The sequence below is a fragment of the Carica papaya genome, chromosome 8, assembly GCF_054855325.1.
Source record: "Carica papaya isolate Zhongbai chromosome 8, ASM5485532v1, whole genome shotgun sequence".
Lineage (NCBI taxonomy): Eukaryota > Viridiplantae > Streptophyta > Magnoliopsida > Brassicales > Caricaceae > Carica > Carica papaya.
This window is the reverse complement of record NC_142316.1, coordinates 3,154,774-3,220,182: the sequence shown is the minus strand read 5'-3', so window position 1 is coordinate 3,220,182 and position 65,409 is coordinate 3,154,774. Positions and strand designations below refer to the sequence as shown.

The window sequence follows — 65,409 nt, the reverse complement described above, 5'->3', positions numbered from 1 at the left end:
TTAAAGATAAGTAATAATCGAAATGCTACGAAACAAAAGGAAAATGATTATACCTCTGAATCCGAGATCCTCAGATACTGGAGCCATCACGCACCACTACGTGCGTCACCATAATAGTCACGCACTACCACACGTGCCACTGTGATTAATACACGCGGAGGCGCGTACCAACTGTAGATCAAACCATGTCCTGCCTCTTTTTTCTCTTTTTTTTTTTCCTTATCTTTTTTTCATTTCTTTCTTTTTTTTCTTTTTCATCTCTTCTTCCCCTCCCCCACCCTTTTTTTTTTTTTCTTCTTTTTTTTTTTCTTTTTTTTTCTTCTTCCTTTTTTTTTCCTTCTTATTCCCCGTGGTAGTTTCCTCTCTCCTCCATCGTGTCCACCATTGCCACTGTATTAGATTCCTCTGCTCTGCGAAACTGCCGCATGCAAAGTCCCTTCTTTCCAGCTGCACACGTTGCACACTTCCCTCCTCCACAGGATCGCTGCACATTGCGCCGGTTGTTCAAATCTGCCTCATATCTCGGCTTCACTAACCCTCAACCGTGCGACGCACACCATGGCCATCACGCCTCATTTCTTTTCCCTTCTCTTTTTCTTCTCCTTATTCTTCCCCTTATTCTCCTTATTCTGCTTTTTCTTCTTCTTCTTCCCCTTATTCTCCTTATTATGCTTCTTCTTCTTCTTCTTCTGCCTATTGATCTCCCATTCTCTCTTTTCTTTTTTTCCGTCGCACACCTATCTCTTTTTCCCACGACGTCTCCCCTTTCGCCTCATCTTCCACATTCGTGACTACTGTACACTCCACCTCACGCGGGCAAGGCTCCTCCCCTCCCTCCTCTCTCTTGGCCCCAACGTCGTCTGAGCTTCCCTGACGGTTAGGGTTCTTTGTTCCTCTCCAAGAGCTGAAAATGAAGCTCTTATATTAGGTTTTAGGAATTGTTGGATCTACAAGACATATTTGGGCCGTATGTTTTCAAATCTCACCACGTGTACGCAAACGTGGCTAAACGACTTAGTCCACCCTGACACCTCACTTTCTGAAGTGTCCCCTATTTTTAAAATTATATTTTGGCCCTATTTTAGTATTTGTTATCATTTAGGTCATTATTATTCATAAAATGTCAACAAAATTTAATTTTTTCTTTATTTAAACCTCTAAAATTTTAATTCATATAATTTTATGCTTAATTAAATTTTTAAAGATAAATTTTTTTAAGTCTGTAAAATTGCGGTTGTTACATATATAATTCAATTTTATATTTGAGGCGAATATCATTACTTTTCAAATAACTTAGGACGATATAAAATGTGATTTTGAAAAAAAAAACAACTGTATTTTTATTTTGTTTCACTAAACTATATTTTGTATTTATTCATTTATTAAATTTTTCTTATTTAACATATAAAATTTAATGCACACCTAGTTGATAAATAATAAAATCAACTTTATTCATACTTTTATTGTAACAAATCGAGTTCAAAATAATTAGTTTTGTGATAATAAATTTAAATTTTCTTAAATGATAATGATAGTTGATTTTTTTATTTAAAAATGGTGCAAAATAATTATTAAGAAAAATATGTACATTTTGGATACATTTGAAACAAATTTCATGAATTAAGGTCAATATGTAAATAAGGAAGAGTATGCTTAAAAGAAAATTTGAGAAATCAGGACCTCTTTGTAAATCAAAGAAAGGGCCACGTAGGACGGTTACGTCAGCAACACGACAAATCATGATGCGCCGCATTACAACTGTGTCAGCAAACGTGTCCACGCAGGAGGCCACGTTGGCAATCCATGTGCCTGAAGAATCAAACGGTTTTCCGCTCGCGTGAACGGACCGATCACAATCCCACCCGAATTCGAATGGACAGTTTTGATTGCCCACATGATGGATCCAACAGTCGTGCGATCAATGGCTCGAATTTACAGGATTTACCGATCAGATGGTCTAAGACGCACACGGGTAGAAAATGCGGGACACCCTAAATAGGTTGGATCGGAGGCCCTTCGTTACGCCACGTGGACTTGCATGAACGGTCTAGATTAAAATATGAGATGTATTTAACTCTCCTTTCGGTCAACCTCCCAAACTCTAACAGTTAGGTCGACCGGAGAAGTAGACGAGCAAGGGGTGCCAGAGGGAGCTCAGACGCCATAGAGCGACGGTGTTGCCGTGCTAGAAGTCGAGACTGACGCCAGTAATCACAATTTTCTTTCTATTTCTTCATTCTCGATCCTTTTTAATTAATTTTGCCTTAGATCCACCCAAGAACACTGTAAGCCGAGGAGAAGAAACGCGCGCCTGCAATCGAAAGTCGAACTCGATTTCAGTAACTCATTTGCCTTCCTTTGCTCCTTTCCCTTCCTAGACACTAATAACGTGTTGTTTTTCTTCGTTTAGCAAAGAAAGGAGAGAAAAGAAGAGAAGTAGGCGAAGGCCGAGAGTGAAGGTCGTCGCGACCAGTGGTTACAGGGAACAACGCCACGACCGTCCGATTGGGGTAAGGATGCTCAAACCCTTCTCTCTGTAACAATTAACCGAAGGTCAACAAAAAAATAAAATAAATAATAATAATAATAGTAAATAAATTAATTAATACATTAATATAATAAAAATAATAATAATAAAAATAAAAATACTAATAATAATAATGGTATTAATAAAACAATAACATAGTAGAGATAGTAATAAAATAAAGTAATATGCATATCCATAGGTGTATGTATAAACACACTTAGCTGAGCCAAAACCTAACCTGCGTCATGCGTTGATAAATTTAACCTTTAAGGTTGTCGATAGATCTAACAAAAAGTTGATTGTTATTCTAATTTATTCCGCCATCTAATCTACACGTATTCTTATGTATATATTTGCCTTATTTTTATTTGTTTTGTTTCATATAATTTTATTTTGCTATAATACTCTATATATTTTATTCATTGAATCAATCTTACCTTATTTTGTTGCGTCGTACTTTAAGATATTCCTATTATATTTGTTTTAACTTATTCGATTATTATCTCTTTTTCGATGCACACTCAATTACGGGTTACATATTCTAGCATTAATATTTGTGTTTATGCATACGTTGTAATGATTAAAAATAAAAGATGGTATGAGTTTGTTTTGGAATATATATGATGCGGAGCAGGTTTGTTGATGAAAATAGAACTAGGCAATAAGGTAAACAAATCTGTCATCAGATATTGGGGGGCGGGGTATATAGGGTGATTCCTATCGTGGATATGATCCTTAGCCATATGAGACTGAGAAATCTCATATCGGACAAGGTTGGGAGATTGTGAATAACACCCGTACTGGACAGAGTATGGGAACGACCGATATAAGCGGCACTCATATCGAATGAGGTATTGAGTGATCAGTTCAAGTGGTGCTCATTACCGGAAAGAGTGTAGAGACGACCAATGGCTGTAAAAAAAATATAGGTATTCACGAGTAGGAGGAACCCCTATAGGACCCATAGATAATGGTGGACGAAAATAGTACTAAGGGATGGGTAAGGAAATGATAAATAATTAATAACATTTTATTATATTTTCGAATGTATCTAAATGTTGTTGTATATGAAAGTTGTCTAACGAAAAAGTATGTGATAAATTATTTTCTATAAAAAGAAAGGGTGTGACCATATCAATGCGATTTTTAATACAAAGTAAGTGTTCCATCTGTCATTTTATGTTTTTTACAATAATTTGGTTACTGTTTCGATGGTAAGGTTTTTGGCAATCTTATTGAGTTAGTATTGCTCACCCATTCTTATTATAATTTCATATCAGTACGATCAAGACCAACAGTAAGAGAATAGATTAGAACATCATCCCTATCCGCCCTACCACATTCGAATTGAGATTAATCATTATTGTAGTACTTATCTTTTATTTTAAGTTCTAAACCTTCTAGTAACCCCTATTTAGGTATTTTAAGTAAACGTATAAAAAATGTAACCTTTAAATTTTAATTTTTTTCGTTAAATAAAAAAATTCAGTATTATTTAATATGCTATTACTGGACTAAATGCTCGAAATGACTGATAGGAGTTTGAACTTTTACGTTTATTCATACAAATTACCAATTTGTATTATTGTATGTGAATAAATTAATTATAAAATATATAATTTGAATTTGAGACTAAATTTATTTTAAATAAAAATATTATTTTTATTTACAATTTTATTCGATTTGTATTAATTTTTTATAATTATTTTATAAAATTTTAATTTAAACAAACTCAATGTAATAGCAAAAGATAATTCTAAAAACATCATTCATCTTTACATTTTTTATAAATTTAAATTAATTTAAATTTAAAAAATTAAATTAATTATAAAATTCAAAACATAATTTTATTGCTATCCCGATATAACATAAATAAAATTTTTAAAAAAATTATTTCAAGAAAATCTACTCGCAAATACTTATTATAAATTTTAAAATATATAAATACATATAACAAATCGTACCAACATAATTTTTTTCCTTCCAAAATAACAAAAGTTGATAAATGTTCAAAATTATAAAATGATAAATAAATAATTTAAATATTCAGATTAGTTTTAAAAAAATTAAATATTCTTTTAACTAAAATTGAGAGAATCATACAATTCATTTGATTTGTATAATTCACTTTTACAAAGTATAAGTTATAATTTTTTTATAATAAATCATCATTTACTTATATAATTCAAATATTTTTTATACTAATCAAATAAACCAGTAGTCCAGCAAATTTCCCAATTTTAACAACCATTAGCTTGCTTTATCAGGTTCAAATATAGATAAGCTTTTCATATATATATATATATATATATATATATATGTGAGAATTACAAAATGAGCCGAAGCACAAACTCAACTCTGTCTTTCTTCTCAATTTTCTTTTTAACATTTTATAAGAATAGAATGCAATGAAATGGATAAACAAATCTACCCCTCTCACCAAAAAGTCTTATGCTTTCAGCAACTACCCATGCTATGCTCTATTTACACGAATTTTTTGTCCTTCTAGCACCTGCAGAGAAACAAAAGGTTTCAGACAATTAAAACGCAATGCAGATGGAATCATAGGAAGGAAACGATGAACAGAATAAGAAGAATCACGACATATATTGATGGGAATTCTCATATCGTCCAGAAGTGCAAGATGGTATCTGAAGACGCAGATGAGAAATATTCGATAACAAATTTAACAGACATCATTCAAACTGGTGATGCATAAATGATCATGAGCTTCTGACTAGATAGGACAGTTTCCGACAAGCCTCTAATTAGATGATTTATATGTCATTTCCTCTGTAAGGTGTTATGCATTCAAGTCGCATTATATATTTCCATGTCTTATTTGTAGGACTCAACCTCAAAATTTTGTCCAAAACAAGATTCTTCCTCCACTTCTTTTTGTTTTTTTGGTAAACGTTATGGCATAAGGAGTCAACCTCGAGAGTGTATGGTTTTATGCAGATGCAGCTATGTGCTTTTATTAATAACTATTAAAAGGCCAAGTGGCGTATGTGTATTTCAGAAACTCAATGAACCCCACAAAAGCAGAGCAATGGCAGGGTAGAACTTACAGAGTCGTTAAAAGATGTGATGGCAGCCTCAACATCCTCTTCTGAAGAGAATGTAACAAATCCAAATCCACTAGATTTTGAGGTCCCAGGAAGCCGTGAGACCTTCGCGCTAACAACATTCCCCTTCTCAGAAAAGAACTTCTTGAGGGTATCAGTGGTCACTGCCTTAGAAAGATTTCCAACATAAACTTTGTGGGGGCTATCAATGAATTGGGATTCCTCTGCTTGAAGGAGAGAGAAATCAAATGATGGTAAAGGTTTCTCTGTGATGTTTACCCTGATTTCCCGTCCTCCAATTTCCTGTAGCATAAAGAAAACAGAAGCAACCAATCCTTCGTAAAATGAATAATCCAAATAACATCAGTTGGCACCACATGATTTTACTCGGGACAGAAACTATTACTAATGCTTACAGTTCCATTCAATTTCTCAATTGCTGCATTTGCATCCTCAACAGTTTTCATTGTAACAAATGCAAAGCGTCGACTCCTTCCTGAATACTTATCATACATCACCTGTAAGTGAAAAGTGAAAATAACCTGTCAAGCAATCACACGTGGAATTCTGAAAATATAACCCTGCTCCTGACCCCCATTTTTCCTTTTCTCCTCTTTTCCTAGAATATGACCAATGTTCTTGTAGCCACATCCCTTAAATCTAGTTTGGCAAGACAAACCCATTATATTGATGATCTTATACCCACTACTGATGCATGGAATGCAAGTTCTTAACTGCATTCATCAATAATTTGATGCGAATACAATCCTAGGTGGTAAAATTTACAACTTTGGAATCCATTGCCAAAAAATCCAGATGCAACGACCAGCAACCACGTGCTGATTATAGCATTGGGACAGTATTTGATACTTTTGGTCTTGAATATAACAAAAAAGGTCAAGATTGATGTGGGTCTAATTTAAAAACGGACTTCTATAAATCCCTAGGTTAGCACCCTCTCTAGGAGTAACATCTTGATATGAACCAGAAATACACTCCTCATAGCACATAGGAACTGCATTTGCTGAACCAGACACAAAATGTTTTTTAGGAGAAAACAAGTATTCTAAATTTACACAGCTCAAGGACATGCAACCAGATACAAGAAGAAACTGCACATAAGATACAAGCCAAAAGAGAAACCTGATTAATTTTTTTAAATGTTTTAAAGAAGTAATTAATTCAGTAGTTGACAGGACGTTCCAAACCTGAGGAGGCAAAACTTCTTGGATTTCATTTCAAAAAGGGATACCCCACAAATATTTTACTTCTGATCAACCATGCTCTATAAAATTACCAAGATCTTCCTCATTAGAGCTCTGCTGGCTACATATTAAGGGTCTAAAAGCTGTTATGGGAAAGGCAAAGAAACATCCTCAAAAGCACATTAATTTCTTTCTCTCAAAATGACTCAAAAAATGTTGAAATGTATGAGGGAGATGATTCTCTTCCTCTCATTGTCAGCCTCAATGACAAGAAGCCCAAGGACTGCCCACGATAGAGTCCCACCACCCAATTGAGCTCCGAAAGGCCAAGGCAGTATCCCATACACACCTAGTAAGAGGACACCATTAGAGATGCCTAGAAGATTCTTCAGAGCTAACCTGCTTACAGAGAAACATCCATTCAACAAAAATTTTGCTGTGTATTTTCAGGTTGTCAATTGTTAAATCCTTTCCCAAGAAAAAGAAAAGGCCACCCTTTATGGTCTTTCCTTCTCCAAATCAGGCTCAAGGGGAAGAAGGGATTTGCAACTTCCAATTCGCTTAAAAACTAGGTATTAACTATTTGGAAATTGTATAGTCAGGCAGAAGGAATAAGGCAAAATTTGGTCAAGAAATAGAATTCTAGGTTCTTTCTTCACAATGGCTCTCATCCTCCGTTACTCATAGCAAATCCTAAAGTTTTGATACTTGTTGGAAAATTATGCGATAATTACTTCAGTTTTGAGAAGCAACATAACTTTCTGTCCTGGTAAGCAGCTTACTGAATTATGCTTTGGATCATCAAACAGCCAATAATAATAAACGTAGTAAACAAGCAACAGAAACATGTGCTGAGTTCTAATGCTTACATTTCGATGCTCGGAGAATTTTAGCTATATGATCAGTTTCATGCCATATTTTTGGTATTACCCTCAGGAAAAAATTACATTCTCAGTAAAATCCTCACATCTCACCTTAAAAGTTACAAATTTTATGCAAACAAAACATACCCACGTCCAGCCGTTACCTTAAAAATAAAAACATAAAAAAAAGAAAGAAAATGAAAAGAAAAGAAAAGGAAACTTCAAAAAGGAAAAAAAAAAGGAAGCTTTCATCAATGTCCTCACTATCCACAGAGCCAAAACCTGAACCGAACTCCCGAAATTTTCACATGTAAATCAAAGAAAGCATTATTTTGCTTAATTTGTTATCACAGTTCATTTCGACAAACCAAGTTGATAATCTCGAGCAGAAAAAGTAAATCCCAAAGGGGAAAAATTGCTAAAACCTTAAAGCTACACCATTCTTATGTACCAAAACAATCAAGTAGTACTAAAGAGGGTGTTAGGCTTAGCTCAAATATAGAAGATAACTTATACACTATTAAAAAGAGCTTATAAGTAATACACCCTTCAACAAATTAAGCTCAAAATTTAGCAAAAGAAAACAGAACAGAATAAAAAAATAGAAAAAAAAATGACAATACCTCAGCTTTTTCAACAGCACCATGGTCTTGCACAATCCTGGTAAGCTCTTCATTGTCCACATTCCTGGGAATGTTACCTATGTACAGCCTCCGAGCAGCCTCAGAAGTGGGGTCTGCAGATGTTGCCCCCTCGGCTGTAACTGCGAATAATCTTAGCCTGGTGAAGGAATCTCCGCACCTCAACTTGAAATGTGGAACTGTGAACTTATACGAATTGCAAAGTGGAATTGTCGTTGATTTTGGTGTTGTGAGAGAGATTTTTGATTGGATTGAGAGGTGGGACTTCTCAGCAGTCGTTGAGTGAAGAACAAGATGCGGTTGTGGTGGTGATATTAGTGTGTATAGAGCAGCCATTTTTGTTGCAGAGTAAGAGAGGGAAATGGCTTACCTGGGAAAGGAGACGGGAGGAGGTTTACAGCATTATCCAGTTCTTGGCTTTTGGCTATTTTGGCTGTGATTCACCCGCACGTAACTCTGATAAAACCAGTGACGTTTAGGGTGGGGAGAGAGATATTTTGAACTCCTAAATGTGTATATAATTTTTTAATGTAAAATGCATTACAAAATTATTAAGAATGTTTGTATAAATTTTTATGTGAAATTAAAATAATATATTTTAAAATTTATTAAATCTTAATGAAATTTAAAATTGTTGCTCTAAATCTTAATTTAAATTTTAAATTGTTCTAATTTCCCCTTATGATAAAACAGTAATAATTCAATTAACACAAAATGTAAATAAGAAAATTTTGACCAAATTAGAAAATAAATTTATTATTGTACTAACCAAAAATAGAATTTAGTAAATATAAAATAAAATAAAATAAATTATTTAAAACTATCAGAAAAATAATTAGCTTTTGAAAAAAGAATTTTGGGCCTAATAAGAGCCCAGCTGACTTCACCCGAACCCGGCCCATATCTAAGACCCATCAGGTTAGGGTTTGAACTGCCGATACTTCACTTCGTAATTCGTATATATACCTACCTTCTAGGGTTTCTTTAGTGGCTGCTCCATTTTCAGAGAGAGCGAGAGGCTAAGAAAACCCTAGCAATGGCGCCCAAGCAGAGAACAGCAAAGGTGAGCAGAAACCCTGATCTGGTAAAGGGTATCGGTAAGTTCTCGAGGTCGAAGATGTATCACAAGAGAGGTCTCTGGGCTATCAAGGCCAAAAACGGCGGCGTCTTTCCTCACCACGACCCCAAGCCTAAGGCCCCTGCTCCAGTAGAGAAGCCACCCAAGTTCTACCCGGCTGAAGACCTTAAGAAGCCGCTAGTCAACAAGCGCAAGCCTAAACCCACCAAGCTTAGGTACTGTTTCTCTTCCCTTCCTCTGTATCTATCTGTAAGCTTATTCATTTTCTTTTTGTTATCCATGAAATTTTCAGGCTGTATTTAATTGGTTTTCCGTTTTTCTTTTGATTTACATGTTTTGTTTAGTTGATTTTTTTTTTTACTTTTTATTGAGAAAATTGTATGTCTTTACTGGTATTATGTTCATGTACGTGGCAGTGCTTAGATTTATTGCTGTATGTTTGACTGTTTTGGGTATTTTTGCTTGTTTTTGTGTATTTCCTTTAATCGATTGGTTAGGAAATGGAGAACATTCGAAGAAGAATTATTCTTTGGATAATAAATATATTTTCTCTGAAATTTAATTGGATTTTCTGTTCGATCTTGTGTTGTGAAGCTGAGAAATTTAAGTGGAGGTCCGACTTTGATGCTTTGGTGTTTTAATATTTGCATTCTGTTAGTTTCCCGGGATTATTGTCTTTTTTTTTTAGGTTTGTTATGTCTTCTTACACTCGAAATTTTCTCGGTCAGTTCTGTGCCTCTGTATGTTAGTAGCTGTATTTTCTTCAAATGCATTAAATTTTCTTTTACTGGTTTGCTTGATTGGCCAATTCAACTTTTTAGCCCCGTCTGTTTATAGGATTCATTTTGTCCGATTGGCTATTTTTATAGTTCTCGAGTGAAGCTTTTGTATTCTATTCTTTTGCCTTTGTTCTGCTTGATTGTAAACTGAAAGCGGGAGTTTTGTATAAGCTGTGGGAAAATAGAGGATGTTATTCAATGAAGTCAATTGTACCAAAATACTATGGTTTTAATTCAATTCTTTTTCCTCTTCAGGGCTAGCATTACCCCAGGTACAGTGTTGATCATCCTGGCTGGAAGGTTCAAAGGAAAGAGAGTTGTCTTCTTGAAGCAGCTTTCTTCTGGCTTGCTTTTGATCACTGGTTAGTTTTTTTCCCATTTATCATCATTTTTTTTACAGATTTATTAGAATCTCTAAATGGTGAAGATCATGCAAACTAACATGTTAGAATAATGCAAACTGCTTTAGCATTTGATTGATTCTAAAATTAGTCCGTTGGTCTTGTTTAACTAACTTCTGCATTACAAGTGCTGAAATTCAAAATTCCTTTGTTATGGCTAGAGTTAATCTTTACGTATGAGGTCTTCCTTAAAACAAACTTACTATTTCAGTTAAGCTTCCCTTACCTTATTTAATTATTAGTACTTGACATCTTAATGTTTATTTCTTGTACTTTGTTGTGTCTGCTTCCACAGGACCCTTTAAAATTAACGGTGTTCCTCTTAGGAGAGTTAATCAGTCGTATGTTATTGCTACTTCCACCAAGGTTAACATCTCTGGTGTAAATGTTGATAAGTTTGACGACAAGTACTTTGCCAAGGTGGTTGAGAAGAAGAAAAAGAAGGGTGAAGGCGAGTTCTTTGAGGCCGAAAAGGAGGTTTGTTCAATAGAACTATGTTCTTTCTCCTGTAATAATTGATGCTATCTCTTGACGTATTGTTTATTATCTTACTTCAAAATGCAGGACAAGAATGTGCTCCCACAGGAGAAGAAAGATGATCAGAAATCTGTAGATGCAGCACTGATCAAATCGATTGAGGGCGTCCCTGATTTGAAGGCTTATTTGGCTGCAAGGTTTTCTCTGAAGCAAGGCATGAAACCTCATGAGCTCGTTTTCTAGAGTGAACAATTTTCAGAAGTATTATTAGGATTGCTTTACGTTTTCCTACTTTGTTATGTTTGTTTTAACTTGGGTTTTAGAAATGTACTCAGTTGAGTTCCATTGGTAATAGACACCTAAATTTTTTGTGTTACTCAAGGCATTGCAATGTGGAAGGAGTTTCCTTATGTGTTACAATGAACTTATATACTCCATAAAATTTGAGTCTATGATACGGGCATGTATTCTAATGTTTACCTTCATGCAGTACGCTGAAATTTTCATTCTAGTTTAAAACACTAAAAAAACATAGATCAAGAAATGGAACGTGGAAGGAAATGGTATCTGCAAATGGGTTGGATTTGACTGAACATCTATGCAACAAGAGTGTACAATGGTTATGTTATGGAACGTGGAAGGAATTCAAACTTTTCTTGGAGCTTCGAATAAATTCAAAATTTTTCTAGATTAAATCTTAAAAAGCTAAAGATAATAATGCAAATTGACTCTTTCACACGATTTATTACTAATACATTCTCATCCTTTAAGGTTTGGAAGGTCTATGGTGGTTACATGCTACAGTTATTCATATGGTAAAATTACTGGAACATGGAAGAAATAGAAAACATCTTATAAAGGGAAATTAGATTCTTAGACAATAAGTCAGTTGAAACTAGATTGCGTTGCAAATTCTGAAGTCTATAATCACAATAAGCTGTCGGTTCTTGCTGACAATCTCTTGAAGAAATTGCTGGGCACAGATGGTAGTTTGCTTCTGAACCGAGGATGTCTCAGATAATACAGACCAGCTACGAGAGCTACTGCCCTGAATGGTGTAGCATATAGCACAACAGCTGCACAAAGACAAAACACTACGAACAGACTGGTTGCTCTAGGATCTCTCCAGCCGAGTAGAGACTGGATCCTCTCACCTTGAGTGGCTATATCACCGACCACTGTCTGTATCCGTCCAGCAATACCTCTTAGTCTGTCGTACCGCATTCGAACTATGTCATTTGGTCTAGATGTTGGGAATGTGTCAAATTCTTCGTCAAGCTCATCGGGGTTCACTGCTTCTGCCCAGGAAAGTTTGGTATCCATATGGGGAGGGTGCCTTGGCCTAAGCCTGTAGTTCCATAAGCCAATTAAGAACATGTAGAGAAACAGAGTTGGGAGGATCAGTTCTGGGTACCAAATCAATATCAGAAACAGAATGTGAACCAGAACAGACGTGATAGGGTTCCTCCAGTTGCAGACATCACCTAACCAACGTCCCATGGAGATCATTCCAGAGAAAAGCGACATGATACGGAAGAAATTTGCTTTGCTTCTTCTCATGCTCCACATATGGGAATCCACATCTAACATGTATTCCACTACCTCTTTTCTGAGAGGAGGTTCGGCTCTGCCAAGCCTCACAGCTACAATGTTCATAGCCTGGTACCTCAGAGTATCTACCTGGTTGACTGTGAAGGGATGTATGTAATGCATTTTTGGTAGAATAGGGCGACCATAAACATAGATCATGTTGGCTAAAGAAAGGGTAGTGAATCTAACTGCTAACTGAAGTTCCCCCATTTTCTTCACTCCATGTGGTTGCAGAACAAGAAGTGGATATGAATGTGTGTAAATTCGATGAGCTTCCAGCGTTGACAGCCTGATTCTTACCTTCCCGATTCGTGAATCTCTTGCTGCTCTGCTGCTGCTACTGCCATTCTGTTTCTCTTCGACGCCCAGATGGCAGTTGTCAAAAACTCCAAGCGTGATCACTGTGCAAGGATCATAAACTTCCCATGTATACTGCTCGTTCCATTTGGGATTGTAAGTGTCAATGATAGTCCTGGTTCGAACCCATTTCTGGCCATATTTTGCGACACAGTAAGCGTCTGTGCTTCCTCGTCTGTCTTTCATTTTCATTGGAAGAAGTCCTTGTGCACCCAGAATGCCCACTTCTAGGATTCCAACAGGTTGCTTCCAGAGCTGCCTGGCTGTAGGCTTTTGATCACTGATATACATTGTGGATTCATCAAGAACATGATAACCACCCTCAAGACAGACTCTTAGGTGGATTCTGCTTGAGAACTTGAGCTCACTCCTTCTGTCAGCCTCCAGGATGCCAAAACCAAATTTCTCCAGATTGAACCAGCGGGAATGAACTGGTCGGTGATCTAGCCGCTTCTCAAATACATCAAGTGGGAGGTTGATCTTCCCCAAAACTTCGTCTTTGGAAGTGTGAACCTTGTCCTCAACAGTTATAAATAGGTGGTCCTCAAAAGGCTCGGCTGCTACAAAAACTAGATCTTCGTTCCATAGTGGATTAGTAGTGCGAGTTGTGCAAATTCTGGTCTTGAGCACTTGATTCCCCACCTGAGCTTTCACAAACAGTTCGGGAAGGCGGTTTCTGTCGTTAGGCAGAACATCTTGAGCTTCAATTACGTTCACCCTTAAGTACCACAATTTTGGAGATACATAGACCTTTGATCTGATGCTGAGGACTCCTTCTTCAGACAATACTGAGGCAGAATCAGAATGCCATGCCTCTGGAAATGATTCATCAGCCTGTGTTCCCATCCAGACTGCAAGCATAATGTCTCCTCTCACCTTCCCTTGTCCACGGCGGTCTTCAAGTCTATACCATTGAGGAGCAAGTGGACTGTCTGGAGGAACTCTGGTTGGAATCTCATTCAAATCAAAACCCACCCTACCAAGATAATCATCTCTGCCCAACATGTCTTTGTCCTTCACAAAAACCTCCAGAATTGAAGATTGGATCCGATCTTTAGAGAAAGCAAAGACCTGGTTCCATTCAGGATTCAACTTCTTCTCAAAATGCCTGGTTCTTCCCTTATAGTTCCCCATCTTCACTTCCACATAAGGATCACAACTTCCAGTAATGGTACTGGGAGGAAGATCCTTAGCTTTCACAACACGAACGTACAAGTAGAACATCTGCTGTACTAGGTCATAAGTGGTTGTGAATCTGTCCCCACCACTTATCCATCCTCTCCCACCATATGTTCCCCCATTTGGCCACCTCTCCCCAAGCTCAGGACTTGTGTCCTTCAGGTTGTAGTCCTCCCGATCATGTGGATGAACTTGTGGACCAACAGAGTGCATGTTAGCGGGACGCTTTCTGCTCGTTTCTCAAATATAATTCCAGGCTGCACAACAACTTTGTGTTTGTGTATGTGTTGAGTAGTCTCTTTACTTCCTTCAACAAGTTCCTTGATGTCCTCCTTCAACTTTTTTTCTGGAATGCCACTCCCGGATTCAACTGCTGTAACAGGAGATGTATATCTTTTGTTCACAGCTGCAGAAGAAATTTTCTTTTCTGGTGCTGAAGTGATAGCTTTGGCAGTTTCGACACAATCATCTGCTTGGGAGAGAGAAGATAATTTTGTACAGATAGGATTAGTGTTAGGTGAATCTGGGGACTTCGTAATCAAGATAAGAGGAGGATCAAGAGAAAGAAGAGAAGTTGGTTGCGATGGAAGGGAGGAGAAAGAGACTTTGTTTCTGATTCTTGGGAGATATATATTTAAGGCCAATCTCACCTTTGACAGATGAGAAGAACCAGTTCTTTTCCAACTGGAATTGCTGATAAACTTCCTCACCTTTCTTGACAAGATTTGAGAAAGGAATTCTTACTTCACCAAGGAAATTCCTGCCGGGAACAGGCCTCCTTTCGTGGTAAACAGAGACTTGAATGAAGAGGTGATTGTGGAATTTGGTTTCTTCAATGTCAAAGAGAAGTTTCTGGTTCCATACAGGGTTGAGATTCTTTGAGATTGTTATGGTTTTGCTTAGCTGGTTTTGAAAATCTACTTCTTCAAATGGATTGGCTGAACCTTCACCATCTTTTGGCATAAGATCATGAGCATCCACCACTTCTACTACCAGGTTCATGCTCCTTTTCATTGTTGCTTGTTGGTTGTGTGAAGGAATGAGAGAAAGTAGCCTCCCACAAGAAATCTGAAACTCTATTCAGAAGCAAGGAAGTTTTGCTAATGAAGGCAGAGAATCAAAACAACTTTAAAGAATACTCTCTCAATCCTTGTCTAGTTGAAGAAAGGAACGATTTGATGGAGAAGCTGCCTGCTGTAGTTTTTATGCAGCTGAAGATTTAAGTAGATGAAATTGTAGGGAAAGCAAAAACTTTATGGAAAGTGAGAAAGTGAATAATGATTGTTGTTTTCAGCTTCAAAAGTAAAGTGGATAATATAGTGTTGTCCCCAATATCCTGTCCTTTTGCCGCTGTTTTTGGCAGTCAAGAATTGAGAAAAAATAGGAATGTAAATCTGTGGTGGCTAAAAATGAGAGTTCCCTATGTGCTGACAAATGTAGCCTTTATAAATAAATATAGTGTACTAATGCATATCAACTGCATTATATTCGTATCTTTCCGTTTACTTTTCGCAAAGCTTAATGTCTTTGATAATGTAGATCCCAGTGACAAGTTATATATACATATATATATATATATATGTATGATCTGCCCGGAAAAAGAAAAAATACATCTAATGTTTTCTGGGATTTTCATATACATATATACATACATGTATATATATATATCCTTTTGTTTAGGTAAAGGCTTCAGGATTAACACATTTTTAAATTTATTAACATACACTTTTACATCCTTGACTAAAAACACTTGCTTTTTTGTTGGTGTAACAAATACAGAGCCATAGTTGGAGTCTCCAATGTGGCTTATGGACACGCCTTTCTTCTTTGTGCAGCAATGACAAAGTAAAGAAAAGCCAGCTGAGAAAATTAGCAGCTTATAGAAAAAGCCATTATAGTTCGAGCTGAAAGAAAAGCAAATGCAGCAATCTAAAGTTCAAGGTCTTGTACTTTTCATTAAGAAAAAAAAAAAAATCATTATTTCAACAAAAAAAAGGAAAAACAAAATTCATAGCTTTGTTACCTTGGCTAATATGATCTTCCTGGGCTGTGTTATCTTCCTTTAACCCTCTTAATTTTTCTTCCTCTCTCAAATCAGCTGGTAGCTGGATTGCAGCTTCTTATTGATGTGTGTGTTTGTATGTATACTCACTCAAAGAAAATAACAATTACTTGTTCTCAACTGCCGCACTCAAGAATTTGTCCAAAGATAAAATAACTTGTTATATGAACAGTAGACTTGATTGTGGCAAACATTTATCAACTATGAAGAACCCATCATAATTATGCTCCAAATTTAATTAGCACAAAGTAATTTAGCCAAAAAAAAAATGGAAAAGAAAATTACAGAAACTTTACATAATGAGTAGTAGATTGATTGAAAATAAAACATCACTATTTATATCAGCATGAACCAAATTAGTCAAGATTGTTTAGTCAACCTACTCAATTGCGACTTTTCCCTTTCTGGATACTGTCTGGAAAGTATTAGTCAAATATTGCCATTTACAGTACTTCACTATATCCAGTAATGCAGGTTACCTCCTGAATTTTCGAAGCAGCCAGTTTTCTTCTCTTTTCTTAATACATTGATGGTCTGGTCAATTCTTTCTGATTGAAGTTCTGATGATCTTGTTAAATCTTTAAGCATCCCTTTGCAACAAAATTACTTCAATGAAACAATAAGTGCCTGGTCTCTGAAACTCAATTGTAAATGACCGATAACATGCACTTTAGTGTTCAGGATGACTGAAACACGATGAGGAAAGTTAGGTCCATTAGGAGTGTCTCTAAGTATCAATAAACAATTTACTAGTTGACATTCAGGGCTACTGCTCGAGTTGATCAAGATAACACACCTTTATATCCTGTAGCTCAGTGGTACCTCTCTTGTATAAACCCCTACTCCTATCCAGAAATCCTTTTGTCATCATGTCAGCAAATCTTTCCCTGACATCAACAAGAGGGTGTTTTTGCAAGAGTTTTTGTCTTTCATAGGCTTCCCTGAGGATAATGGTCTGAGTATCACATTTCATGGAAATGTAAAAAATTCCAGGGTGGCGCTCAAACACCTTCGTGAACTTCTGAGGGAGGGACAGAGGCTTACGAAGATTACTCACATTCTTACGCTCTGTTTTTTTCTGGATGGTGAGATGGAAAAGCTCATGGAACACCCCAACAATTCTCTTCTCAGACACATCAGTTCGTGAATCCAAATGTGATGCATCCACATAAGGTGAAGTGTAAGGGAGGCTTTGCCACTCCTTTAACCAGTCCATACATTTCTTTTTCAACCCAAAACCTCTTGTAAATCTAACTGGGAAGGGCAAACAATCATTCTTGTTCTCTTGTTGTAAAGCAGCATTCTTCTGCAACTGCGAGACAGCAAGACCATCATGCCAGAATAAGAGCTTTAAGCCAACACGATTATCGGGTAAGACTACCAATGAGAATAGCTGAGGGTAATGTTTAATCAAGGAATCGTAATAATTATATGGCAACCCCATGTCCCATTTCAGCTGGTCAATGGTTTGCAGAGGAAGCATCCTCTCCTTCACAAGCATAAGCAGTTTACAAAGTCTATCAAGGAGATCCATCTGATTCAGCTGGAGAACCTGAAGTTCCTCAAGGTGAAGATTTAGCGTCTCAGGTGTCAATCCAAAGCAAGGAACACGAGTGCCTCCACTGTCCAGAACATGAGACTCAGAAAATATATTAGGAAACTTCCTCAGAAATGTGGAGAGCTTAAGAATGCAGGGCAGACCAAGTTGGCCACGATGCCGGGAAAGACAGTAAATGGGAAGGCAATGATTGGGAGATGAGGAGATGATGGAAACAAGATTGCACACGGCTCTCAAATCTTTCTCACGTTCCACAACAGCATCCAGATCCTTATCTTTCACCCATTTTAGCTTTATATTCACTAAGCTGAACTTCTGCTGGTAGTTGAAACCTTTGCGGCACCCACATAAGATATTAAAGCTTCCACCTTTACCAAACAGGAAGTGATGTACCATTTCCTTGCTTTAAAAACTGCGACTATAAGCCCTCGGAAAAAATGACTGATAACAAATTAACAATGAACATGCTTCAAGTTCATCATTCAATGTGCTTGGAGATAAAAATTATTCAGAAACCAGATCTGCAAAAAAGGTGGAGTAGAAGTAGCATTAACAAACAAGGGCAACAGAGAAAAAGCAGAGGCAGCATGAAGGACAGGAACATCAGTGTTAAAACATCAAAATCCGAAGCAAATTGCAAACAAAATTTTAAAATCATATGAAAAAATACCAAAAAAGCATAATTGCATAACACGAACATATCCAATCTCCAACCAGAAAGATGAATAAGAATTATAAGACCTAATCGAAAAAGAAAACATAAACCAAAGGAAGGAAGACCTTAGTTTTGGACATTTTAGTCCAAAACCAACCCAAATGCACACTCTTCGGCCATAGCAGGTTTCCAAATTATGTTTATTCTTATGAGCGAAACGAAAACTATAACTCTATGATGTTTGTTTAGGATAAACAACCTCAAAAACTAGCGGTTGAGGACATGGAGTTTGAGTCCCATACCATTCAATTAGCACAAACACTCTAACTTTACAGAGCTGACACAATAGGAGACTGACTGCAACAATTTTCTTTAACTAGGTCACAGGTTAACACTACAATCCCAGCATTACCACGGAGCATTTCCTTCGCGTCTTAAACTTTTAAAGACAAATCGAACCATGAAAAATCTTTTAGAGTTTAAAAGGAAAGAAAAGCTGTTTACCATTATTGTCTGAAAACATCTATGCACCCTCCCTCAATGTTCAGTACTTGAATTTTCCAACATGTTGTGCGTTCATAAATGTAAACCAACCCAATTGTCAAATCCTAATTTGAGCTAATCTGACACCATCCAATATCTGAATAATTGCAAGTCCTTAGGAAGCACAAAAAAAGCATCAAATGAGCATTTCATCAAACGGATATTCTGCACTCATTTACACACAGAATGCTTAAATTAGTCAAGCATAAAACTAGTGCAGATGCAACCTATCAAACTCGTCAGCAAACTCAATCCGTCGCTTCAATTCTCTCAACAAACAGATTATACATTTTGTAAAGAGATTCAAGATAGTTTATATTAACTTCCCTAATCAATTTATGGCAAAAACACAAATCAAGCATGCAGAATCAAACTCACAGTAGCATACCAATATCAATATCATTGACAGTAGAGAAATACAATCGTCATGGTTTATTTTTCATTGAAGGACCATTACATAGAAAGAGTAAGACCCTTAATCCACATCGTTCTACAGCTCTCTAATCCAATTCTATTTCAGTCAACGTTTTCATACACGAATTAAACCAGGAAGAGAGGAATTTTGACCATACCGTTCATCCACAACCGGAGAATCCGAATCCCCCAATTCTGCAATTTCCTTTTCGTCTCTCTTCCTTCTACTTATTTCTTCATCCGCAGGCTCTCCGTCTCTCAGGCTCTTTTTTCTGGTTCTTTCCTAAATTTTCCAGAAACAGAGGAAAGTGCTCAAGTTCCTCGCCCCGTATCTTCCTATTTCCTTCAATTCCTCGTCTTTTCTCTCTTTTCCTTCTTTCTTCCTCCTTTTTCTTTTCTTCCCCTCTACTTTTTGCTTTCTTTTTTCCAGTACTCTTCTCTATGCTTCCCCTCCTTTCTTCCATCCTATATTCTCTTCCCCTCGCATGTTTGCATTCTGCCTCGGCCCCTTCATAGCCGAAATCACCACGGAGGTACGCACCAGATCAACGGTCCCCCTTGCTTCCGCCGGTCTGTCAAGTCGCCACCTTTCTGTGTTTTCTTCTTCCCTTTCCCACAACTCGTCAACCGCCTGTCGTCCTCAAGTACTCATCTTGCCGTCGGCCATCGTCGCGCCACCCGTACTCAGCTTCATCATCATCGTCTGCCCTGTACCGCAACCTATCTATTTTAAATTTTTTCATTAGAAAATATAATGGAAATTGAACATTTGAAATGAACACAAAACATAATAAACCAAAGTGGAGCGAATAAAATATTAAGAATTTAGTTATAATAAAAATCAAACATCCGAGACTAATTTAGTAATTTACCATAATAATGACAATACAAATTATGAGCAAAAATTAACATTTATATTCATCTCTCTACTTTCATTATTTTCTTAAAGACACCAAAACGTAGAATTGAAGTTGTCATTTTCATACAATTTATTAAATAGTGCTTTAAACCTTCGATTGTCAATGTCTAATTTTGTTAGATAAAGAACATATCAAAATTATTCAATTGAAAATTCTAGTTCTTCTAAAGTGTTGAATTTTAAACTATTAAAGATTTGTTGCAACGAGAAATAATCGAAGAACAGCTCCTCAAATAAACTTCAGTTTTCTCTCTAATTTCTCCATTCCCTTTAGGAAGACTAACCATTAATCATCAACTTCTTCACACATTTGCATATGTCTGTCTTGAATATATTGTTTAGAAAATTTTAGTAGTAAATATATATTTATTCATTCATTTAGTAATGTTAAGAATAAGTGTTTTGATTTACATATTAATACTATCTATATATATATATATATGTATAATGTTCGGAAAAGTGAGTCACCTTCAGTTTAATATGCGAGTATCACATGTATATCCATATATCTATTGGAAAAGTGTGTTTGGCTCTTACTCATACCATATATAACCATATATTTATATCATAGTAATATATAGAGATATATTAATATAGTTGTATAGATTTTTATAGAAGTATATGTGTATTCACATTACTAAAAGATTATTAAGGCTTGCGAAGATGAAAATCTCACATTTACAACTCATTTCTTCTATTAACTACAAGCATTTTTCTTTATGTCATATATTTACTTTGAATTTTTGATATCATTTTTGGCCTTGAGATTAGTTGGCATTAACAATAACAATTAAGGTCTTTAAAGGTTATTGAAAATTAGTCGTGTGCATCTTAAGTTGCTCAACTATTTATCTCAGGCTTTATTAGGAAAAAATCTCATAGAGATAACCCCAAATGCATTGATTCTCAAGTTCTTAAAGAGGCAAGACAAATGGAAAGACACTTCCTTTCTCTTTTGGAGGTAGGGTGATCCACATTGAAACTGTATCAAGTATTCGCCTCAATTGCTTATCTCTTTCTAAGATTCCCATATTAATAGCAAACATAATTGAGAAATTGTTTGTTTTAGTCTAGTCATAGTTAGGAGGTAAAAAAAATCATTTGATCATGATATCTACTAAAACCTCAATATACTAAGGACCCTTGGATCTTGAGAATTTGGTCTCGAATAGTATTACTCTAATGACTATCTGGTTACGACTTTTTCCTCTTTATCATTTATTTTTGTATTATGGCATTAAAGTGATAAAAAAAACAAGTATTGTTTTCATCATAATGGTTATGATACCAAAATGGGGCAAACGTACCTCATCGAAGCCCATAATAATCTTATATGTTTCTTAACTATTAATCTTATTTTTTTATTTTATTTTTTATTTTCATTAAGACACCTTACCCTTACATGTCTTTCTTAATAATATTTAATTTTCTTATAAATATCTATGTGTATGTTTACATTTAGAAATTTTAAAATCATTGTTATAATCATGCAATCATTTTTTTTTAAAAAATATTAGTATTAAGTTTTCGGTTAACAATAAATAGATCTATAAGACACGTCTAAACACACATATTCTATAGCAGTGCATTTATTGAATTTAAAAATGGATTCAATTATGGAAACATTATACTCTAATCTTATAGTGTTTCATAAAGATTTAAATAGTTATATGAAATAGTTCTCAATGGATAGTATTTGTGGAACTTTGGCTAATATACATTGTAGCTCCTTTTGTTATTGACCATGATTCATGAATATAGTAAAAATAGGAACTATATTGTGAATATATATGAATAAAATACTGAGTGTTTATATAAATCTTCATCCTATGTATTGATGTACATAAGTTTCATGTAGATAAGTATATATGCCATGATCATAACAACATAAAGAAAAATATAAATCATCATTATTATTATTTAAAGTATTAGTATTTATCGTTGAGCGAAAGTGATATAACGATATATCTATATATATGACATGATATATCAATATATAGACACAAACACATGAATATTGTCCAGCATAATCGATGCAAAGATCGAGTAATATAAATATTGCTAGTTATTGTCAACATCACGTTTCATTTAATAATGATTTATTTTCTACATTAGTTATAATTTAATTTTATGTTTAATTAGTTATTATATTTAATCTCGTATTAATTTTTTAAAGTAATCATGATTGTTTTAGAAATTATGTTGAGAACATCATGTGATTGTGAAGAAGAAATAATTCTATTCTAATAAAGCCTTATGCATTAACTCGTTGAACCTGTTGTAGTTTTTATTGAATTTGACTCGAATAGGGTGGTTCAAAGTAAATTTTTTAATTCACCAACCAGGCGGTTCAAGTTCAGGTTTAATAGTGAAAAACATATTCTAACATGTTCCTAACCTATATGTAAAAATATTCTATATCTTAACATCTTAATTAAAAATAAATAGAAATAATATAATATAAAGAAATTAAAATGAATACCTTTTCCCCTTTAGTTTTCAATATATATATATATTTATAGAGTTTTACACACAAGATATATACATATATAAATTGGAATCTAAAAAAACAAAGGGCTCTAAATTTTTTTTTACCAATGTCAATAGTCATCATGCCTCTTTTTTTAAACATTTCTTGCTCTCTTGCTAACCATCTTCTGTTGTATGCTCTTTGCCAATCTACTTAATCATCTTGTCCTTCGATCTGCATACTCATTATGGCGGGCAGTTTTAACTTGCAACCCAAATTGGTCATAATAAAAATATTTTTTTGAATCTATCTCGAGTTCAAAGTAGGTTCACGCTTTTATTTTATATTAAGAGTTATATTTGACTTTTAGAAGATTTGCCTCAGAAAGTAATCCTTTGTCATTTATATTTAGTGTTGTATTACCTATAGTAAATGCAACACTTTGAGAAGTTAATGATTTAAACTTGAAAATTGACCAATTTGTTGAGGACATATTTTAAAGTTGACTAGAGATTCTGTAAAAGTTTTTCAAGTGCGTTGTATCTATTACGAATATCCCATTTTGCAAATTCTCACTTAAAGTTCAATTTTTTTAATCATATTTAATACTTAAGTAATGGTGTGTCATCATGGTAAATGATGCTTCTCTCTAAATATAAACAAAATTTTCAATGTCAATATTGTCTTGATTAATAAACATAGAATCTTTTTATTATTATCATTACTACATTATAGAAAAATAAATTTTACTTAAAAGGAAGAAAGAAGAGTAATATATAAAAAAGATGTTAAATATCTTACTTAATTTAAATAAAAGAAAATAAGAAAGAATAAGTAATCTTACAAAGGAGTAGCTAATGTATCTTTATGTAAAAGATACAAAATAATTCTTTAAAATGCCCATGTGCTTTACTCCAAAATTGGGGCAAAAAAAGACAACTTATCAAAAAGAATCATAATCCCTAAAAACTTTTTTATATATCTCAAGCGAAATCACGTATAGACCAACAAAGATAAAATGACACTAAATAGACTTTGCATCTTTTTTTAAATTTGAGCCTAAAAGAATAAGTGAAAGCAAACTCTCGGTTGTACCTAACCAGTAAACACTTAAAACTATCAAAAAACTGACATCAAATTATCTAACCCACATTACAATAAACAAACAAATGAGTAAGAACCTCTATCAGTTTTAAGACATCATATAAGTCCCAAGGGATAAAGAAAGATTCAGTTGGCAAGTTTGAAACAAATTGTTAGTATTTAACAAATTGTTATATGTGAAATCATTGAAATGAAAGTTTCTTGTTTATTTTTGGGATATACGTGAAAACTTAATGCCAAGTATATTCGCGAGCATGAAAAGTATATGTACATCATCTTATGAGATGATAAAAAAGTTGGTCTTCAATCAAGTAAAGCTTATAACGCGAAAGAGAAAACATCTAAAAAATTTCAAGGATAAGACACATGTTTGGAAATGAAAAAAAGAAAAGCCATAAAAAAAAGGACAATTATATAGAGGAAAAACAAAAGCAAACAAATTGCATGAGCAATAAAACCAAAAGTTATAGGTAAATTAAAATTTCTATTCCAATGATGATCAAGTTTGTAGTGAAGATAATTTTGAGATTATGTTGCATGCTTTTAAGTAAGGATTATTGATATTGGGTTCAGAGAGCAAACTAAGGATATAATGTAAGACTTTTAGGACTTCTCCTGTCTACTTGGTTTCATCAACAATTAAAGAGATATTTTTTTGACAATTTTGTTTCTTGATAGGTGGGATAAATCTAATATTTTTTCAATAAAGAATTATAGGCTCGTAGATCAAGTTTCTTTGATCTTTAACACCTTAAAAATTAATAATAAGTTTTTTTTGGTGGTAGAGAATGAATCGGAGAAGATTAACAGAGATATTATTTTTATTGTTATTATTTAAAGTATTAACATTTATTATAAAGCTAAATTTCTGAGTAGGTTAGTGTTGTAATATTATATATTTAATGTAGTAGTAACTTATTTGCTCAGTTAGTTATGATTAGATTTTCTAATTTATTAGGTCTGGAACTAATTTGTTTAGTACTATATTTCATTTTAAAAATTAATAGTGTTTTAAGATTATTGTGCATAGGCTGTATTGGTTTTGAAGTGGAGATAATCTAATTTTATATGTTAGTTTCCTATTTTTATCCCTTTTTTTTTATGTTAGTTATCTTGTCATTTCTTCATTGGCTTCATAGTTCCTTGTTCACTTCATCATGTTTGTGTCTTTACTACATAATAATAAATAATTGTAACTTGTTATATTTGAGGTTGTTATTTACGTCTTTCGAAAAATTTCGATTATTCTTTACTTTATGATTTATTATTACTCTGTACACCAATCGACAATTATAGGAAATAATTACTTTTGTGTAAAAAAACTTTATAAATTTTAGTAACTATTTGTTTTTACACTAGTAGCCCCTTGTTTGCATTTTTCTTGTTTTTCTCCCAAAAATATTCAAGAAAATTTAATAAAAAAAATCAATATTAATGACTTTGATCTATTTTTAAATCATATAAGTTAGTGGTTTATTTAATATTTATTTATTATGAATTAAATGATAGCGAATTTCATGGAATCAATGATTATAAAGGTGTAAATGTAAATTATAAACTAATTGCACCTAATACATGGTAGTATGATATCTTTTAGTTCTTTTCATTATATGCTAGTATGATCTTGTTATTTATGTTCTTGATTTGATTAATTTAAAATACTTATTACTTTCTTTTTTTGCTACAAAGAGGAAAAGAAAACAAGGGTTACATGATGCAGACAGTTATGCTGGCCCAAGCAATGTTATAGAAATCTAAATCAATAGAAGGGTTTGAAAATGTCCAAATCTTGAGAGAGGTGGACAATGCCCTCAATAATGTATTGTGCTCATCAAGTCAGACGATCAACACACAAGTTAGTCTCGCATGCTACATGAGCAATGGGAATCTCCTAAGCATAGGTAATGTAATCTCTTATTTGGTTTTAAATCACATATATAGATGCGTCTATTTTATCATATAGTTAGAGGATCCACACGAGAACAAGATAGTCAACTTTGAGGATAAGCATTCAAATACCCATATCTACAGCAATTTTTAGTCCCTCCAAAACAATAATAAATTTTGTATTTAACGAGTGACTTTGGCCAACATTACTCATAAAGCCGGCCATCGATCGCTCATGATTCTCATGAATAAGCTTGATTAACAACAGTAGCCCTACATGAGGCATCCAAAGTTGATCCATCTATATTAAGCTCGAGCCAATCTACAAGGGTGCCATCCCACTTTAGGATTACAGAAGTCATCATGTGTGTCAAGGTTCTAAATACTCCCACCATGAATCACTTGGAACTCCAGAGCTAAATTAATACAATCTATGTTGGAAGGAGCCATGAATGTCGCATTTATACCGTGCACAATTTCATTTTTTATTCTTTAGATAAGCCAAGTGGTAGTTGCAAAGATAGATTTTCTGCTTGTATTATCATGATTGCTCATCTCCTTTCTGATTTTTCATTTGATTTGTTTGACATAAAAAAGAAAAAAACATTTTAAAATATTTAGATTCTATTTAATCATTTCATACCTTGAGGTTGGGTAGCCTCTGAACATATACAATAGGCCCTCACTATTTTGATCATACTATGAACCTTATTGAGGTGTCTTCTCTTCCTCTCCTCATTAGACATAAGACAACTTATAAGCAAATAGCTTAGATGGTTTTTAGTGACTACTAGGTCTAATATTGATCCTATTATTAAGATAGTTTTAAGCAACCTTCACAATCATTTTGCCATTGTTTGCATAAGTCCATATTATAATACTATTGCTCTTGAAGATATGAATATGAGAAATATCTATACATACCATTTGTGGGAAAAGTACAACAAATGCTTATTATTTTGTATTACTTTTTTTTTTATTCTTACTCTTGTATGATTTTAGTTTTTTTTTTCTTCTTTCTAATGAGGTTAGGTTAAAGGTTTTATTTTTCTTCCTGTGCATATTAAAGTGTGAAATGATGGTTGTTCGGACTTTAAAGAAGGGAAATCATCAAACATCAACTTGAAATAATTTTGTACCTTTTATATTGTTATTTCATTTATTTTAGTTTTTTCTTGCTTCCTAATCAAGTGATGTAACCTAATGAAGACATTATTTATTATATTGAGTTCATAGATGAATCCAAAAGCACATACATGCAATAGTTAGGTTAATAATATTAATAAACATTATTGATTAATTTAGATCAAGATGATGAATCTCTTACATATTCCTATCTTTGTAATTCCATATTTATGTATTTAACATGTTTTTATTTTGGTCTCTAATCCCGATTTTAAAAGATTTTTGGTGTTTAATCTCTAATATTGAATAAATTTTAGAGTTTCAATGTTATTTGATTGTGATAGTTTGGAAACTCTACTAAGACTTGGAATAAAAAATATTGGTTATTTATTTTTTAATTATTCAATTGTATGTTTATGTTCTTTTATATTCGTTTGGGTTAACATGCGTTAAGATTGTTTTTGTTGTAAAATGTGTTATTGTTTTACTTAATATCTTATTTTAGTTATTTAAATCATCATACAAGTCATAAATAAAAAATTTATGAAACCAAACACAATACATGTTAGAGTTTTATCATATGTTTGACACTTATTACGTTCTTCGAGCAGGGGTTATGCTATCAACTTCATAGGAACAACTTTTGGGATTTACATAACATTTATTATTGAGAATATTTTATAAGTGTCAAGACTTCTAACCCATTATTTGATTATACCATAAGGGAAGTAGTTTAATTGATACATGATACTTAGGGCAACATCATATGATTTTGTTATTTAGGAAATTTGTTCATAATTTATTAATACCTTAATTTATTACCATACTGAGTTTCTTTTAATATTATTTTATTGTTATTCTCGTAACTTCATGCGAAAATTTATGAAAAATAATGTCAAAAGATGACTAAACTATTTGTCATTAAACCAATATACCAATGGGTTTGATGTATTATCATTCAACTCAATGTGTACTCTTCATTAGATCACTAAACAAACATTTTGATATGAGTTTTCAAGAAGTTTATGATTAGGTTCCCCAATTTTTAGCCCCTCTACTTTGCATGAGGCTGATGATTATATTTTCCGTCACTTGGTTCGCTTAGAATTCTTAATCATTCGTGAGCTTTATAACCTTTAATGTGTGCTTTAATCACTTTGAGTCTTCCCTAGTTGAGATTAATAGTGAAGATGAAGCTTATGTTTCTTTTATTTTTCTTTATGATGTGTTTAACTATACTAGACTGTTGTTATATGTTTAGTTTTTGGTATCTCATAGTAACCTCGTGTACTTTTGTAAATGGATATTATTTTTTCATACCACACTTTTTTCACTTAATCATCATGTATTCGTAACTTTCTTCTTGGTAGCTTCTGAAAGTAGCTTCACTACCTAACTCGTTTAAGTCAACCTATTCCATGGATCAAGCTTTTCGAGATTAATCTGACTAATTAAATCGAACAAAGGGAATTGGAGTCAGCCACATAATACTTTATCGAATCTCCAGGTACATTATCTCCAATCGAATATTTTTGAATGACTCTTTTATGATGCATTTTATCCTAATTTTCTAACAACTATACATTGCATATTTTTTAACACTTTTTCTTTGTTAAAATAAAGAGGGGGAGATAAGATAAAAATAATAATATAAAGAACCAAATCAAAATAGTCATTAAACAAAATCAATATAAATGGAAAAAACATGTGTAATAAACAACAAAAGCTAGGAAAAAGAATTGATCACTTATGCAAAAAGAAAAAAAGGCCAACTAAATAAGAGAAAAATAACTCTATACGTAACATGATCTTGAAACTGAAGTTATAAATATTTTTCTATTTATGAAAAATAAAAAACTAAATATAAAACGAAGCTAAAGATATTTTGAGTAATTTTTTATTGTATTTTAGTAGTTATTAATTACTAAATCTTAACTGAAAAAATTTGTTCGATTTAATAGTATATCAAGCAAATATATCATTATATTTTATTTATTTTATTATATTCCATTAATGAAGTTTATTATATGACTATAACTATTTCTAATATAAAAGTATTTTAGTTGATTTATTTTCTTCATATAATAATAACAACAATAATATTTTATATTTTACAATTCAAATTAATGTTAGGGTGTTTTTTAAATAATAATTTAAAAATAATGGTTTCTATTTATTTTTAAAAAGTTAGAGATGATTGTGTAATTTGTAAAAGTTGAGGGAATTTCTGTAATTTAACAAATTTTTTTTTTTTTTTATGAAGTAATTACTTAACCTCTCTCTTTCTCTCTCTCCAGGGCGAAATTTGGCCGCCTCTCACCCATTTCTCTTCTCCTTCGTCCTCTTCTAAAACCTCACTGCTGTATCTCTTTTCCTCCTTGTATCTCACTCACATACAGACACAAGTTAAAGCTGCTTATCGAAGCATTCTCCTGCGATTGGAATTTATATATTCCGTAGGTAACGAGTTTACAACTCTGACAACTGTTGTATACGCGCATAGGTGTTGTTTTATGTTAATATCTCTGGCCTTTTTTGTTTGGTTTGTCGGGGAAAAGGAGAAAAGGAAGTGAAATGAAAAGGTTTGAATCTGTTTTAAGTTTGTTTAGTTTGCTTTTGATAGAAATGAGGAACGGCAATTTGAGCTTGGCTTGTTACCGTTGTTGGCTTAGTGGAATTTGTTTGTCATTTCTTTGTTCAAGTTTTTGCGTTTTGTATTGGATTGAAATGATTGAAAATTTGAGTTTGTAATTTGTCGATACACGTCATTTATCCTTGTGAGGTAAAACATGGAGGCTTTTGATATCTTTGTGTTTCAATTTGGACAACCGTTGACATGTTCTGAAAATGAGCAGGCTTGTCTTCCATTTTCACGTTATATAAAACGGCAAGTGCGTACCATTTGTTTTAACTAAGTCCACATTGCCGGTTTTTGCAAATTTGCCAATTGTTTGAGTTCTTGTCCAATAGTTTTCCATTTTGAAAATAGCGTTTTCAGGTAGTTCTGGTTCAATTTTCTTTGTTTAGTGATATCATGCTAACCCTTCTAGGTCTGTGATTGCCAGTTGGTTGTGTTGAGTCTACAATTGTTTGCTTCTGTATGTATGTGTATTTGATTGATGTTCTAGCTGTTAAAAAAACTTTGTTTTGCTTTTGGACCTTTGTTATAATCTTATTTGAATAGGAGGTGAAAATGGCTGGAAAATCTAACAAAGGTAGGAATCGAAAAGCATCACATCAATCTTCAAATTCTTCGGAGCAACTGGTGTTCAATGATGCTTCTGTGAAAGATAATATAAGCTCACTGGAGTCTGCCAAAGTTGATGCAAATGGAGTTTCAGCTGGAGAGGAATCAACTGGTCTCAAGGCAGATGTAAAGGAGTCTGAAGTTGCGAATTCACCAAACCAATTAAAGCCAGGTGAAATTAGTTGTATGAATACATTTATTTGCAAGTTGATACCATCATGAGGTTTTGAATTTAACCAGATGAAAGAGATAGCCCTTTTTTTTTTCTTTTTTGAAAAATACACAGAATTTTATTTATCAAAAGGCCAAAGCCAAGTACTACATGCCAATTCAAGTATAGCAATCCATCTCCGAAGCATACATTTGAAAACCTACCAAAAACCCGTGAAAAAACAAAACAAAATTTGGAAGCAGTCCTCATGAAAACACTTGTTGAAGCTTTTGGTACTCAATGAACTCCTACTCGTGCATTGGACTCGGTGTTGTAAACAAAAAGAGAAGCCCGTAGTATACATGTAAAGATAACCAGAACTGAACTGCAACAGCCGCAAAATCATAGGGGGCAAGTGATGGATAAATGGTGATAATAGCAGCAGCAGCAGCATGATTGAACTGGAAGTAGGAGAAGCATGAATTTCAGAGGTAATGGCGGCAATATCTGCAGCAGCAGAAAATGTGATTAACTGAGAACAAAGGAAAATCATATGAAAGAGCAGCAGAAGATGTGATTGATTTATAGCATAGCAAATAATTGGTGTCAGCAAACATGAAACTGGAGGAACTTAAGCGGATGCAATCAATAGCCTTTGAAAGACTGAGGAAAGAAACTTTGCAGAGACCAAAGCAAACAAAAGAGAATCAAAACAACAGATGTAAATTTGATGGGGCAAGGATACACATGAGATTGGAGCTGCAAATGAAGATCCGGGCAAGAGAAAATGAAAGATATGGAACTTGATTTATAATTTTAATGATTTTTTTTGGCTTCCGGAGGCACAAGTTGAAAGAGTGGCATACGTTCATGATAATTTTGCAATTTTTTGAATTTTAGTTGAAGGCTAAGAAAGGTCTAATTCTTAACTAGCTGAGATAATTCACTTTGTACCTTGAATCGACATATGGCCAAAATTGCAAACATTTAGTTTTCCTTGCTAATAATTATTTATTTATTTTTATCTCTCCATGTAGAATTCTTTATTTATTTGGGAAGATTTTTTTTTTTAAAATTTTGTTATGAGAGCACTCTCAATTCTTGTTTAAGGAGCCTGACTTGCAATCTTCTAATTATGAGCACCTATTTCTTTGGCAGTTTATTCTCTCTTTAATTTACAGGATATTTCATCCTTCTTCATGGCTTTATATAATTTCAGGTGAAACTCTTTATCCTGTTTCTGTGAAAGCATTTGGTGGAGAGAAGGTTGACTTAACTGTGAGTTAACTTGATTGATCAGGAACCACTCTTGTTAATTTCATAGTTTTTTTTTAGAAACTGCAAATCTTTTTGGGCATGATTTGGCCATTGTTATTTGTCTACCATGTAGCTTTTCTGGAATTTGATTGGTTCTGAAAATATGAGACTTGTATTCTTTTTCAGTTGAACCCTGGAGACTCCGTCATGGACGTTAGGCAGTTCCTTCTTGATGCTCCAGAGACCTGTTTCTTTACATGCTATGACCTACTCCTGCATAGTAAAGATGGTGGAACTCATCAACTTGAAGATTATAATGAGATTTCTGAAGTAGCGGATATTACTACTGGTGGTTGCTTCTTGGAGATGGTTGTTGGTATGTGTCATCAAATGATTTTTTCTTTTGTGACCTTGAAATATGAGCTCTAACACAATTTTTTTTCCCAGCACCATATGATGAGAGATCCATCAGGGCTCATTTTCACCGTGCAAGGGATCTACTTTCCCTTTCCACACTTAATGCCTCTCTTTCATCATCAATTGCATCGCCGCCTGGGACAGCACAGAATAAGACCTCAAGTTCAGGAGGTTTGGGATGTATACCTATAATTTCTGTGTATTTCTTTTCTGTAAGTTTTGCATTAGTTGGAGGTAGTCAGCTATTTATTTCACTGATATCCAGATGCTGTGAAAACTGAGATCACTGAGCTTGATGGCCTGGGTTTTATGGAAGATGTTCCTGGTTCACTTGGTAAATTACTATTACCTCCTTCCAAAGAGATCAAGTGCTTGGAGAGCATTGTTTTTTCATCCTTCAATCCTCCACCGAGCTATAGAAGGTATATTCTTACATTCTTTTATCCCATTATATTCTCCATCTACTTCTTTGAGAAGACAGAAATATGTTGACAATAACTAAGGCTTCCATCCATGCATAAGAGGATGGGAGTTCCTTCCATTTACTTAAGGAAGATGCTGTTTAGCTGTGGAATTGGTGTATTCAAAAGATTTTTTTCCCCTTTGCTGCAGGCTTGTAGGTGACTTAATTTATTTGGATGTGCTGACATTGGAGGGTAATAAATATTGTATTACTGGAACCACAAAGATATTTTATGTTAATTCTAGCACTGGGGATGTCCTTGATCCTAGGCCAAGTAAAGCTGGTTTAGAAGCAACTACCCTAGTTGGACTTTTGCAAAAGATTAGCGCTAAGTTCAAAAAAGGTAACAAAGCATGGCTGAGCATTCTTGAGATTCGATGGTAGCTACAACTTTTTGTTAGCAGGTTAACATCAAATAATTGTTTCCTTATATGTTCTCTTGTTGAAGCTTTTCGTGAAATATTGGAGAAAAAGGCTGCTGCTCATCCTTTTGAACATGTTCAATCACTTTTGCCACCCAACTCATGGCTCGGATTATATCCTGTTCCGGGTGAGTTTAACTTGGTAGCAGTTGATTTTGATTATTTATATTGTGCATTATGATGTAAATTTGGTATCTACAGTTTTTTTTTTGAAATAAAATTTGGCATCTAGAGTTGTGGAACATATTGCCATTCTCTATTTTACATAATTGATACTGCTACTACTTGTGTATGGGGTTCTTGCACAGTTTGAAGAACAAATGTCCTACATTCATCTGAGCAAAAAGAGTGGAAACGAGTTGGATTTGCCTACCAGGCTTGTGTGGAAGTTCCAGGCCGGGGTTCTTGCATAATTTGAAGAAAAAAATGTCCTTCTACATTCACCTGAGCAAAAAGAGTGAGAACAATTTGGATTTGCCTACCGGGTTTGTCTGGAAGGTCAAGGCACTGCCTAAGGCGGCTTTTTTTGACTTGGGAACCTGATAGGGAATGTATTCTAACCCTGGACAAGTTAATTAGGAGGGGTAGAATATTGGTTACTGTTGTTACCTTGCATGAGGGATGTGAAGTCGTGTAGTCATATCTTGTTGTGGTATTCCTTTGCCTATTGTTTGTGGTCTTTGGTTTATGGTATGTTGGGCATCAATTGGGAGATTGGTGGCTTGGTTATGGATGAGATTAGGGCTTGGCATGAGGTCAAGAGCGATAAGAGGGATAGCCTTATTCCTTTGGCTATGTTCTGGGCCATATGAAAAGAAAGAAATAAGAGACTTTTGAGGGTATTGAACCGAATGTGGATAGATTCATATATTATTTGTTCCAGGCCCTAGGTTTTTTTATTATAGGTCATTCTCTTTACACTGTGGATGATTTTGGGCACCTGATTGATATTTCGATTACTTTTAAATTTGCTTTAGGTTGCATCCCCTTGTTGCCCGTGAATATATAGTTATACTTTTCTTTCAAAGAAGAAAAAAATTGAAGAACAAATGAAATGGACGACAAGACAAAAATAGCAAAGGCAGACATTCATCTAGAACATTTTTTTGGAAATAAAAGATGAAAGTATTATTATTCACAAAGGTAGTAAGGGAGTACTACCCAATTACATAGAAATTACATATCAATTAGGTGGTCTATGACACACCCCAAATCTTCCCAATGTAATATGTCATGACCAAGTAAAATGAAACCAAAAGTTTTTAACCATCTATCATTGATGTTTACAAAGTCCGTTTCGATACCCTCAAAAACTCTATCATTCCTTTCTTTTTACACAATCCAAAAAGACATTCATCTAGAACGTATTTGGCATTCTATTCTGTTGCTATAATAAAGCCTCTAGCTGTATAATTCCTAGGAAGCAAGACTAAATTTCTTGGGAATATGTCATTTCTTTCCTCAATTTGATCTATAAACTATGTAGGCTTAGTATTATTTAGGTTTTGCACTTTAGTTCTACTGGAGTCTGAAGTTGGACTAGGAATTTACTCTTTTCTCTTCAGCAACTCTAACATGCCCTTATTTTATACTATTTGAAAATAAGAACATAAGGTAGTAAGAAGCAGTAATGGTTAGTTATCTTTGTTTATTGAAAATCCTTGATTTTTTGTCCATGAAAAGCCCTTAGAACTAGGGATAGCAATAAGTCAGGTTAGGGGCGAGTTTTGTGAAACCCGATTATGACCCAGTCATATAACACAAACTTGAAATTGTTTTGGATCTAGGGTGGGTCTAAAAGATTAGTGTGCATTTGGAGTGGCTTCCTAAGTTAAAACCATTATGCTCAGTTCCATTATGAGAATAAAACTACAAATATTCTAATGTAAGAATAAAAGAAGAAAAGAACCTTTGAGGTTGAAGAAGATGGCGACAGCGTGGAGGTGCAGTCCATCAGTCAAGGAGGGGGACTCGAGCAGTCGATGATGAGCAAAGGAGGACTTGAGCGCGGCAGGCATGGCTAGGATTAGGGTGTTGAATGAGTGTCACAAGATTGTGGGCTCACAATCACACAGTTGAGTAATTGTTGTTGAGGTCGAAGTGTGGAAGGACTCCAGGCTCCAGCAGACTCACACAGTTGAGCAGCTGCATCCCATCGAGGTCGAGGTGTGGAAGGAGGACCACAATGGCTGGGGTTAGGTTAAAAACTTAAAATGGGTGGGTAAGATATTGTTTTAGGTATTTTATTTTTTCTTTTTTAAATTAAAAATTAAAAGAATATATAGTACCAGGTTAAGTTTGGGCAGGTCTTCGCTGCCAAACTTGAACCCAGACCACTCTTGTCATAGCAAACAAAAAAACCTGAACTGACCAACTCAATTTAGTTTGGTTTCAGTTAAAAACCAGGACGGTTTTGGAAGGGTTTCTTTGGTTTTGACAATCATGGGTTTTCTCCCTACTTACGATAATGTGTCCTTAAATCATCCAAATGAAGCAAGTAAGGAAGCCTCTATCATCATTAATCCAAAGCATGCATGTCCTGGAGAGTGATATTATAGCCTTTTGATAAGTTTCCTTTTGTTCCAACTATTAATTTGTGGTGCTGTTCTTTTCAATTGTTCTGCTTGCCTCATTCTAAAATATTATATATAAAACCAGCAACGAAAATGCACCGATGAATCAAGATATCTGCTTGATTGATAAAAATAATAAACAATGAGATTCTGCTTGATTGATAAAAATAATAAACAATGAGATTCTGCTTGATTGATAAAAATAATAAACAATGAGATTTGGGGCTAGATAGGCCTTTGCTCAGTGGCAATATCCTCGGAAGTTGATATCTATGGTGTTAATCTTCATTTTGTTGGCATTAAATCGAGCTAAAATCTTGTTTATGTTTCCTCCCATTGAAATGGATTCTGTTGAATTCTGGTTCAGATCACAAGCGTGATACAGGCAGAGCAGAGGATGCACTAATACTTTCGTATGGCAGCGAGCTGCTTGGTATGCAAAGAGATTGGAATGAGGAATTGCAATCTTGTAGGGAATTTCCCCACACAAATCCTCAGGAGAGGTGAACAGTTTGTATATGTAGAGCTTCAACTTCCCATCTTTTTACATTCCTATCTGCCATTTATTATTATTCTTACCTGGTTTTCAATGTATCTACTTCTAATGGAAATGATTTTTCTTTTTGCAGGATGTTGCGGGATAGAGCTCTTTACAAAGTGACTTCTGACTTTGTTGAAGCAGCAATTGGTGGAGCTAGCGGAGTCATTGGTAGATGTATACCACCCATCAATCCAACTGATCCGGAGTGCTTTCACATGTTAGTCACCCAAAAAGAAACTAGACATTTTGAAACTACTTTGTTGTATTTCATTATTGTAGCTTATTAAGCCTGATAGTTGTACATGGAATATTCATGTAGTTCTTCGTGAAATTAACCTCACACCCACCTATCCATTCACATGCACATTCACACAAAATGAAACCCCGTGTGCTTGGCTATAGATTTCTTTCCCTTTGTCTATACTAGATCTGCATCGGACTATATATTTACTCGGCATTGATTGTTCATATGATCTGTCTCTTCTTCTTCCTGCACTTGGGAATAGCTAGGTTGGATCTTTTTCAGAGAACAAATGGTTGATTATGTGCCACTACATAGGTGTACTTTACGCATCTTAAGAAAGTCTTGATTTTGATATTATTTTTCATTTTTTATTCTCAATGTGATGTCATTTTGCATTGATTTTAGGTATGTTCACAACAACATATTCTTCAGTTTTGCTGTCGATGCGGATCTTGAACAGCTCTCCAGGAAATGTGCATCTGATGGTGATTCAAGTGCTGATAATACAAATACATATGAAAGGGTGGCTGGTAACTTACTGCGTGGAGAATCTGGAACTTCAAATGCAGCAGTATGTGATGGAATAACTGTAGTAGAACCAAATGGTGATGTAGACCTGTCTCAAGTGCCTACTGAGACTCAGTTAGCTGAAAGCGAGCAGGCTACTTATGCCTCTGCAAATAATGACTTGAAAGGCACCAAGGCATTCCAGGAAGTTGATGTCCCTGGACTGTATAATCTGGCTATGGCCATAATTGATTACAGAGGTCATAGGGTGGTGGCACAGGTTTGTTCTGAAATCATAATCACCCTGCATTTAACATTTATGTCCATCTTTTGATTAGTAAAACTTAGCTGTAACCTGCCGTCTTTTGTTCTGTCTTTCCTCATGCAGAGTGTATTGCCTGGAATTCTTCAAGGAGACAAATCAGATTCCCTTTTGTACGGTTCTGTTGACAATGGTAAAAAAATATGCTGGAATGAAGAGTTCCATTCTAAGGTGAGGAGTTTGAATACTTCTCTTGCTATGAGGTTTAACAGTCTATATCGTACCATTATGTTTGGAGCTTTAGCAAGGTTTATTTTATTTTATTTTTTTTGAAATAAAAAGTGTGAAATTCTATAAACATGGTACCGAACAAACGGGGGTACTGTCTATATACAAAAGTTTTACAATATTGTTAGCGAGTCAATGACATGCTCAAAATCTACATTACTAATCATGTCATGCCCCAACAATAAAAACTCAAAATATTGCAACCACCTATCTCTCAAATTATACAAATTATTAGCATTACCCTCAAAAGCTCTAGAATTTCTCTCCTCCCATAGAATCCAAAACAAAGATAAAGGAATTAGATTTTTCAACTTCCTCTCTATATGCATCCCTTCCCAAGCCCACACATCCTCCCTAATAGATCCAGCCATCACCTAGTTAACACCAATCATATCAAATATAGCATTCCACAACCAGAAGCCATAGGACACTGCAGCAGAACATGCACACAGCTTTCCTCATCAGCCATACACAAATGACATCGGTTTGGAACGGCCAACCCCCTAGTTTTAAGTTTGTCAATTGTCAAGATACATTCTCTACTTGCTTTCCATGCAAAAAAAGCAACTCTAGTGGGAATTTTCGCCTTCCAGATCTGCCTAGTGGGAAAATCAAAACTTATCACATTGTTTTTGTCTGTTAAGTGCTATAATAAGATTTGACTGAGAAAACACTACTTTAATCCAGCTTCCATAACACCTTGTCCTCCCCAGCAGATATCTGTTGAGCAGCCAATAAAAGTAGCAAATTTTCAAACTCGCTGAGTTCCCAGTCCTGCAAATTTCTCGAGACATTGATCAGTCATTCAACACAACCATTATTAATCTTGTAAGCATCTTGAATCAGCATATTTTTTGTCTGAGGAATGGAAAAAATTCTGGGAAATCTCCTCATTAAACACATATTATCCATCCAAATATCCTTCCAAAATCTGATTTTATTGCCCCTGCCAGCCTTCCTCATCAGATTTTCTCTGCATCAAGATTTTGCTCCATAAACTTGTTCCATGGGCTCTTCTAAGCCAAGTGACCCCACTGTTGTCCCACACAAGGTCACCTCAACGGATCCAAACAATCTGTCTCTATAATCTATTTTCCTCAAATAAATAACACCACAACCATTTCCCTTGCAAAGCCAGCTTTAGCAAGGTTTATGTTTTTAGTTCTGATGCAACTTTTTCTCTATAATTTAGTATTTTTGTTAAGTTCTCTGTATCAAATGGATTTTCTTCCCTAGCTTCAATTCATTTGGCTTATGTAGGTGCTGGAGGCTGCCAAACGCCTTCATATAAAGGAACACACAGTTCATGATGGATCTGGAAATATTTTTAAATTGGCTGCTCCAGTTGAATGCAAGGGCATTGTCGGTAGTGATGACCGGTAACCTTCCTTCCCTATGCAAAAAAAAAAAAAGGGGGACCTGAGAAAGTTGAAGGAATTACATCTGTACATACTAAATTTTGGACCTGAAAGTTGTAAAGTTGTAAAGTTGTAATTATCTTGGGTTGATCTCTACTTTGTATTCCTTTCTCAGGGAATTGTATGATATGACAGCTTTTATTGAGTGCATGATTTCTCTATAGTTCTACTTTTTAATACTGTTTTGGCTTACCACTTTAGTGGTTCTTGTTTTATTTATTTATTTACTTATATTTTGGGGGTGGGGGAGAACAGGCATTATCTTTTAGACTTGATGAGAGTGACTCCTCGTGACGCAAATTATACTGGACCTGGATCCCGATTTTGTATCTTAAGACCAGAACTAATTACCACTTTTTGCCAGGTAAAATGATATCAAAGTTCGAAGATTCTCTCAGCGATGACAAAGAGAAGGATTTTTTACATGTTCTGTTTCTAATACATATTTTTGCATGGTGAATGAAGGCTGAAGCTGTAGAAAGAGCAAATTGTAAGCCGAAATCAGATGGTGATGCTGGTGGGGCTGCTGATCCTTCAGAAGCTGCTGCTGTTAGAGTTGTGGATGGAGCAGAGGGTAGTGTAACCCCAATTTTTGACAATGCCCTGGTAACAGATTCGTTTTTAGCATAGTCTCTCCTTTTCTTCATGCTAAACTTTCCTGCAGCATTTTGTCTAAGTTATCTATCCACTAATTACCAGTCTCCATGCTTTTTTCCTTATACTATAAATCGCTGGTTCAAAATGCTTATACTTTTAGAAGCCAGCAACTTTGTGGTGGCATTTTATCCAAGTCCAGGAGCTTGTGATACCTGCATGGTGAAAGCTCTCTTGTGCTTAAGTTATCTTGTCAGTTGAGATTCCCCATTATTAGCTGTATTTTTGTTGTTTACACATATAATAACCGATATGTTTTTTTATTTCAGGAAACAAAACCAATATCTTTTTCTATTCTCTTTTGAGAATTATCTGTGGCTTACGTTGGAAAATTTTGAAGGAATTGTATTTTGATTTTACCTTATTTCTGTATTTGACCGATTAAATATGCACTAGTGACAACTGCAACAAATATTCTACTGTCTGTATCATATGCAATGTTATGTGTCCTAATAAAGTTTCGTATGGCTGTATCATTAATCGACAGCATCTGACACAAGAGAGGAAGACAGAGCCTGTCCAAGAATGTAATTCTGGTGACTCTGGACCTGTAGAAAGCTCTGAACCAAATGGGGATATATTTTTCAACCCCAATGTTTTTACCGACTTTAAATTGGGTGGAACTGAAGGGGTAAGGTTTCTTAATCTTCTAGATATTTCCCTCTTTTTTTTTTTTTAATATAATTGAGTTCTTAATTCTCTCTCTCCCCTCCCTGGTCTGATCTCTTTCTCATACCAGGAGATAATAGCAGATGAAGAAAATGTGAGAAAAGCTAGTTTATATCTTGTGGAAGTTGTTCTTCCGAAATTTATTCAAGATCTTTGCACCCTTGAGGTTTCACCTATGGATGGCCAAACATTAACTGAAGCTCTTCATGCTCATGGAATTAATGTTCGATACATTGGAAGGGTAGGGTTAATGTGCTTCAATTGTTGCTTCTTTTTTTTTCTAAAAAAAATTAACAGAGAACATTTGTTGCCTCTTGCAAGTTGGAATTGTTTGTTATTGGACCATAAGGAGTTTGATTCTTTCTTCCTTACTAGTAAAGTGTTGCCTTAAACAGATTTCTGTTTTTACAGGTTGCAGAAGGAACTAAGCAGCTACCTCACCTGTGGGACCTTTGTGTCAATGAGATTATAGTCAGGTCTGCAAAACATGTTCTCAAGGTGATCATCGTTGCTCTAAATCAATCCTTTTTTTTTCTTTGCTTTTAAATTTCATTTTAAGTATTTTATGTTAGCAAAAGTAACGTGTGCACATTAACTCAAAAAAAAAAAAGAAAATTAAAATGATGGCAGACAAAGTAGGAAGGTTGTTCTCTTTACTTTTCAGAATAGAATACTGTCAAAAGCTTTGTTCATCAGTTCTTGTTGATCTTCCAAGGGAAGAGTTAGGTTTAGAGGGAAGAAGAGAAGAGAGAGGGTGACGTAGAGAGAATATGAAATTGAGAGAAGATAAAGGAAGTTTGAATTTAAGGAAATTTGAATCCGTATTTCCGTTACTCCTCTTCCCACCAACACTATTAGTGTTCAAAATTCAGTTACAACTGAAAATGAGCTGAAAGGAATTCCTGCAGACCCTGTTACATTTCCTGTTTTCAGGATTCTAGTTTACCTTTTTGCTCTTCTTTCTTTGATATGCCATAAGTGGCTTTTTGATAATGCCCTACCCTCGAGCAACAACCTGGTCTCCAGAGTTGAAATGGGGAAATTTGGTGCGAATATACTCGGGATCTTCCCCAGTATAGTCTTCTGATGCTGTACCAGCCCAATATATCAGTACTTGTTCTACTTCCTTGCCATCTTGAAGAAGTTTTCTTTCTTGTAGTGTGCTCTCAGGCTGCAAACTGATGATGCCGTCCCAACTGGCTTTTGGTAGTTCATCCACTCGGACCTTGTCTCCGGCTGTATATTGTTTCAGTTGAGAAAAATGGAAAACTAGGTGAATCCTGAAATTGGGAGGCAGCTTGAGTTTATAGGCTACTGTCCAATCTTCTGCACCACTTCAAAGGGGCCATCATAGTGCGGAGACAACTTAAAATGGCCATTCTCATGAATAGATCCTTGCTTGTAAGGCTGCAATTTGAGTATGATTAAGTGCTGCTTCTGTAAACTTCTCTCAGAGCACTGTGTGTCTGCATACTGCTTGATGCGAGCTTGCCCTTGTAGTAAGTGCTGACGAAGAATTCAGTTGATGTGGTTGTGTTTTGTCATGAATTCCTTCTCTGAGGGTGAGGGGGTCTGCAAGTCCACCGTATCCTGAAATTGTGGGGGAGGAAAACTATATAAGGCTTGGAATGGGGTCATCTTTAGGGTAAAGTGGTAGGTGGTGTTGTACCACCACTCTGCTAAGGAAAGCCATCTTGCCCAGGTGTTAGGTTGCTGATGTGCCATACACCAGAAGTACATTTCCAGGCATTGGTTGGGCCTTTCTGTTTGACCATTCGTTTGTGGATGGTAGACGGAACTGAATCACAATTGTGTTCCTAATGCCTTCATTAACTCCCTCCAAAAAGTAGTGGTAAATAACTTATCTCTGTCTGAAACCAACACTTGAGCTACACCATGTAGCTTGTGGGTGGTGTCGATGTAAAGTCTGGCTAGATCTTGCACTGTGAAGGGGTGGCGGAGGGCAATAAAATCCCCATGTAAGTGAAATGATCAACAACCACCAAGATAGTGTTTTTGGCTTCAGACTTGAGAAGCTGCTTGATTAGATCTAATGAAAAGTGAGTCCAAGCCTGTGTGGGAACTGGTAGAGGCTGTAGGAACCTTGGTCGAGGGATCCTTTCCAATTTACAGCATTGGCATACTTCACACTGGCGATTCCACTTAATTATTTACTGTTTGAGCTCCGACCTATAAAAGTGTTGCTTGAGCCACTCGTAGGTGGCTAATGCTGGAATGCTTCCTCATTGCGAAATTATGGCGCTAATGTAAGAGTCTGTTATGCAATACTCTATTGTTTCCAATACTGATTCTACATTTGTAGCAGGATGCCATTATGCAGCTTGAAGGTGGCCATCTATCTGGAGACACTTAACAACTCTTCCAGTATTGAATTAACTGAAGTGCCATTGTGGTGGTTGTGACTCTCCTCTGTTAACCAAGCTGGAGTGGCAACAGTGAAAATGGATAACACCTCTGCCTCATCTGAAGTTGTTTCTCTATGGGACAAGGCATCGGCTACTGCATTGGAAATGACTTGTTTATATAGAATAAAATTACTTAAGCCCAGTAGCTTGAGAACTCTTTTTTGTTGGATCATGGGGGAAACTTGTTGGTCCAAGAGATATTTGAAGCTTTTCGGTTAGTCTTGATGATAAATTGGGTCCCTTCTAAATAATGGCACCATTTAGAAACAGCATAGTGAACAACCATCAACTTCTTCTCATAGACCACTTTAGCTTGATTCTGTGGATTGTGCCTTGCGAATAAAAGCTATTGGCCTGCCATCTTGTATTAACAGTGCTCCAATCCCTTTGTCACTTGTATCTGTTTCCACCGTAAAGGATTCCTCAAATTGTGGAAGATTGAGTCTTTGAGATGCAGCAGCATCCTTGGGACTTCATTAGAAGCCCGCTTTCTTCAACAAACTTATGAGAGGCTCGGTATGTTTCCATAATCTTTAATGAACCTCCTATAATAACATGTTAGCCCTAAAAACCCCTTAATGCTTTCAAAGTCCTTGAGTTGCAACCAGCTAATCATGGCTTCAATTTTTTGAGGGGTCCGTCTTCACTCCATGCTGTGAAATTATGTAACTGAGATATTTTATTTCCAGCCTCATAAAACAACACTTGAACTGATTGGCATGTTCTGGTGTTTCCATTGGGTAGCACTTTCTATCTCCTGCTGTTTGGGGTGTTCCTGTAAACCAAAATATTGTAAAAATACTGAACAAATTTTCACAGGGAATCTAGGAAGATTCAATTCATAAAGGCCTGAAAAGTGGCAGGTGCATCGGTAAACCTGAAGAGCATCTCTTTGAATTCATAGTGACCCCGGTGGGTCCTAAAAACGGTCTTAGAAATATCTTCTTCATTTACCCTGATTTGATGATGTCCAGTTCTCAGGTTAATTTTAGAGAATCCAGAGACCCCAAACAACTCATCTAGCAAATAATTAATAATAGAATGAGGAATTTAATTTTTACCATGAGGGAGTTCAATTTCTTATGGTCCACATAGGACCTCCATGAGTCGTCCTTCTTTTCTACCAACAGTGGTGGTAAAGAGAAAGGACTATGATTGGGTTGAATTATGGAGTCCTCCAACATCTTACCGACTTGCATCTCAGTTTCATTTTTCTGGAAATGATTGTATCTATAAGTGCACAAGTTCACTGTGGTTCAGCCTTTATCAAAGTGATGGCGTGATTGAAGGCTCGGGAAGGTGGCAAGCCTCTTTTTTCTTCAAAGACATCTTTATACTGTTTCCCAGAGAGCATCTTACTGAGCAGTATGGTTCTCTGTCAGCTTTGAATCTGTGGATTCAGTTCCCATAATCACAAAAACAGTCCCATCTTCAATTAGCTACTGTTGTTCCAATAACTTCTGTGTGGTTGGACTTTGAGCCTTGTGAGTTTTCCATGCTAGTCTGAAATCCCTAAGGACAACTAATAAATCAGCATAATGAAATTATGCCTTATCCAATCGACTCCCAATGTCATATTATGCCCTCCTAATTCAATGATCCACTTAACTTCCAAGCACTCTACTCTACTGAAGATTTTCTGACCATTGGTCACCACTCTACTCCCCCCCCCCATTTGGTGGTTGACCCACTGTCTATGAGGACCGAAACACTATGGCCTTCTAATTTGCCTATAATTTTTAAGGTGTTGCCAACTAACACACCCTCGATGGCTTGAAGGGATAAGGTACCTATAAATTCCTTATCAGCCTGCTTTCTGGTCAACTTGTTTCAACTCATTATCTGCCGTGTCATCCACCAATTCTTCCACAACCATCACTGTTTTAGATCTGAAACAGTGGCCAGGGAAGTATCTATCATCGCACTTATAGCATGATGCAACTGGCTTCCCTTCCTCATTGTCCTTGGGTGTGTTGCTTGCAGCTGAGGGTTAAGAACAACCCCTTCTCTTGCTATCTTAGGTCTTGAATTCCTCTAACTATAGTATTGAGAATTATGCCCCACGAAGTAAGAGCTTTTGGACATCTCAATTATAGACTGCTCCTGCAGGAGAGCCTGTTCAAAAGTTTGGTTCAAGGATCTCAGCTTCAATAGTTCAAATTGGTTGGAGCTAGAGGCTTAAGTCCAAAGATAAAACTGGAGATGAAGAATCTCTTAGAGAGTATGGGGTTGTTCGCTGTCATAAGGCTCTATAGGTGAACTTCTGCATCAAGTTATTAAATTCCTCAATGAAGTCTTTCCAATTCACCCCTCACAAATCGGCGGTAGAGCTCAACAAATTTTTCTTGTTACAGGTTCTCGTCTTTGGCCATTCACCCTTGATACCATACATCCGCCACTTTCTGGCCATTGAGAGTGTCATGCACGAAGAAGTATTTCTCACAGCTCTAACCCATGCTCGAGGGTTAATGCCTTTGAACAAAGGAATCTCTACCTTTGGTAATGCTGATTGTGAGGGTCCAACAGTTCGAGAGCACAAAGGGTAGTTGTTTTCTCCAACACCTCGCGAAACAGCAGTAGGGAGGATGCATTGCATGGCTGCAGCAACCGGTGATTTTTAATTCACCTGAGTGTTTGACTTGATGATTCATGAGTCCCCTCGCATCATCTCAATGATTTGATCAAGCTGGTACTTCGTTTGTTGCTCCGCTTCATAAACCACAGTCATGAAATCAATGATCAATCGATCCACTTCTTTCATGGAGTCTTCCATCTGCTGCATTTTATGTGATTCCACGATTGTCGATTTCCCTTTTGCTCTCATCATCTACGCCAATGAAGCGTACTTTTCACTGGATTCCAACTATGCTGATACCACTTTGTCAAGAGCTTTGATCATGAGCTTTTTGGATCTTCCGAGAGAAGAGAGTTAGGTTTAGAGGGGAGAAGAGGAGAGTGAGAGACGAGAGGAGAACACGAAACAGAGAGAGAAGAGAAAGGAAGTTTGAGTTTGGGGAATTTTGAGTTTAAATTTCTGTTACACCTCTTCCTATGAAAAACCCTGTTTATGCTAGTGTTCAAAATTCGGTTAAAACTGAAACTGAGTTGAAAGGAATTTCCTGTAAATTCTGTTACATTTCCTGCTTCAAAAATTCTAATTTACTTTTTTTTCCTTCTTTCTTTGGTACACCTTAATTGGTTTCCTGTAAATACTTGTAGTTGTGATTCTTGTCACATTTTATTGCACTTTATAAACTAATCTTGTATTTTCTCTGGCTCTTATATGCAAATGGAATGATTGAATATTTGTGTTTAGTTGTCCTATTAATGTTCTAATGAACTGGTTGTATTCTGTCATCGCGTTTGTACACCAGTACCCCATCTCTTGCTGGAACCTGAATAAAGAGAAATCATTTACGAATTTCCATCAGTAATCCTGATGCTATTAGTCCTATCTTCTGCAACAAATAAATGAATAAATAAATAAATAAATAAATAAAGGTTGAATCTATTTAATGAAATTGCAGATGATCTTGATACTTTTTGACCTAGCTCTTGAAGTGCTAATCAAATGAATAGTAGTGTTGAAAGAACGAACTATAATGGAGTAGCAGTTCCCTGCAAGTTACATGCCCTTTCTCATTTAACAGTTGATGGTGACTGGATATTGACTGGATATTAGACGAACTATATAAGCTGGTCCCCTTAATGTTGAAGTTCTCCTTTTAATTGCTGATGTTTTGGGACTACAGCCTCCATGTAAGATACTGATTGATTAGGACATGGAATATTTGATGTATTGACTTATCCAGAAGGTAGGTTCATATTTAAAAGTTGCCTCTCTCCACGAGTGCAAATATTAGAATTCATTGGCTGGGTAATTGACTTTTTTGCTATCCTCATCTGGTTTTGTAGGATGTTTTGAGAGATACTGAGGATCATGATCTTGGACCTGCATTATCACATTTTCTGAATTGTTTGTTTGGAAGTTGTCAAACTGTTGGTGGGAAAGTTGCTGCCATGCATTCCAGAGGCCAGAAGAAAGTATGTAAAACATGGTAGCTTAATCTGTTGGCATATTTCTACATGTACTGGAACTTCTTTTTCCACTTGTCTGTATATTGACTGTGTATTGTGCAATAGATAACATGTATTGGCGAAGCTTTAACAATGAAATAAAATAGTTTCTTCTGGAAGAAGAAAGTTCCCTGTAAATAACACCTGTAGTTATGATGATGAGTGATGCTGATGGAATAAACTAGAGAAAACATTCTTCTTATTTATTTTCATATATTGACAGGAACAACCAGGTCAGTATTCAAGCAAGGGTTTGAAGGGCCAAAGCAGGGGAAAGGCAAAATCACCAAGAAAGAGTTATTCCTCTTATATGAATGTTAGCTCAGATAAGCTGTGGTCTGACATTCAGGAATTCTCAGAACTGAAGTATCGGGTATGAAATTTTATTGTGTTGTTAGATTATCTAAAGGAAGTCGTTGACTTTAGTTCATCACTAGAGGGGTAGTTGACGTTCAACTATGCTAGATGAATTCACTCGTAATTGTGGAAACATAAATCAGCATTGTACATCAGCTGGAAGATTAATGAGTTTGTTTGTTACCTTGCTTCCTTGAGTGATAGACATAATAAGCTTATTTGTTTTGGTCATGCTAAATCATGTTTTTGCTTTAGTTTGTCAAGGAAAATTTGATACTCTTTCCACGTTGCCAGACGTGGGGCGGAGATCCTGAGGGAACCATACAAGTTGCCTGTTTGCTAGAAGAAAAAATGTGTACTTTTGCTATTGTATACAGTTAAACCAATGGTATTTTCATTGTAGTTTGAGTTGCCAGATGACGCAAGAGCACGAGTCAAGAAAATTCATGTTATACGGAACCTCTGCCAGAAGGTATGATTATAAATTCAAATATCTTTTTTTTGAAGGAGATATAAATTCTCATAACTGGATGCTCATATTTGATGCATCTCATCTTGTAAGCCTTTAAGTTCACTTTGTCACTTGAATTGTGCTTGTTTGCCTCGCCTTTTCTAACTCACATGCACAGGAATCACTATCTTTCTTGCTTCGATTTTTAAAGCACAAGTTTTTATCATGGTTTGTCTACAAATTGTAGGTGTTTATTGATGCATAACAATATTTTAAGTGTAACCTAAATTCTGATATGCTTTTTCGTTGACTATGATAAATTTTGAAAAATAAAGGTTTTTTGGGACTTGCATAACTTCGATTTTCAGAATTCATGCATGACTTTACACCGCTTAAAACATGCATTTCTGTGCTGCTATGTGTGTCTTTTAGCCTTACCAATTACATAAAATCTGAAACTAGCATTTTAGGTTTTAGATGGATGTAGGTTTGAGTTTTATTTTTACATTGATAGTCTGCATTCTTTCTCTAGATTACTTAATTCGGTTCATTAACAGGTGGGCATTACCATCTCTGGCCGCAAATATGATCTTACTGCTGCAACCCCTTTTGAAGCATCAGATGTATTGAATCTTCAACCAGTGGTTAAACATTGTATTCCTGTATGTACGGAAGCTAAAGATCTTGTGGAAATGGGAAAAATTCAGTTGGCTGAGGTAAGCACCAGTTCTTTTGTCTTAAAGAGGCAGTTGATATATTGAAATTCATCCAACTTTTTTTTTTTTTTATATAGATTATTGACTCATATTGACATTAAAATGTATGTACAAGCTAAGGTTGTATCTGATTCAATTCTCATTCTATTCCCACCTAATTCCTATCACTAATCTTTGTATTAGTCTTGACGTGTAAAATAGGACATGATTTGTACATTTAATTTCACCCCCTATCCTATCCCACCTTGAAGTTTTCACTAATCTTTGTATTAGTCTTGACATGTAGGATATTGTATGTTTAATTTCATCCCCTTACCCTATCCTACCTTGAATTTTTCTTGGAGTGGGAATTTAATTCCTATTCTTAGAGTTCAAGATGGGCACGAGAGGTGAGACAAATATAAAATTTTGTTATCTGCAACACAAGTATATAATTGATATCTGAAGTCATTTCAAGGACCGTAGGACTTAGTAAATGTTTGTATTTGGATTATTAAATCTAGTAGTTAGCATGTTATCAGTTGATAGCTTTTGACTTCTCACAATTACTGGCTTCGGAACTCTTTTTTGTAGTCATGTTCAATAGTCTTTACTGTGATTTTTTAAAAAATGAAAAAGAATCATACTGTAAAAAGAATGTGGCTGTTAATTTTGAGTTTTTCATTCAGGGTATGCTTAGTGAATCATTTGCACTTTTTACGGAGGCACTTCAAATGTTCCAACAGGTAACTTAATTGTCTTCTATTCAATTCAGCATGTTGAAATTCTTCCTTGTGCATATTCTTAAATCTTATGAACTTCAGGTGACTGGTCCAGTGCACCGAGAAGCTGCTAACTGCTGCCGGTACCAATCTCAAAATCAGTATTTTACATCTTTCCAATTCCACTTTATGTATTGCATTTTTGGTAAATCAGAGATACGCATACTCTCCCTTGCTTGCTCTGAAGCATGTGCTTTGCACATGAAAACCTTTTTCTGAACCATGTGAGGACTGGCTATATGCATTTTTTTATACCATTCCACACTCTAAAGGTCATTCACTGCATTATATCATATAAGGAAAGATCCCTTCCTGTTGCTATGGGTCATCATATCATAGTTGAACCTTTTTATCTTATGCTCTGGATGCTGTGCTATCCCTGCTTTATCTTGAATAGCTTTGTTTCTAAATTCCTTTTTTGGACATAAACATTTACCCATAGGATTGTCATCTCAGTTTCCTGGACGTGTTAATTTAATTTCCTAAACACTTATCACGCAAAGGTTGAGCTGTAGGAATTCTGTAAAAATTTCGTTTTAAGAAGGGAAATAAAGAGCATATCTTGATAAAAAACTTTCACGTGGTATGGTGATTCAAGACTCTTACTTTTCCTTTTTCCCTCAAATAAAACAATGGATGGAAAATAACTGAAAGTTTAATTCTATACGGTGAGAAAAGAATGAGAAGAGGTAGAGGAAGAATAGCTTAACACTAGAACTAGATTGTGATAAGGACAAAGGACATCCAAGGGACTCAAAGGTTACTGGATGTCAGGACAATTGAAGAATAATCTAGGACGTGCCTTCCACCTGAGAGAATGAATCACCATATGACCTAAATCAACTTCTATAGACCTATAATATTGAAAAACGCATGTGATCCGTGGACCATTTTGACGCTTCACAAGTTTTATTCAGTAACTTTACCATATGACCTAAATCAACTTCTATAGACCTATACTCCTGGAAAACGCATGTGATCCATGGATGATTTTGATGCTTCTTAGATATTGAAAATTTTCTAGTAAACCAAACACAACTTTTATGATACATATATGCATATGCTCAGTGTTTAAGATAGTTGTTTGTGACCTTCTAGTTTTCTTGCAACATCTCTCACACTTCTCGGCTGATACTAATGACAACCTTTCTCAAAATTTCAGGTATCTTGCCATGGTTATGTATCATGCTGGGGATATGTCTGGAGCCATATCGCAGCAGCACAAGGAACTAATCATAAATGAACGATGTTTAGGCTTGGATCACCCTGATACTGCTCACAGGCAATAGCTTACTTTCCTTGAATTTTTCCTTTTCTTTTTAAATCATGTTGGTGCTTGGATATAATTTTTGTGCAATTTGCTGAATTTTTTCATGTAAATTTTTTGTTAACACTGGTTGTGTTTGCTCTAAATTTTAATCATATTGAGTATGAATGTAAATGTAATAAAATGGAATAAAAATTTGAATAAAATAATATTCTAATTTAAAAGTTAATTCCACATCTAATTCAAGATATCTAATTTTGGGGCCATTCCCTTGACAAATGATAGGGACATATTCATTATGAAATTGAAACTATGAGTAGATTTAGTCCAATTATATGTGAAATATGCAAGTTATAACTGAATTCTACATGCTAGTCAGTTAAGATGTTGGAATAGAATGAGAATAAAATAGATTCACGGCAGATAGAAATAAACATTCAAAGAATTATCTGGAAAGATTGGGAATTATGTGAACTAATAACCATTTTGAATTATCAAAATGTGGCCATGTTTCATTTAAGTTTCATCTACAGAACAGTTTTGAACTTTATTCCTCATAATCCTATAATCTCTCTTTTTCCATCTGTCCATCCCTGATTTTGTTTTTTTGACATGAGCTGCAACTCTTCTACTACTGCAGTTACGGCAATATGGCTCTTTTTTACCATGGACTCAATGACCAAGAGACCGCTCTACGGCACATGTCTAGGGCATTGCTCTTATTAAGTTTATCGTCTGGCCCAGATCACCCTGATGTTGCTGCTACTTATATAAATGTAGCAATGATGTACCAGGATCTGGGAAAGATGGACACAGCTCTCCGCTACCTGCAGGAGGCATTGAAAAAGAATGAGAGGCTTCTGGGCCCAGAACATATTCAAACGGCTGTATGCTATCATGCACTAGCTATTGCATTCAACTGTATGGGTGCATTTAAACTCTCTCAACAGGCAGGTGTCTTTATGCACGTCATTTATCTATCATCATAAAATGTCTTCTGGCAAGTTTTGCTGATTGATCATAGCTTTTGCTGTGCACAGCATGAGAAGAAAACCTATGATATACTTGTCAAACAGCTTGGTGAAGAGGATTCAAGGACACGGGAATCTCAGAACTGGATAAAGACATTTAAGATGCGTGAGCTTCAGGTACATGCATGGAGTTGGCAATGTGGATTACAATGTAGATTACGAACTGCTTGAACTTCTCAGACATTTTTTACATATTCATTGAGTATGTTAATCTTCTTTTGGATCTGCTGATTTTTTTTTCATGTGAACAGATGAATGCGCAAAAGCAGAAAGGCCAAGCTTTAAATGCAGCATCTGCCCAGAAGGCTATTGACATCTTGAAGGTACTTTTACATATTATTATTTTTTTTACCCTTTTTTGATATCTTCTTTTAATTTCCTGTTCAAGTCCAGTGGTACAGTTGGAGAATGATGTACTCCAATCTCCATTCTTGATCCCAGAGCCACGGTGGGGCAACCACCGAACCCTTCTTTTATGTTTTTGTCAGTTTGAGTGTTAGAACTTCCATTACCAGTCAAGATTAAGCATCCAATCCACAGAATTGTTTAACTGAGGAACTGGTACACACAAACATTCAAAAACCTAAGCATAAGCAACAATCACTTGTTACCTGAAAGATTTTTACCACCACAGAGAATAACTTTTCCTTTCTAAATATTATTTTCTGTATGGTATATTGACAAGGACGGATATGGGTGAAGAGGATTGTGCTCTTACATCCTTAAAACCTGCGGTATATTCACTTTGACTTCCTAGCTATAGAATTAGGTCACGCAATTTGCTTTTCTATTGAATGTTAGGAGTTTATTACAACTGAATTCTGCATTGCAGGCCCATCCAGACTTGATACATGCATTCCAAGCAGCAGCAGCAGCTGGGGGGTCTGGAAGTTCAAACGCAAATGTAAGCAAGTCTATCAATGCGGCTATCGTGGGTGAGAGTGTTCCTAGAGGTAGAGGGTTTGATGAAAGAGCTGCTCGTGCAGCAGCAGAAGTTAGGAAGAAAGCAGCAGCTAGGGGCCTTCTAGTTCGGCCCCATGGAGTTCCGGTACAAGCTTTGCCACCACTTTCTCAACTCCTTAACATCATCAACTCAGGGATAACTCCAGAATCTGCTGGTAACAATCAGGAAACTGATGGAGCAAAGAAAGAAAACAATGGCGAAGCTTCAGATGGCCCAACAGCTGATGCCAAACAGAAGCAACCAATATCCGGACAAGCAGATCAGGCTCCAGTCGGGTTAGGTGCTGGTTTAACATCATTAGATGCCAAGAAACAGAAAGCGAAAGCCAAAGTTGGGGCTTGAGATTATTGAAAAAAGGATCAAGAGGTCTCTTTGAAGTTTTGCAAGAGTAGGAATATTTGTATGTGAATTCTGAAAGTAGCCTAGTACTTAATCAGCCATGATGGCAGCCATCTGCATTATTCTTGAAAGAGGAGTTTCAGATGTGCAATCTGTACTCCATTTTTTTTCCTACCTTAATAATCAATCTGCTTGCAAACAGTTTGCAGGCGGTAGACTTAAGAAATGCTTTACATAGATTGATTATCTTGGTTGGATAGATTGTATTGTTTGTCAAATAAATTTTCATATTTTTGTTTACAGAAATGTCTCAAGATTTTGACTATATTTTACAGAGTAATTTGGTATTAGTCTAATTATATGTTCCCTTGAATATTAATTTTAATGAGTAATTTATCCATTTAGTCCTTAGATAATAAATTATGTTATAATTAGATTTTTAAATTTTTGTTTCCTATCATATTTTGGTCCTTGAATGCACGAAGAATCTCAAAATTCTCCTTTTTCAGAATAAATAATAAGATATATATAGTTTTCTAGGTAAGGTTTAATAGAAAAAATAACTACATTTTAAAATGAATTTTTAAAATTGAAAATTAAACTTGAACACAAAAAAAAAAAAAGAAAGTTTCAGAAGTGGAAACTTCCCCTTACGTTTAACATTTTTAATGGCTTGTAAAACAATTTTTTTTTTAGCAGAAATAGAGGTTTTGTAATATTCCACCCTCCTTATCTTAGCTACTCACACCATAATCGACTCTACCACTTCCATCCCCGCTGTAATCACCGTTGTTGCCGCCACTTCGGCTATCATTATTACTGTCATTTTTACCGTTATTGTTATAACTACCACCAGTGTGGCCACTTTTATTGTGACTACTGTTATTTTCAATAATATTTTTATTACTATTAGCATTATTATTTTTACTTTCATCCTCTGCACTGTTATTATTTTATCATTAATATACTTTCTTAATTCTTCTTACTATCGTTATTGTAATCAATACCGTTAATATCATTATTGTTATTATTATCATTACTTATAATGTTATTGATGCTACTGTACTATTAATATTACTGTCACTACCACTGCTAATATAAACCCTAATTCACCTATTGTTGTCCTTTTTATCATATGTTTATTACTACCACCACTTCACCCGTACTACTTTTGTTTTCACCACCAACATTGCCCTCTCACCCCTCATCTTTACTATTTTTGCCATTTCTCTCTCACTCTTATTAATAATATTAGTAATATTATTATTATTATTTGAATCGTCAAGTGTAATACTATTTTATTTTACTACTCAATCACTCTAAATATATAATTAAGTAAATATCGTATTGGTGAATAACTTAATATATATTGTTCAACTATTTAATTTCATCAAAACTTATTCACTAAAACTAAAGTTTGGCTTCTAAAATCATATGTAATGATATAATACAAAAATTTCCTTCAATTTTAAAACTAAATTAAAAAATATTATATTTTTCAAGCAATTAGTTTATATAATTTATTTCATGTCATTCATTTATTTAAATAATTAAAAAAAAACTAGATTTGCGTACTTGGTAGTGGGACTCATATTATTAAAGCATAGAATACAAGAAAAAAAATGCAGCCTATATAAAGGACATTAACAATGCTTCTTTTTTTCGATAAAAAAAATTAATTTGCCTGTTCTTAAAAATTTCAAAAACTATGATGTGATATTTTAAAAATTAATAACATATTATAAAATGGTAAAAAAATTAAGATAATTTCTAGTGAAATAAAAAATAATGTATAAAAATTTTATAAAAACTATTTTCTAATTTTAAAAATAAATATTTTTACATAATACAATAAACTTTTATAAAGAATTGCAGTTCATCTTTATATATTTTCAGTATTATTGTCATGTAAATACATCCTTTCTTCACCCAAAAAAAAAAAAAAACAGAAATAATTGTAACACCTTTGACTTGATGATATCACCATATATGAACTCGCATATACCACGTGGCAGTAATTTATTGGGTGATAAATAGCATATAACAAAATAAAATAATTTGTAGCACATTTTCTCAATTGGTCACATCCCTTTTGGGGACGCGCAGTCTACTAACCACCGACACCAAATGGGCTTTTGTGATTTTTTTTTTTCTTTTTTAAATACAAATTTGTGGTGAATAATTTTGCACCAAGTATGCTGTGTTGGCAAATAATATTTTGTAAATCATTATCTCACATACATATTTTTATGCATGAACATACGTTTTTAGGTAAATACATTAAATTATTTGAATTTTTTTAATAAAAATTCAATTTAAATAGTAACTATTTCATATTAATCATAATTAACTTATTAATTAAAACAAATGAGACCCACAACTAACTCAAATTCACAAGAAAACTACCAACAATTCCCACGAGAAATAATTAGCAAACATTTAAGATGATAACAAATTGTTATCGTATTTATCGCTACTATAAGTTTCTTTATTCCAAACTAAACTTTTACTAACAATTTATAAAATTTGTTACTGAATAAATTAATTTCAAAGTTAATCTAAAAATATTCATACTACTACTACATTAATTTATAAAATTTATCACTTATTATAATTTAGTTCTTAATTACAATTAAGTTCCTAATGTTAGACATTTAGTTCCTAATTTTATTTATTTATTTCAAACATACAGTGTAACACCCAATAATATTTTTTAATTTTATTTTTTGTGTTTTTATATTTATTTATTTATTTAATTTGTTTTAATTTAATGAAAAAAAGGGATAAAATTTGTAAAGAATTAATTTGAAAACAATTTTGGAAAAAAAGGAGTGAAAATTTGAGTTTTGGAGGTATTTTTGAAAGAAAAATCGAAAAATAAGAGTCAAAATATAATTTAAAAAAGTTACACCACGTCAAATGCCCGATCAACAGCCCCGACCAACCAGGACGCGCCAGGTGGCAGAGGCACTAACGAGGGAGGCCACGTGGGAGGGAGCCACGTGGGCGATCCGCGTGCGCGCGATCGAACGGTTGAGAACGGACGGTCCAGATTGAAAACGCGCACGGACAGCCCAGATTGAATCGCGCATGGACAGTCCAGATTGAATCGCACACGGACGGTTCAGATTGAATTGCAATGAACGGTTCAGATTCACTCCCTATTTAATTATGATCGGATGGTTTAGATAAAAAATAATGGACGGTCTAGATCAAAAGCGGATGGGTATAAATAACCCAATACGTACCCAAACCCTAACCCTAGCCGCCAAAGCCCCTCACTAGAGAAGACAGCCCAGCTGCTCGCCACCACCCACCGCTGCACCGGAGCAATTTTCGACCGCTAAACGAGATAAAAAATTTTCTCTTTTGCTCAGAATTCAATTTTAAACACCCTCATGGCCAAATCGGTGTAAAAAGACCGGTGGATTGGTCAAAAATCACGTGCAAAACGCAGCGGCGCTGCCATAGAAAATTGCAAAAATTGCTTCCGATAAGGCCATTCCCAATTCCTGTTCTGCATAATTTTTTTACCATTGTGATCACCGTTTCCTTCTCTACAGGTTAACTGGAGCAAACCACCCAACCGTAAAGTGAGCCAGCGGAGCCGTCGCACCAGAGTGCCTCGCAGGCAGTGAGTTTTGATTTTTTATTTTTTTTAGCCAATCGAGACTCCTTAACGTATTTTCTCATAGGGATTAATGCAAAATCAGCTGAATTCGGCTGAAAATAGTCGATTTGAGGCGGACTGCCACCGCGGGCAGTGGTACTGTCGCCGGAGCACAACATAATTCCGTAATTGGCCAAAAATTGGTCCTGACACTAATTTTGAATTTTTGTGTGACATTTATAGGTATTTATAGTGTATTTTAATCCCCGAAGAAAAATTCAGGGAATCTGGGGACCGTCAGTAAGCGCATTGAACATTTTAGCTTTTCGGGCATCAAATTAAGTAAGAATCCCTCACCCTATTATCTGTTATAAAATTAACGTTTAATTAACAATAATATGGTGTTTTATGCAATTTTAAAAATATTCATAATTAATTACGGATTACTAATGGAGCCAGAACTGTAAACTATTCATTGCTGATTCTGTTGATTTATTTTACAATTTAAATGTATGATAGTATTTGATTGATCCATTTTATAGTTTTGAATGCATATATTGTTTGTTTTGTATGGTTACAGTTGATTAGTGAACTGGAGGTTAAAGGTAAACGAAAAATTGTGTGATTAAGTGAATGGATAAAACGACAGCCTTACTGGATATCTTGGGAGATGGTGGATGGACTGAGTATATAGGAAACCCTACCGTGAATGTTGTCTTATACCGGATGGGGTATTGAAGTTTGGTAATTTGGTGCCCATACTGGACGGGATATGAGGACGACTCGTTTCACCCTCATACTGGAGAGGGTATGGGACGACCCCTTAATTGAGAATGTTAAAGGAATTGGTTCATGTGTAGTGGGAACATCCCTATGAACTCCCATGGATACCAGCAGACTGATGAAAAGGGAGAGTTGTTGTTTTGATTAATTGAGTATGAAATTATAAAATGTGCATGTTACCGATTGCATATGAAATCATGATAAGTGTTATGTTATTGTCTCTATAGGTTATTTTTATAAATCTCGCTATGATAAGTGGACGGTAAATAGTTTTATTATTGATAAATGAATTTGTTTAATTAAGTGTTCTATTAGTTGTTTTTGATTTTTTTACCAACTTTCATTTCTGTGTTGGTGAGTAACGTGATATTCTTACTGGGCTAGTGTAACTCATTCCTTATTTAACCATTTCAGATCAAGAGGACCATGATTTAGAGCCCGATCCATAAGAGAGTTACGAATAGGATGCTAGTTTTATTTATTTTCTGTTTATTTCCTTATTTCTTTATATTTATTTCAAAAGGGTAATTCCCAAAGCACTGTTTGGTACTTTAAGTTATTGTGTAAGGAATGTAAACCCTAACTAATTATTTTACTTCCGCACTTAAGTTATTATTTATTTTCTTTGGATTTTTGGGGTATAGTCGGTATCAGAGCCGTGTTTCTCAAACCTATTACGTACACAAATCCATAGGAAACACAAAAAACAATGATTATCACTCATCCATTTTTTGTGAAATGCAGATACAGATATATGAGGAGAGGAAGACCCCTACTAAATTGAGCAGCCCGGGAGGGTTCGTTTAGAGAGGATGTTGACCAGTTATTTGAGATGATAGAGAGACTCATTGCTGCCCAGCAAGCCTAGGAGGAAAGGAGGGAACTACCTGACCCTCCCCCACTGCCACAACTTGAGCCACCCCTGTAGCGAAAAGATCCCGAGCCACTCTGGTATGACCCTGCTCCTCCATAGTATTATCCGGAACTACCACAGTATGATCCAGTGCCCCAGCCACTGCATCACCCAGCACCACCACAGTACAATCCAGTGCCTCCACCGTATCATCAAGTACCACCGCAGGGCCATCCAATCCATCCTCAGCACAGTCCAGTCCCTCTTCCACGGGACCCAACTCCTCTTATGATAGACCCAAACTACATAGAAAGGTATAAAAGACTAAATCCATCTATTTTTGTAGGGAGATCCTCCTTTGAAGAGGTTGAGTACTAGTTAGTTGAGACGAATAAGGCCTTTACGACCCTTGGAGTGATTCTCAAACATAAAGTCATCTTTACTACCTACATGCTGGTGGGAGAAGCAGACTGCTGGTGGTAACTCAAGCAGGCCACCCTGCCTGTTCCAGTCACTTGAGAACAGTTCCTGACGGCCTTTCATACAGAGTATCTTATAGAGCATCTCCGACATCTGAAGGAGATGGAGTTTGCATACTTGGTTCAAGGGGACATGACTGTATCAGAATATACTTGTAGGTTCTTAGAGTTGGGCCGGTATTCCCTTGAGAGCATGATGGATGAAGGTAGGAAGGCTAAAAGGTTCGAATGGGGTCTCCATCCTGAGATCAAACAACAGTTGCATGTGCTCGAGTTCAGTACTTATTCGGCTGTTCTGGTCAAGACACAGTTAATAGATAGGAACCTTTGCACTTTCCTTCCAGCAGTAGGGAACCACAGGCCCTCAGCTTCACACTGCAGACCAACACCTACCGTACCTGTTCAACAGAACAAGAGACCCAGGCCGATGACTCAGGCTCTCCCTCAGGTTTCAGTAGCAGGAGGCGATAAGATTTGTCAACATTGTGGCAAGGATCATGAGGATTGACCTTGTTATCGCCTCAACAACACCTGCCACATATGTGGTAGCACCCAACATTATGCAAGGGAGTGCCCGAGGAACCAGAACAAGGCCATACCTCCTATTCAGGGCAAAGCTTACAATCTCACTCAGTAGGATGCAGAAGCCAACCTGGACATGGTACATGATATGTACACTATCAGTAACCATCTTGCTCATATTTTGATTGATACTGGTGCATCGCATTCATTTGTTTCACATATTTTTGTATCAAAATTAAATATATTACCTGAAAAACTTGATTCTGTGGTGTTTGTGTCTACTCATGGGAGTAGGACACTATTAGAGGAGGTTGTATACAGAGCCTGTGTCATAGATAGAGCAGATAAGAAATTGAGTGAGGACTCAATAAAAATTGACACGGGAGACTTTGGTGTAATTTTAGGAATAAACTAGATAGCGGCATATCACGACATGTAGATTGTTTTAGCAAAAAAGTTGTATTCAACCCTCCTAATGAGGAGTTATTTACAAATTAATAAAATCGGTTAACATTTGTTCTCTCATGGCAAATTTTCTTATTATCAAGTACTTTAACCCGACTGTTTTTTCTAACTAGGCAAACCCAAGAAAGGAATTTGTATTCAAGAGATTCTGGTAGTCCGAGACTTTCTAGATGTGTTTTTGGATGAATTACCTGGATTACTAGTGAACAGAGAAGTCGAATTCACTATAAACCTTCAATTAGGCGCCCAGCCCATCCTAGTTGCTCCTTACCGCATGAGTCGTGCTGAGATGGAGGAACTGAGAAAATAACTCACTGAATTGCAGGATAGCGGATTCATCTGACATAGTGTGTCCTCTTAGAGTGCTAGAGTCACATTTGCAAAAAAGAGAGATGGGATGTTGAGGTGATGTATTGACTACAGAGGTTTGAACAACGTCATGATCAAGAACAAGTACATTTTTTCCAGGATCGATGATCTCTTTGATCAATTGCAGGGTGCCCAGGTCTTCTCCAAGATAGACATGCGTTCAGGTTACCATCAGGTAAAGATCAAGGCATAAGACATCCCCAAAACATATTTTCGAACTAGGTACGGACACTATGAGTTCTTGGTCATGCCATTTGGACTAACTAATGCTCCGGCCATATCAGACAATTCTTGGATCAGTTTGTCATTGTGTTCATCAATGATATCTTAGTTTATTCAAAAAATAGAGAGGAACACGCTCACTATCTAACTCAGGTTTTACAGGTTCTTAGAGAAAAGAAGTTGTATGCAAAGTTGAGTAATTGTGGGTTCTGGCTTGAGCAGACTACCTTCTTAAGATACATCATATCAAAAGATAGAGTGTCAGTGAACTCTGAAAAAGTTAAAGCAGTGCTCGGATGGAAAAAATTGATCTCGGTTAAGGAGATCCATAACTTTCTAGGGATGACAGGTTATTACCGTAGGTTTGTGGAAGGGTTTTCTAGCCTAGCTACTCCTCTGGCTTTGCTCATAAAGAAGAATGTCAAGTTTGAGTGGAATGAGAACTGTGAAAAAAGTTTTTCAGAACTAAAAAGACGATTGACTACCGTACCTATGTTGGCCTTGTCGAGCGAATCTAGTGGATATACAGTTTACAGTGATGCCTCCTACTTAAGATTGTGTTGTGTGTTTTGATGTAACATGGGAATGTCATAGCCTATGGATCCAGGCAGTTGAAGAGTTATGAGAAAAACTACCCCACCCATGATTTAGAACTTGTAGCAATTATCCACGCCTTGAAGATTTGACACCATTATTTATATGGGGAGATCTTTCATATCTATACCGATCATAAGAGCTTGAAATATATATTCACTTAAAAGGATCTCAACATGCGTTAGAAAAGGTGGATAGAACTCCTCACGGACTATGATTGCGACATCTTGTATCACTGGGGTAAGGGCAACAATGTAGCCGGTGCACTCAGCAAGAAAAGTATAGGTACATTAGCTCATTTGATGGTTTTAAAATACAGGCAGATAGGGGTCGCACAACAGGTACAGTTTCAGGACATAAAGAGAGTCATATGTTTAGGTCACCTGACTGTTCAACCTGAGTTAATCCATAGAATAAAGAAAGTTTAGTCCACCGATTCCACCTTAGTAGCCCTCAAGAAAGATGCAGAATAAGGAGTTAATTCAGAATTTTGAGTCTTTATTGATGGGCTGCTCAAATTTCAGGACATGGTGTATGTTCTAGATGATAGTGAGTTGAAGAGAGATATCATGATAGAGAACCATAGCTAAAAGTTTGCCATGCATCCCTGAAGCACTAAGATGTATCAAAATATGCAATCCCGATTTTGGTGGAACGGGATGAAAAGAGATGTAGCTGATTTTGTTTCCAAGTGTTTGATATGTTAGCAGGTCAAGACAGAGCATCAACACTCAAGTGGGTTACTTCAGCCATTACCAATTTCAGAGTGGAAGTGGGAACATATCACCATGGATTTCATGACAGGATTGCTTAGGGCACGTTTAGGACATGATGCCATCTGGGTAATTATTGACCGACTTATAAAGTCTTCCTACTTCTTGGCCATCAGGATGACCGATCCCTTGGATAAGTTAGCAAGAATGTATAACCGGGAGATAGTCAGATTATATGGAGTGCCAGTGACAGTAGTGTTCGACAGGAACCCCAGGTTCACTTCTCAATTTTGGTCAAGCTTTCAGCAAGCTATGGGAACAAAACTGTTCCTTAGTACTGCATTTTACCCTCAGACCGATGGACAGTTAGAAAGGATGATCAACACACTTGAGGATATGCTCCGAACTTGTGTTCTTAACTTCGGGGGCCATTGGGATGACCATCTACCCCTGATAGAGTTTGCCTACAACAACAGCTACCAAACAAGTATTGGCATGACTCTGTATGAGGCGTTGTATGGTTACACATGCAGATCGCCGATGTGTTGGGAAGAAGTGGGTGATAGAAAACTGTTCGGCCCAGATCTCATAGAGGAGACTACAACCAAAATAGTTAAGATACGGAAGAACATTTAGACAGCTCAAAGCAGGCAGAAGAGTTATGCAGACACCCGAAGGAGGGATTTAGAATTTGAGAAAGGCGATCGGGTATTCCTTCAGGTCACTCTTTTCAACGGAATCACTAGGTTTGGCAAGAGAGGAAAACTAAATCTTCAGTTTATTGAACCAATTGAAATCTTAGACATAATTGGTACCGCCGCCTATAAACTGGCACTATCTCTAGAACTTTCTAAGGTCTATAATGTGTTTCATGTGTCCATGCTACGCAAGTATAACCGGAACCTCTCTCACATCTTGGCCACGAGTCTCTTTTACTCAAGGAGGATTTGTCCTACGAGGAAGTACCGATCGGTATCGTGGACCGAAAGAGTATATTACTCCGCAACCGAAAAATTTTCTTTATTAAGGTCCTATGGAAGAATCACACACTGAGAGAGGCCACATGGGAGATAGAATTAGATTTCAAAGCCCAATATCCCCAACTGTTTGATTGAAAGTGAGAGAGAGAAATTTGAAGGACCAAATTTCTCTTAAGGGAGGGAGAGTTGTAATACCCAAATTTATTTTTTTTATTTTTTTCAATATAAATTAATTTGTAAATATAATTTTTTAATTTTAATTTAGTGTAAAAAATGAAAAAAATTTGATGGAGGATGAAATTGACAATAATTTTGGGAAAAAGGGGTGAAAATTTGGGTTATGGGGATATTTTTGAAAGAAAAATCGAAAACTGAGGGTCAAAATATAATTTAAGAAAGTTATGCCACGTAGGATGCCCGGTCAGCAACCCCAACGAACCAGGACGTGCTGCGTGGCAACGGACACTGACGCGGTGCCACGCTGGCGATCCGCGTGCTCGTGATCGAATGACCTAGATCCGTTCCCGCACGCACGGACGGCCCGAATGCATTCCCTCCTCAAACGCGATCGGACGGTCAGATTTAAACACAATCAACGGTCTAGACCCACTTCCTATTTAAAATACGATCGGACGGTCTAGATTAGATCGCGATGAACAGTCCAGATTCACTCTCTATTTAGTCGCGATCGGATGGTTCAGATCAAACGTGATGGACATGTCAGATTAAATGGACGGATATAAATAATCATCTTCATACCAAATCCTAACCCTAGCCGCCAGAAACCCCCCCCGGTCGGAGAAGAAGAGCCAACCGCCGGAAAGGAACCCGCTGCCGCGCCGGAGCTACTTTCGACCGCCAAAAGAGGTAAAAAAATTTCTTTTTAAACACCCTCGTGGCTAAATCAGAGTAAAAAGACTGGTGAATTGGCCCAAAATCACAGATAAAGTCCGACACTGCCGCGAGAAATTGTAAAAATCGCATACAATGAGGCCCTTTTTAATTCCCATTATGCATAATTTTTCTACCATTGTGATCACCGTTTCCTTCTCTACAGGTTGACCAGAGCAAAACACTCAACTGCAAAATGAGCCGATGGAGCCCCTGCACCGGAGAGCCCCTCCACTGGTGAGTTTTGGTTTTATTATTTTTTTTGGCCAATGTGTTTTCTTGCAGGTATTGATGTAAAATCGGCCGAATTTGGCCAAAAATGATCGAAAACAGTCGACCCGAGGCGGTGGTGGCGCCGTCACCGGAGCATGACGGAGCTGCTATGTTGAAATTCCGTTTTTTAGCCAAATATAGGTCCTGACACTGATTTTGAATTTTTTTTGGGACACTTGTAGGTACTATAGCGCGTTTTAATCCCCGAAGAAAAATTTAGGGAACCTGGGGATCGCCAGTAGGCGCAGTCAACAACTTAGCTTTTCGGACATCAAATTGAGTAAGAATCCTTCACCCTATTCTCTGTTACGGAGTTGAAGTCTAATTACCAATAATATCATATTTTGTACAATTTAGAAAATATTCATAATTAATTACGGGTTACTAATGGAGGCAGAACCGAAAACTATTCATTATTGATTCTATTGATTTAATTTACAGTTTAAAAGCATTATAGTATTTGATTGATTGATTTTATAGTTTTGAATGCATGTATTGTTTGTTTTGTATGGTTGCAGTTGAATTTGGGAACTAGAAGTTAAAGATAAATGAAAAATTGTGTGATTAAGTGAATGGATGAAATGACAACCTTACTGGATATCTTGAGAGATGGTGGACGAACCAGGTACATAGAAAACCCTACCGTGAACGTTGTCTCATAACAGACGATGTATCAAGACTTGGTAATTTGGCACTCATATCGAACGGGGTATGAGGACGACCCATTTCACCCTCATACCAGACGGAGTATGGGGAAGACCGGTTAATTGAGAATGTTAAAAGAAAGGGTTCACGTGTAATGAATCTCTATGGACCCCATGGATACCAGCATGTTAATGAAAAAGGACAGTTGTTGTTTTGATTAATTGAATATGAAATTATAAAATGTGCATGTTACCGATTGCATATAAAATTATGATAAGTGTTATGTTATTATCTCTATATGTTATTTTTGTAAATCTCGATATAGTAAGTGGACGGTAAATGATTTTATAATTGATAAATGAATTTGCTTAATTAAGTGCTCAATTAGTTATTTTTTATTTTTCTACCAATCTTCATTTCTGTGTCGGTGAGTAGCGTGATATTCTTACTAGACTAGTGTAGCTCATTCCTTATTTAACCATTTCATATCAAGAAGACCAGGATCTAGAGCCTGATCCACAAGATGGTTGCGAATATGATGCTAGTTTTATTTATTTTCTATTTATTTCCTTATTTATTTGTATTTCCTTCAAAATGATAATTCCCGTAGTACTGTTTGATATTTTAAGTTATTGTGTAAGGAATGTAAATTCTAATTAATTATTTTGTTTCCGCACTTAAGTTATTATTTATTTTATTTTGAGTTCCGGGATCGTTACAGTTATCCAATTAGTTTTTATAGTATCTAAATATGTATTACTTATTTTAATTTTTTTATTAAAAAATAGAATGAAATTAGATATTTAAAATAAATAAAAAATATTAAAAATTAAATTATAACAAGTAATAAATTTTATAAAATAATTTAATAATTTAATTAATATGTATATCAAGCACGAACCAAAATAGTTTGGAATTGAATCCACAAAAATCATAAGTTGAAACATGCATTCATTATATCTTGTCTTCTAAATTATTCTCTTTTTTTAGCAATTATTTTTTCTTTTAATTTTAACCTTTTCATGGATTTTTTTTCTTCATTTTTTTAATAATATTTTTTTACTTTTAAATATATTTAATTGAATTAATTATTTTAAAAATTTAATGGATAAGAAATGACACAATAAATTATTTATATTTTAATACGTATCATGTATGGTTGTGTATTTAATTTTTATTATAAACTTATTTACTTCGTAATATTATAAATATTGTTGGTACGTTAATTCAAAAAAAATTGTCACAAAATTTCAAAACAACTTAAAAAAAAAACCAAGCAGCATGTTTATTAAAACTTCTATTTTAGTTTTAAAATTTTTGCACATTAGTTCTATTTTTGTTAATATATTTATCATATAGATTTTGAATACCTTTTTAATTCCTCTATATTTTAGTATTTGATTTAGTCTTTGTATTTTTTATGCTTTTTAATCCTTATATTTAATAAAATAATACACATTAGTCTATTCCATTTCGCTTTGTGCCAATGCTTTGTAACACATTTTTCACGTGTTAGTGCTTGTAACACATTTTTGCCACGAGTTAACAGATTTGATAATATCATTTGGTTAAATATTTTTTTAAAGTTATATAATATGTGATATTT

The 65,409-nt window shown here is 35.4% G+C and overlaps 4 protein-coding genes and 1 pseudogene across 5 annotated transcripts; 2 read left to right on the top strand and 3 right to left on the bottom strand.

Moving 5' to 3' along the window:
* Positions 1-4,757: 4,757 nt before the first annotated feature.
* PSRP2 (RNA-binding (RRM/RBD/RNP motifs) family protein) lies at positions 4,758-8,769 on the bottom strand. The gene is made up of 4 exons (XM_022038043.2): positions 8,287-8,769; positions 6,012-6,113; positions 5,599-5,898; positions 4,758-5,039 (listed from the first exon to the last, which is right to left on the bottom strand). Exons 1-4 carry the CDS (start codon positions 8,638-8,640, stop codon positions 5,001-5,003), a joined length of 795 nt encoding a protein of 264 aa, XP_021893735.1. The 5' UTR covers positions 8,641-8,769; the 3' UTR covers positions 4,758-5,000.
* Positions 8,770-9,284: 515 nt separating this feature from the next.
* LOC110811507 (large ribosomal subunit protein eL6z-like) lies at positions 9,285-11,518 on the top strand. The gene is made up of 4 exons (XM_022038032.2): positions 9,285-9,597; positions 10,417-10,523; positions 10,858-11,039; positions 11,127-11,518. Exons 1-4 carry the CDS (start codon positions 9,341-9,343, stop codon positions 11,280-11,282), a joined length of 702 nt encoding a protein of 233 aa, XP_021893724.1. The 5' UTR covers positions 9,285-9,340; the 3' UTR covers positions 11,283-11,518.
* Positions 11,519-11,754: 236 nt separating this feature from the next.
* Positions 11,755-15,331, bottom strand: LOC110811527 (FT-interacting protein 1 pseudogene; annotated as a pseudogene).
* Positions 15,332-16,404: 1,073 nt separating this feature from the next.
* On the bottom strand, positions 16,405-20,203 carry LOC110811498 (Ubiquitin carboxyl-terminal hydrolase family protein). 2 transcript variants are annotated; one of them, XM_088210133.1, is made up of 3 exons: positions 19,556-20,203; positions 17,024-18,306; positions 16,405-16,913 (listed from the first exon to the last, which is right to left on the bottom strand). In XM_088210133.1, exons 2-3 carry the CDS (start codon positions 18,179-18,181, stop codon positions 16,905-16,907), a joined length of 1,167 nt encoding a protein of 388 aa, XP_088066259.1. In that variant the 5' UTR covers positions 18,182-18,306; positions 19,556-20,203; the 3' UTR covers positions 16,405-16,904. The 2 variants fall into 2 exon arrangements, with proteins under 2 accessions (XP_088066259.1, XP_088066258.1); XM_088210132.1 differs by having other exon boundaries at positions 16,405-18,306; positions 19,556-20,202.
* An 8,982-nt stretch (positions 20,204-29,185) lies between these two features.
* NOXY38 (tetratricopeptide repeat (TPR)-containing protein) lies at positions 29,186-52,729 on the top strand. The gene is made up of 29 exons (XM_088210162.1): positions 29,186-29,362; positions 30,087-30,321; positions 31,520-31,578; positions 31,744-31,933; positions 32,005-32,145; positions 32,240-32,396; positions 32,587-32,780; positions 32,886-32,987; positions 35,800-35,935; positions 36,062-36,190; positions 36,623-37,004; positions 37,113-37,217; positions 38,535-38,653; positions 38,948-39,056; positions 39,158-39,298; positions 39,834-39,977; positions 40,086-40,256; positions 40,427-40,513; positions 46,357-46,485; positions 46,742-46,891; positions 47,279-47,347; positions 47,884-48,042; positions 48,711-48,767; positions 48,846-48,886; positions 49,966-50,085; positions 50,711-51,020; positions 51,111-51,218; positions 51,353-51,424; positions 51,934-52,729. The coding sequence occupies exons 2-29, from the start codon at positions 30,096-30,098 to the stop codon at positions 52,405-52,407; spliced, it is 4,281 nt and encodes a 1,426-aa protein (XP_088066288.1). The 5' UTR covers positions 29,186-29,362; positions 30,087-30,095; the 3' UTR covers positions 52,408-52,729.
* Positions 52,730-65,409: the final 12,680 nt, after the last annotated feature.

What these genes read in the sequence shown, in the direction of transcription:
- LOC110811507 (XM_022038032.2), top strand. Translation starts at nt 9,341, where the DNA reads ATGGCGCCCAAGCAGAGAACAGCAAAGGTGAGCAGAAACCCTGATCTG. An exon ending in CCTAAACCCACCAAGCTTAG is followed by an intron (nt 9,598 to 10,416) that starts GTACTGTTTCTC and finishes TTTCCTCTTCAG; the next exon opens with GGCTAGCATTACCCCAGGTA. An exon ending in TGGCTTGCTTTTGATCACTG is followed by an intron (nt 10,524 to 10,857) that starts GTTAGTTTTTTT and finishes CTGCTTCCACAG; the next exon opens with GACCCTTTAAAATTAACGGT.
- LOC110811498 (XM_088210132.1), bottom strand. Translation starts at nt 18,181, where the DNA reads ATGGTACATCACTTCCTGTTTGGTAAAGGTGGAAGCTTTAATATCTTA.
- NOXY38 (XM_088210162.1), top strand. Translation starts at nt 30,096, where the DNA reads ATGGCTGGAAAATCTAACAAAGGTAGGAATCGAAAAGCATCACATCAA. An exon ending in GTCATAGGGTGGTGGCACAG is followed by an intron (nt 37,005 to 37,112) that starts GTTTGTTCTGAA and finishes TTCCTCATGCAG; the next exon opens with AGTGTATTGCCTGGAATTCT. An exon ending in CACCCTGATACTGCTCACAG is followed by an intron (nt 50,086 to 50,710) that starts GCAATAGCTTAC and finishes CTACTACTGCAG; the next exon opens with TTACGGCAATATGGCTCTTT.
- PSRP2 (XM_022038043.2), bottom strand. Translation starts at nt 8,640, where the DNA reads ATGGCTGCTCTATACACACTAATATCACCACCACAACCGCATCTTGTT. An exon ending in GTGCTGTTGAAAAAGCTGAG is followed by an intron (nt 6,114 to 8,286) that starts GTATTGTCATTT and finishes TTTCACTTACAG; the next exon opens with GTGATGTATGATAAGTATTC. An exon ending in TCACATCTTTTAACGACTCT is followed by an intron (nt 5,040 to 5,598) that starts GTAAGTTCTACC and finishes GTTTCTCTGCAG; the next exon opens with GTGCTAGAAGGACAAAAAAT.